General features: G+C 47.6%; 3 protein-coding genes across 9 annotated transcripts; 1 reads left to right on the top strand and 2 right to left on the bottom strand.

The window, feature by feature from the left end:
* Positions 1 to 12,710: 12,710 nt before the first annotated feature.
* On the bottom strand, positions 12,711 to 32,293 carry LOC129630890 (chemokine-like factor). 2 transcript variants are annotated; one of them, XM_055551455.1, is made up of 4 exons: positions 32,158 to 32,293; positions 21,031 to 21,189; positions 16,338 to 16,433; positions 12,711 to 12,890 (listed from the first exon to the last, which is right to left on the bottom strand). In XM_055551455.1, the coding sequence occupies exons 1-4, from the start codon at positions 32,233 to 32,235 to the stop codon at positions 12,774 to 12,776; spliced, it is 450 nt and encodes a 149-aa protein (XP_055407430.1). In that variant the 5' UTR covers positions 32,236 to 32,293; the 3' UTR covers positions 12,711 to 12,773. The 2 variants fall into 2 exon arrangements, with proteins under 2 accessions (XP_055407430.1, XP_055407431.1); XM_055551456.1 differs by lacking the exon at positions 32,158 to 32,293 and adding an exon at positions 21,844 to 21,986.
* Positions 32,294 to 33,034: 741 nt separating this feature from the next.
* TK2 (thymidine kinase 2) lies at positions 33,035 to 58,884 on the top strand. 6 transcript variants are annotated; one of them, XM_055551448.1, is made up of 11 exons: positions 33,777 to 34,027; positions 34,898 to 34,935; positions 40,800 to 40,874; positions 42,946 to 42,999; positions 43,556 to 43,645; positions 45,737 to 45,810; positions 53,712 to 53,800; positions 54,371 to 54,450; positions 57,564 to 57,644; positions 58,059 to 58,125; positions 58,784 to 58,884. In XM_055551448.1, the coding sequence occupies exons 1-10, from the start codon at positions 33,871 to 33,873 to the stop codon at positions 58,122 to 58,124; spliced, it is 804 nt and encodes a 267-aa protein (XP_055407423.1). In that variant the 5' UTR covers positions 33,777 to 33,870; the 3' UTR covers position 58,125; positions 58,784 to 58,884. The 6 variants fall into 6 exon arrangements, with proteins under 6 accessions (XP_055407426.1, XP_055407424.1, XP_055407427.1 ...); XM_055551449.1 differs by lacking the exons at positions 33,777 to 34,027; positions 58,059 to 58,125 and adding an exon at positions 33,239 to 33,378; XM_055551450.1 differs by lacking the exons at positions 33,777 to 34,027; positions 58,059 to 58,125 and adding an exon at positions 33,374 to 33,510.
* A 3,343-nt stretch (positions 58,885 to 62,227) lies between these two features.
* On the bottom strand, positions 62,228 to 68,835 carry LOC129630887 (spermatogenesis-associated protein 2-like protein). Its single transcript, XM_055551446.1, has 2 exons — positions 68,485 to 68,835; positions 62,228 to 67,685 (listed from the first exon to the last, which is right to left on the bottom strand). The coding sequence occupies exons 1-2, from the start codon at positions 68,806 to 68,808 to the stop codon at positions 66,573 to 66,575; spliced, it is 1,437 nt and encodes a 478-aa protein (XP_055407421.1). The 5' UTR covers positions 68,809 to 68,835; the 3' UTR covers positions 62,228 to 66,572.
* Positions 68,836 to 69,249: the final 414 nt, after the last annotated feature.

Raw genomic sequence — 69,249 nt, 5'->3', positions numbered from 1 at the left:
ATGATCACATGTGGGCCGAAATGGGTGACAGCGTGAGAGCTCAGCGACGAGAGTCGCCGGAGGAAGGAGTTGGCGGGGTTTTTTTCATAGGCGTCCACCAAGGTTCCTCCTGTGAGGTTGCTTTCGAGGGTGGCTGCCACTGGCTGCGTTGCTTCACAGTTGCCCTTGTAGGTGCGTTTGGGCCTCCCCTTGTGGGTATCCTTGTGAGTGGGGTGGGTTCCGGAGCCGAGGGTCCACTGGTTATCATTTTGATTCCCAGGGCTTTTTTCAAGTTATTCCTCATCGTCTTGGTGACCAGAGTCGCATCGATGACACACACGGTTGCTGCTGTGAGACATAGGGCCTGGCAGACACAAGACCAGATACAGGAAGGAAAGATGGAGTTATTTTGCAGCTCCGCAGCAACCTGTGTTCTTTATCCTGGGGTGTGGGAGAGTGTGGGGAGGGGCCTGTGGGTGGCCCCTTGTCCCCCACTGACCCTCCACTATCTCCTTGGTGTTTGCCCACTTGGCTGCTGCAAGCCCATTGGGGCATTCCCAGAAAAAGGGTTTTTGGACATGGGCTTTACCACCAGGGATGACCTTGCCTAAGGCCTGAGACCCTAGGAGGAGAAAAGGGCACTGATCCTAAGGGGCTCCAGGTGGTGGTGGAGTCCTGAGAAGGCCCCTGGATGGAAAGGACTCTTGGGCTATATTTGAAAGGGCAGGTAGTTGTTTCCAAAGAGACAAACTGGGAGGAAGAGAATTCCAGGTACCCAAACGGGGTCTCCATCTGGTGTGGCTGAGACCTGTGGAGCTGGTGAGGGAGGGGGCAGAGTTGAGGCTGGGGAGGTGCAGGATCTGGGACTTCATCAAGAGGGGAGGGGAGGTTCCAGATTCAGGAAGCCCATTTGTCCCAAGATGAATGGAGAGTGAACAGGGCTTGAGGCAGGGAGACCAGTGTCTGTGTTGAGGGGCTTGGGGGTAGGGGTGGGGTTGTTCCGACCCTCCAGGTAAGTATTGATGGAGACCTGGGGGTGGGAACTCCTGAGAAGGCGTGATAGCTGAGTTAACAGATATGGATCATGGCCTATAACATGATCCTCAGTTCCTGTCTGCCTTGTATGTTTCTCTTTCTGTGTGTGGGTTGCTAAGTTGATTCAGTCCTGTCCAATTCTGTGCAACCCCATGGACTGTAGCCCACCAGGCTCCTCAGTCCATGAGATTCTCCAGGCAAGAATATTGTAGTGGGTTGCCATGCGCTCCTTAAGGGGATCTTCCCGACCCAGGGGTGGAACCCTCATCTCTTACATCTCCTGCATTGGCAGGCAGGTTCTTTACCACATGCACCACTTGGGAAGCTCATGTTTCTCTTTGTTCAGAAGTGGATAAATCGTGTCTAATTCTGTGACCCCACTGACTATAGCTTGCCAGTTTCTCTTTGTGGTCACTTAATCCCTGGCTACTTTTATGAACTTTTCTAGGTAGGTCTTGTTGTAACTAATCTTGAGCTCCCTAAGTGGGAAGGGACTCAATCCCCAACACTGAGCTCAGGCCTGGCACAGTCCAATGGGATTGACAAATATTCACAGATCATAGGATGAATTTGAAGAACTTACAGTTTTTTTGGTTTTTGTTTTCTGGATTAATTTCTATTCCCATCACTTAACTTCTTGAGTCAAAGTCTCACCACCCTATTCCCCACCTCCTATCTTCCAAGCATTTAATCTGCCATTTCTTGTGCTCTTCATACGATGAGGATCTGTCCCAGCCTTGAGACCCAGGGTAAGGTATTTAACCTCCATTCCCTTATCTGTAAAAATGAGAGTTGTAAAGATTAAGACAGAAGATGCCTAGTCTAGTGTGGGAATGTCTTCCTTGCTCACTTTGGCAATGCACTTTTTTTTCCTCTACAATCATTTTTTTGGAATACGTTTTGGCAACGTTTAAAAAAGTAGTGTGTATGATTTTCAGAAAAGTTTCCATAGACTTGTTTTTGTACTTATTTGGAGAATGAGTATTAGAATGAAGATTTTCATGAGCTTAGAGCTTGTGCAACTTCAAGTCTCTGAAGAAATCAGCACAAGAAAGAGCAGGGGTGGTTGGTGGGGGGTGTTCTATAAATGAAATAATGATGGTCTGCTAGTTTCCCTTTTCAAAGAATCTTGAAATACTGATCTTAAATGGAGTCTTGAAGGCTTCTACTTACCCCTCCAATATAGAACAAATGCCTTCTTTCCTTTTCTTGTATCGCCAAGATGGCGACTATTACAAGGAACACTGCAGTAATGAAACTGTTGATAAGATCCTGCGACACAGAATTGAAAATTGTCAAGTTTACACTAAAATGTCATTTCATAAAGTCTTTAGTCAGTTACGTATCTAAGGATGAATGCCTTTTAAAAACTTTCCCTTTGATTAATATTAACAGGAACGAACCCTCAGCAGCATAATTCTTATATCTTCCAGAGATGTCAGTTTATGTGATTATAAGGTCCTGGATAGGACTGTCAACAGAAAGGGGTTTACATTCTTCATTAAAGAATACTCTTTTTATAACATTTTTTCCATTAGGCTTTTTAAAGTGCATAGGAAAATGGACAAGAAGAAAAACCCAGAGGTCTGAGGGCCTGACCCAGACTGACCTGCCATAAATACAATCTTATTGAAGTTTTGTATTTTAACTTAATGTAAATTCTGCATTCTATTCCATAATACGTTTGTTTTAATATAAAAATAAAAATTTAAATTAACATTTGACTGATTTAATTCCACTCCCAAATCTGCAGATCACTAGAACTGAAACTTTGGAAGTTGGATTATATTTATTCTGTAGGATCACACATCCCAAGACAGGAACCCATCTGAGGAGCTGACCTGGTATTCTGGAGTGAAATTGACTTTCTCTCTTTCCTAAAACATGGCCAGAATTGATTTGTCCTGACATCTATAGGCTATTTTTGTCCTTTTTTTTGGATGTCGGTACTGGAGCCCTGCCATCTAATCATATTGGGTCTAAGTGGAGCTCCATGGTGCGCTGAGAATTTTCCTGTCATTATCTCATTTAACCCTCACAAACACCCTCCACAAAGCCAGTACTGCTAGAATCCTCATTTTAAGAGGATGTAACAGAGGCTTAGAGAAGATCATTAAATTGCCTATGATTGAATATCTGCCAAGGAGTCGAATCAGAACTCAACTCACTATTGCCCTTCATCAGGGACACCCAAATGAGGAGGAAATGACCTGTCCCCTAGGTTGGAAGTGCAGCACCTGTCTTTGGCATTTTCTGTGAAATGAGTAATGGAGGGTCAAAGTGCCATGGGCCAAGCAAGGTGAGGGTGTTTTTTTGTTGATCAACTCTTTTGGCCTACCAAGTACAAGATGTATGACCTGGGGCATGTTTTATTGCCCCTTTGTGCCAACAGGCTAATTTTTTTTTCAGCTATGCTGCATGTGGGATCTTAGTTCCCCGACTAGTGATCCAACCCACGCCCCCAGCAATGGAAGTACGGAGTCTTAAACACTGAGCCTCCAGGGAAGTCCCCCAACAGGCTCGTGGTGAATATGGGGATAATGATTGGGATTCATTGACTTCATCTGAGGATTAAAAGGCATAATGAATCTGAAAGCACCAGATGAGGTACCTGGCATCTAGTTGATAGTGGGAGTGCATCAAAGTGCAGATTCCTGATAATCTGCCCTCAAAATGTGCACAGAGAGTAAACATTCCGTGAATTCCAGGTGTTCTTCCTGTTGAGATTGGTGAGCAAAGAGCCCTATTGTGGAATGGGACTTGCTTCTTAGAAAGGCACTAATGTTTGCTATTTGGGCACATGAGAGGTAACACTGGTGGGAGCACACTGGTGCAGGGCTGGTGAGGGTTGGACGTCAGTTCCACTTGGGTTCTGTAGGCTGAGTGAGAGGTCTGCCCACAGTGGGGCAGGTACAATGGTTTGCAACTTTGCAGGAAGCATATGTAGCAATTGAGGATTGTGTAAACCAAGATATTCAAAGATATGAACAGGGACATTGAAGCAGAGTGTGAACTTTTAAAAATAATAATTAACTGTTGTCTCCATCATTGAGAATTTGGATGAAGGTGCATTAATAATAATAATAATAAATGCAGACTTGATCTCCCTAGTCAATCATTGACTGCCTCATCAGAATTCCATCTCCTCATTGGACTTTTGGACTCTTGCCAGGAAGTGCTGTCCTGAACTGTCTCTTGGTGGTAGTGCTTGCTTTGTATGGAACATTTCTATCATAGCTCACATCTCGTGAGCACTTGCTATGTGTTGCATACTGTGCCAGGGTGTTCATATGTGATCTCATTTGATTCTCACAATAGACTCTTATCATCCCCAGTTTACTGATGGGTAATCAACTTGCCTGGGGTTGCTCAGCCAGTAAGTGGCTATGGTCCTCCTCACTCCAAGGGCCTTCTCCTGACTAACCCCACTCCCTTTTGCCTTAGACACAGACCCTCTAAATTGGACTTATGTTTGACAGAGAGAAAAGTATGTCTACTCAGATGGAGTAAAACTTTAGCTGAATCTTACCACATGCAAAAGCACTTCTAGTTTCCCCATAAATACCATCCTTACTCATCATCTTTTTCTTTCTCTCTTTGACTAAATTACCTTATTGACTCAAATAGTTGCCTCTGATGAAATGATAGGTTTGTGACTTGACTATTATTTTTCCATAAAGTGCCCAAACTGTTCCCAGAGATAACAAAATTGTGTCAAATTAAAATTGGGAAAAAAGATGCTTTGATGGTGAACTGTTTTTTTTTTTTTGTAATCACTGAATATTAGGAAGGAGTCAAACATTTTACAATTTGTTTCACGAAATGTGGTATTTGTTAACAAGAATGTATATGCAATAAACAGAACATGGTATTTGACTAACAACAACTTTCATTGGTTCCGTTTGTGCCTTGGAGTTCTCCAGACAGATGGCAGAACCTAATCAGACATCACCACAATTGTTTTTCATTAATTTAAAGGGGACATTCTTTTACTTATAAATATAAAGATATTGCTGAGAGTTTTGGAATCATCCCTTTGATAGAGTTTTAAGTAAATATGTTTTATTATGTTTTTTTCTAAATTGTTTTCTATTGGAAAAAAAAAAATCAACTTGACCAGAATTCACTTTCTCTGACTGTGTCAGGAAATATATATATTTTTTACAATGTAGAAGTGTTAGTTCAATTCAGTTCAGTTCATTCACTCAGTTGTGTCTGACTCTTTGCGACCCCATGAACCGCAGCACGCCAGGCCTCCCTGTCCATCACCAACTCCTGGAGTTCACCCAAACCCATGTCCATCAAGTCGGTGATGCCATCCAGCCATCTCATCCCCTGTTGTCCCCTTCTCCTCCTGCCCTCAATCTTTCCCAGCATCAGGGTCTTTTCAAATGAGTCAGCTCTTCATATCAGGTAGCCAAAGTACTGGAGTTTCAGCTTCAACATCAGTCCTTCCAATGAACACCCAGGACTGATCTCCTTTATGATGGATTGGTTGGATCTCCTTGCAGTCCAAGGGACTCTCAAGAGTCTTCTCCAACACCACAGTTCAAAAGCATCAATTCTTCAGTGCTCAGCTTTCTTCACAGTCCAACTCTCACATCCATACATGACCACTGGAAAAACCATAGCCTTGACTAGATGGACCTTTGTTGACAAAATAATGTCTCTGCTTTTTAATATGCTGTCTAGGTTGGTCATAACTTTCCTTCTAAGGAGTAAGCATCTTTTAATTTCATGGCTGCAATCACCATCTGCAGTGATTTTGGAGCCTAGAAAAATAAGGTCAGCCACTGTTTCCCTATCTAGTTGCCATGAAGTGATGGGACCGGATGCCATGATCTTAGTTTTCTGAATGTTGAGCTTTAAGCCAACTTTTTCTCTGTCCTCTTTCACTCTCATTAAGAGGCTCTTTAGTTCTTCTTCACTTTCTGCCATAAGGGTGGTGTCATCTGCATATCTGAGCTTATTGATATTTTACCTGGCAATCTTGTTTCCAGCTTGTGCTTCATCCAGCCCAGCATTTCTCATGATGTACTCTGCATATAAGCTAAATAAGCAGGGTGACAATATACAGCCTTGACGTACTCCTTTTCCTATTTGGAACCAGTCTGTTGTTCCATGTCCAGTTCTAACTGTTGTTTCAAGAGGCAGGTCAGGTGGTCTGGTATTCCCATCTTTTTCAGAATTTTCCATAGTTTATTGTGATCCACACAGTCAAAAGCTTTGGCATAGTCAATAAAGCAGAAATAGAAGTGTTAAAATATGGGCTATTTAGAAGACAGTGATTATAAATCATACTTTTCTTGGGTTTACTGATAGATGACACTGGACAAGGGTGGGTAAAGTTGATAATGAAATCTAACAGGGAAGACAGTGACTCCAACACAGGTAGATTGAGGAAAGCTGGGCCTGGCCCACCCCCTGGGGGCTCTGCATCACACTCTGGGGTCCCAGAGCTATCCAAAGAAAATAGAAAGTTCTCCTCTAAGGAGTGAAGTAGCAAAAGGGGGCCTGGCTTTACCAGGGTTGACTGAAGGCCTGCAACCCTACACAGGCTGGCCTGAGCTGCCCACAACTGTGGGAACAGCTCCTCTCATGAGACCTTCCTTTCTATGCTGAGGAGACCCTGCTCATGCCTCTCCCTGAGACTCTTCCTGGACACCCGCCTTGGACCCCCCAGGAAAGCACAGGGCCTTGGGGCTCTCTCCAGCATTATGGCTGTAGACCTTTTTCTAAGAGGCCTCTAGTCCTCCTTGACCACAGCTGCTGACCTCGGTGCTGTGGAGCCCTCATTTGCCGACGCCCCAAAATGTGTACCCTGCCCCCCACCCCAGAATAACCAGTTCATGGTTTGCTCCACATCTTAAGGAACCATGAGAGAACTGGGTTCTTTCTATCTTCAGAGAAGATAAAATTTAGAAAATGTGAGGAGGGCGAAGACATAGGAAAAAGGTTTGAGAGAAAACAGCACCAGGCAATAAGGGTATAAAGCCTGGAAAGAGTCTGGGCTTTAGAGTCAGACAGACCTGGGCTCAAATCTGAGTTTCCATGTGCCTACATATGACCATGGGCAATGATCATATTAATGGTCTCTTTAATCTAATTTTCTCATTCATTAAGCGGGCAGTGGAGGTGGTGGTGGGGGGGGTGGTGGTGATCACAACCTCACCGGATTGTTGTGAGGATGAAATAAGGCAATCTGTATGAAGAAGTACCTGGTACATGGGATCTACTCAAAAACCGTGACTTTACCTTCCGTTCTTGAAAATTCCATGGACAGAGATTTTCATTTCCCCTCAGAAACCTCTCCATAACTGAGAGGCTTTTCCACGTGTCCAATTAAAGCTGCTCACAGTTTGCTTGTTCTGCTTCCTGCTGCTCAGCACTCTGCTCGGCCTTTTTAGAAAATCCCTCAGATACTCGAAGAAAGTACTTTGAGTTTCAATTCAATAGCAACCATCAGCTACAAATTGGCACTTGCCGTCTGCCTCTACAAGGATTAAATCATGCAGCTGCTGATTTTCAACACCCCCTGGAAGGAGTTCAGGGTGGAGAGCAGAAATGAGGCCCTCTGTACTCAGGGAAAAACTGGCAGGACAGGTCTTCAGATAGATATTTTCAGGAGCTGATTATATGAGTCCAATTCTGTTCCTCTTCATATCTGGAAAAGCACTGAAATCCTTCACAGTGATGACTCTTCCTCGTGACTAGCAAAAGCGTCATGAGACTAATAGAAACTGTCTGGAAAAATATGTGCTTGGTGGCATGTACTTCCCCTTCACCAGAGTCACATGACCTTCCCCCCTGTCTCTTTGGAGCAGTTTCTCAGAGCTACCTGAGATGCTGTCTCCCAAGCTGCAGCCCTTATTTGGCCCCAAATAAAATTTAACTCACAACTCACATGTTGTGCAATTTTTTTAAGTCGACACAACCAATCCTACTTATTGGTTAGAAAAAGGCACCATAAGGAAGTGGAATGTGGAAGAGGTGTGAGCTCGTTCTGAGTTAGGATGGTTCAAGGTGCAGAGGATAAAAGGGTAAAAGCCACCCAACTGCCTCCTGGGGTCCACGGACGCTTTGTAGCGAATGTTTGGTTTTGTGGCAAGACTTTTGTGATCTTTGCTTTAACCACCTTTAAAGTTACAGGAACCCTATTAGACAGTTTCTATCATCATCTTTTCCTTCCTTGAATTTCCTAGATGGGGAAACTTGAGGCTAAAGTTTTCACAGCTAGGAATGTGTCAGCGCCAGGAACTGGGTCTGTGTCTGTATTTGGACCAAAACCATGCTACGTCTCTAGTCTGTGAGGATGCACAGCCTCAGGCTCTGAAATAAATACTATTTTTCTGAGACCTCAGGAATTATCTTCGGGAATTTCTCAGCTGGTAAAAATGATGAGATTTGGGGGAAAAAACTACTGAAGGAGGCTATGCAATGTCTCTTCCTGAATTCCCCACCATATGGCACTCCTTTGGGAAGAGGGACCCTTAGCACACATGAAAAAGTTGACTCTTGCAATCTTTCAGAGCACACATGACAGTTTCCTAAACTTTGCCATGTTGTAGAAACATGCTTTTCAGAGGGATGTTTGTAATTTGTTAGAGAGGGCACTGTTTGAAAAGTAGGACAAGCATGTGCTATTTCATAAAGCAATATATTACTGAATATGGGCTTCCCAGGTGGCACAGTGGTCAAGAATGAGATTGCCAATGCAAGAGACACATGGGTTCAATCCCTGGGTCGGGAAGATCCCCTGGAGGAGGAAATGGCTACTCACTCCAGTATTCTTGCCGGAGGAGCCTGGTGGGCTATAGTCATGGGGGTTGCAAAGAGTCCGACATGGCTGAGCATGCACGGAGAGGAGAAAGGGATATTACTGAATATACTAAGTAAAATTTTCTTTAGGACCAGCTGAAAAGTACCACATGTTCACGGCCATAATCAGATGGAAGCAGGTGTGTGTATTGGTTGTCCTATAGACAGAGGGGTTCCAGGAATCTTTCTGGACTTAGGCCAGCTTTTTCTCTGGGATTAGGGCAACACTGTCACAGCTCAGTTATGTCCTCGTCCAAGAGAGATCCCTCTATTGTGCTCAGTGGAGGAGAGCCTTTACCCTGGGGCTGAGGGCAAAGTTTATATGCAAATTATGAAAAGGAACACTTACAAGTAAGGGCCAATGTAAATAAGTCATCAAGTGGTGAAGGGTTAGCATATATATTAGAATGAAAAAAACAACGATGCAGGTTTCCAGAATGGTGATTGCTATGTAGGACTCTGGGGCTTCGGCAATGATGAAAAAAATGAATGACCCTATGAGAAGGCCCTGCGGTAAACAAACAAACAGGATTTGTTTTAATGCAAATGTGCTGTTAAAAAAAAAAAAAACAGAACAAAACCATAAACGGTCAGAATGCAAATCTGATTATATTGCAATGGCCTGTATTGTTTGGCACATACATGTTAGTTTTAAAATTCCTTATGTTTTTAAAGAAATGAAATAATACACACAAATAAAAAATGCACACAGTACAGAAGCTTCTTTCTCCTCCCTTGTCCCAACCCTAGTGTCTCCTTAAAAGTAATCACTGTCAACTGTGTATATTTCATGCCAGAAAGAACTGTGTATATACAGGCCTGCTGCTGCTGCTGCTGCTAAGTCGCTTCAGTCGTGTCCGACTCTGTGCGACCCCATGGACTGCAGCCCACCAGGCTCCTCTGTCCATGGGATTTTCCAGGCAAGAGTACTGGAGTGGGGTGCCATTGCCTTCTCCTATATACAGGCCAAGTGAAGTAAATACATATTGATTTTGATAGAAAGAGTGAGATTAAAGTCCCACTTTTCTTTTTTTCCGAACCCTTGCTGATTATCCCAACACCATTTGTTGGGAAACACCACTGATCTGAAATCCAACTTTATCATATACTAAATTCTCATATGTATTTGATTTTGAAACTCTTTTCCTCTATTGAGTTGCTGACTTCTTTTCTAGTACTTTTGAAACTACAAGCAACTTATTTCATGTTGTATTTTTGTCTGACTTGGACCCCCTTTCAGTACTCATTCTCAGGTTGTTTATGTTTCTTATTTTTGTCTTGATCAAGTTCCCCAAACTAAGCCTGTTGGTATTTTAATTGGAATTTCCTTTAACTTATAATATGGAAAGATTACAAAATTTAGTCTGACCCTTCAAGAACAAAGTATGTCTTTCCAGTTATTTTAGTGGCTTTTAAAATATCTCTCAATAGAGTTTTAAAGTTTCCTTTGTATAGGTCTTTCAAATTTATTTCATTTAATCTTAGATATTTTACCATCTTGATTGTTGTTGTAAAGAGAAATATTTTTTTCTAAGTGCTTGTTTGCTCATTTCTACTGAGTTAGTAGAAATTATTGTGTTCTAGAGTGTTTCCCAGTCGATTTTATTTTTAGATCTTTGATCAGATCAGCTGTAAGAAATGATGTATTTTGCCTTTTCAAATAGTCTTACTTATTCCTTTTTCCTGTCTGATTGTGATGACTAGTGTTTCCAGCAAAACACTGAATAACAGCATTGATAGTGGGCATCCTCTTTGTTTTTAATGGGAATACTTCTTGCATTTTAATGGGAATACTTCTGAGGTTTAATATATATGATACTGATTTTGGGGTTTATTCTCTCTTCTTCCCTTGCTCACTTTTTTTGCAATCAGAGATGAATGTTGAATTTTGTCAAATGTGTTCTATACCCTCTTTGATAGCGTGTCTTAATTTTTTCTCCTTTTACTTATGGTGGATTTGTCTAACAGAGTCCTAATATCGAATTATCCGTATGTTTCTTCTTCATGATGTGTTTTTTAGAAGTACCAATGAATGTTTTCTGTTAACATGCTAATATTGTTGCTTTGATACTAGTGAGATTTCTACTGAATATTTACTTTTCTTTTTCTGAACTTGGTCAGGTTTGAGATCAATGTTACACTGACTTTATAAAAACAGTTTAGAAGTGTTTATTTTTTCTCTATTCCTTGAAAACGTTTGAATAATATCAGAATTGCATCCTATGAAGGTTTGAAAGGGTTAACCTGCAAAAAAGTCTAGGCCTGATAATTGTTGTTATTCAGTTGCTAAGTCCTGTCTGACTCTTTGCATCCCATGAAGTGCAGCACACCAGGCTTCTCTGTATTCACTATCTCCTGGAGTTTGCTCAAACTCATGTCCATTGAGTTGGTGATGCCATCCAACCAGCTCATCCTCTGTCACCCCCTTCTCTTGCCCTCAATCTTCTGGGCCTCATACATTTTTGAAAGATACACTCATTTTCCTCCCTGTGTTTATATTGGTCTGTTTTGATTTTTCTCTATTCTGGGATCAGTTTTGGTAACTTATATTTTCCTAGAAAATCAACTCTTTGACCCAATTATTCATATTTGTTTTGCAAAGTAACTCTTGTGAATCCTTTCAGTTTACAGCATCCTGTAAATCCTTCCCCGTTTACAGTATTTTCCCTTTCTGGTTTCTAACTTTAAATACATGTCCACCCCCACCCCACCCCCTTTTTTCCTGTTATATGAACCAGTGGTTTATCCGTTTTATTGGTCAATTCTATTATTTTTGTTTGCTAACTTACACTTTCCTGCTATTATCTTCATTGCTTCCCTAATTCCCTTTGTGAGGGAAAACCTGAGAAATACAAAAGTGAGGGATTGGGGGTGGGTGGGTAGCGTGCCAAATTTAGTAGCAAGGGTTGAGTGCGGGGGAGGAGTCAGGGGAGAGGGGGAAGAAAGGTAAAGACTGGCAGAGGGAATTAGGGCCGTTTCCCCCGAGGTGGCGCACCCCTGGGAATCACTCACTCCCAGAGGCCGAAGTCGGCCTGCCTCCACCCTCGCATCTGCCCAGCGGGTCACCAGCGCTCTCTGCTCACCAGCCTAATGATCTTCAAGGCTCCTGTGGGCGAGAAGAAAAAACGCTTGATGCTGTCCCTGAATTTGGGCGGGACTTTGGCCCGGCCCTCAGCACGCTTTTGGATGGCCTCCTTCTCTTCTTGGCTGAGGGTCGCGGGGGTTGAAGGCTGCTTGAGTATGTATGCTGAGGGTGCCGCGCTGACGCCGTGCTCGGAGAGTGTGGATCGACTCGAGCGCTCGGGATGCGGCCCCTCTGCGATGCGTACAGAGCGCGCGGGAGGCCCCCTGGATTTCGAGGCCCTCGAAGGTGGGTTGTCCTTTTCAGCATCCATGGTGGACCCCTGGGCCTGGTGGTGTCTGAAGGGCCCTGTGGCTCTGAACCTTGCACGGCGGCGGCCAGCCCTCCCCTGGGAACCAGCGTCTCGCCCCAACGGCTGCGCACCGCCTCTCCCTCGAGGGCACACGCAGCTGTCGCTCCCCGCGGATAAACCCGGCCCCCCAGGCACCCTCGTAGCCACCAGGATGTGACGCCGGGGATCTCGAGATCCCTGCAATGCCGCCACGTCCGTCTTGCCAGCCAGCCGAGGGGAGTGGGCTCTGGGGACCATTTCGGGCCGTCAGGGCGCTTTCTCCTTCTGCCTCCCCACCCCCAACCCCTTGGGCCCAGGAGTAGCAAAAGGGATCCGATCCGATTCAGGCCGGATTCCCAGTGCTTCCTTGGAAGTTACAGTGCCAGTGAGCGCTGGGCGCACAGTTCCTAAATCTCTTCTTCCAGCTCCCATATTGAGATGAAAATGAGAACTGCAGAAAGTGTGTGTTAGAAAAAGAGATATGTTTAATACTTAGCATCGACTAAAAAGAATATAAATTTACAAAACTCATAGTTTGCCATGAGCATCAGTTTTCTGATAAGGACCACCTGGATTAAACAGCAGCTTCCGGTATATAAGTGCCCCATCGGCAATACAGAACACCGAGGCCGCGAGTCCAAACACCTGAAACAGAGACACAGTGTCACTGCTTGTGGCCACGGTCACACAGGTTTTAAGTGGTCTGCCTGCTAGCTTCCTCTCCTGTTAGGGTTCCCTATGCTGTCATCTAATACTAGAATGGGAAGAGATTTCAGATATCATTTTATTTGCATTCTCAAGTTTTCCCAGTACCTTCCTAGAGAAAGGGAAAGATCATTTAAGTGAGCAGAAACCAATACTGAAGTGGTGTGGGCTCTGAAGCAAATACTTGTCTGGATCTCTTGCTCCCCGATATTACTGTTTAAAGCCCTACTGATAATATTTAGTTACTAATCAACATTTCTATACCCAGTATTCAACTGTTCCATTTTTCTATTGCAAACTGTACCAGAGAAAAAGTCAGGGTTACCATCAGCTCAAGATTTAAGCTGTGATAAGAACTTTGGAGAACTGGAGTGATGAGATGATCCAAAGTGACCTCTCCAAGGCTGGGCCACATCCGTATAGGGGGTGAGATTCTAAATAAGCCTCAGGAAAAACTGAGTAAAGGGAATTAACTGGAACATGGTCTTTAGGTTCTCTGGTGACTATCTGAGAACTGGCACCCGGGCTGGAGAAAGGGCTATCAGTGCTATCGCCAGCTCCATCCAACTGCCCCGGAGGTCTGGCTTCAGACGCTGTCCCTTTCCCATCCTGAATCTCAAACACAGCTTCCTAGGTTCTGACCATGCTAAGTATTTGGTTGCCCTAAAAAGTCATTCGGGTTCTTCCGTAAGATGTCACAGGAAAACCTGAACCAACCGGTTGGCCAACCCAACACAATATAGATGCTTTCATGACTCTGCTACAGCATGCTGCTGGTTCCTCCACCAGTAAGCATCTGCCTGTCTTCCCCTTTATTCCTGGCAAACTGTGATTCCAGAGAGAGGCCCCGCTGCTGCTGTTTAGTTGCTGTGTCATGTCTGACTTTTGTGACCCTATGGACTGTAACCCACTGGGCTCTTCTGTCTATGGAATTTTCCAGGGAAGAATAATGGAATGAGTTGCCATTTCCTTCTCCAGGGGATCTTCCTGACCCAAGGATGGAACTCGAGTCTCCTACATTGGCAGGTGTATTCTTTATCACTGAGCCACCTGGGAAGCCTGCCAGAGAGAGGTAGTTGCTTCCTTTTTCTTGTGCTCCATAGTATTCCACCAACAACTTAAATACAGCTGTTTGCACTTTTGTCTCCTGTATTAGGCTTTAAGCAACTTGAGGTTAGGGGTCACATTTAAGTCCAGAGACATCCAAAAGAAATACGAGTTACCAATGTAACCACATAATTGATCTAAAAATTTCTAATTTCCACATTAAAAAGTAAAGAAAAAACAAGTGAAATTAATTTTAATAATATACTTTATTTAGCCTGATATAGGAGAAGGAAATGGCAACCTACTCCAGTATTCTTGCCTGGAGAATCCCAGGGACAGAGGAGCCTGGTGGGCTGTCGTCTATGGGGTCACACAGAGTCGGACACAAGTGATGTGACTTAGCAGCAGCAGCAGCAGCCTGATATATCCAAAATAATATAATTTCAACATATCCATATTATAATAAAATTATAAGTGAAATATTTGACATTCTCTGGGGGGAGTAGTAAGTCTTTGAAATCCAATGTGTATTTTACATGTGCAGCTCATCTCAGTTCAGATCAGCCACATTTCCAGTGCTCAGCCACTTGTGGCTTACGGCTCTATACTTTGTCAGCACCTACCAAAGTGCACTTAAAGAATGAATCAATGAATTAATGAGGAAATGAAAGTAAATTCTGTGCCTCCTCCTTCTTTCTCCCTAATTGAGGGATAAAACAATCTTTAAAGATAGCTGGGAGAAATTGCTCGGAGAAGGTGATGGCACCCCACTCCAGTACTTTTGCCTGAAAATCTCATGGGCGGAGGAGCCTGGTAGGCTGCAGTCCAGGGGGTCGCTAAGAGTCGGACACGACTGAGCGACTTCACTTTCACTTTTCACTTTCATGCATTGGAGAAGGAAATGGCAACCCACTCCAGTGTTCTTGCCTGGAGAATCCCAGGGACGGTGGAGCCTGATGGGCTGCCGTCTCAGGTGGCGCAGAGCTGGACATGACTGAAGCGACTTAGCAGCAGCAGCAGGAGAAATTGCTGTTACAGCGCTATCTCATTTCTAGGGTAATTCTCATCCCTTATCAAATTGCTTTGGGCCTAGTGAAGTGGAAAAGCCTTTGTTGTTGTTCAGTCATTAAGTCGTGTCTGACTCTTTGGAACACCATGGACTGCAACACGCCAGGCTTCCCTGTCCTTCACCATCTCCTGGAGTTTGCTCAAACTCATGTCCATTGAGTCGGTGATGCCATCCAACCATCTTATCCTTTGTCATCACCTTCTACTCCTGCCTTCAATCTTTCCCAAGATCAGGGTCTTTTCTAGTGAGACGGCTCTTCACATCAGGTGGCCAAAGTGTTGGAGATTCAGCTTCAGCATCAGTCCTTCCAATGAGTATTCAAGGTTGATTTCCTTTAGGATTGACTGGTTTGATCTCCTTGCAGTCTAAGGGATTTTCAAGAGTCTTCTCCAGCACCACAGTTTGAAAGCATCAGTTCTTTGGCACTCAGCCTTCTTAATGGTCCAATTCTCACATCTATGCATGACTACTGAAAAAGCATAGCTTTGACTACATGGACTGGATTCTGACATATGTGGCCATTTCTCCCAAGTGGCCCATACTAAGAAAAGATAAGGAAGTTGGAGGGAGATTTATTTAAGAAGAACTTTCTAATTCACTTGTCTAAATTGGAACCTAGAAAAGTTATGATTTTGAACCCCCTCTAAGAAATCTCAGAAGAATATCAGATGAAACTCTAACTAAATTACTTGACTCTTGGTTTGTTTTGGCTTGCCTTCCAAATTAAACTGATTAGCTTTTCTTCAAGCAATGTTCAAGATAATCCTTTTGTTACAAGTCTTCCTACCACCCATTCCCTTACATGACACATGTTTATTCCATCTGTAGCAGGATCTGGACAAGAAATAACTGAGCTCAGAACTGTGTGTCTCTCCTTAACAAGCAGGATGTATCATTTTCTTGAAAAGGGATAGCTATGAAATTTATCCACCATTTGTTATTTTTGCTTGATATCAGGTTTCTGAGAGCTTAGTATTGTAACTCATTCCTAAACTGTAGGTTCTCCATTTAGTCTAACCCTGTATATCTGTGAGAAATACAGAGTAACCTCTTTATTTGGTTAACTTCAAATCTAGTGTGAAATCATATTCCTTGACATTTATCAGGGCATGTGTTCATGCACAAAAATATTAAACCACGAGGTACTGTGTACTGGGATAGGAGCCTCAAGGATGAAAATGATCTAGTTTTCTGTTCCTCTATCTATTTTTCAAGTAAATTTGAATTCTGTTCGAACCTGAAGGGAGAAACTGGAAAGAACCTCCACTTACCCCTCCAAGGACTGTATATGTTGTGGTTTCTGGGATCAGTGCCAACACAGATACAACTATCATGAATACTGCTGCTACCACTGAGTTGATAATATCCTGAAAACACAGAATAGAAAGATCAGCATTGCATGAAGATCACCAACAGAATGAATCTGCTCCCTAAAGATTTTGAAAATTCCATTTTTTAAAACAAATTTATTTAGTTTAAATAAATTAGTTTTAGGAAGTCAAACTGCTGTTGTAAAATGACACGAATATTGTATTTGGTCTACAATTATGTCTAATGGGTATCTTAATGTATGACACACTAATCATTAATTCCTTATTAGGGCTTACTTGGTTTTTTGTTGAAAGGTAGTTGGAGAGAGAACTCATCTGGTTAGGACTGGGTATGTCTTATGTGGAAGGTTTAAAGTAGAAGTCAGAATGCTTAGTTTTAATAAGTGTGGAGTGGTCTACACCATAAAACAACTTTATAATGTTACTCCAAATGCAATTAATAACACTTTGAGCAGGATAAACTTAATTTTCAGGGAAAAAAAAAAAAAAACTCCCACACATCTGTATGCAACAGCTGGCCAATTATGCAATCATTTCTGATGATGTAGCTCATTCATGTAATAATTTCTTGAAATGAAGCATTTCTGAACTGTGGCTTTAAGAGGTGCAACTTACATTTGGAATGGATGTATACTGTGGAAAAGGTAAGTCATCTTTATTCTGGAATATTTAACACAGAAATCTTCCAAACCCTGGTAACTTAGAAAAGTAGTTATTACAAGGAAAACAGGAAGAGATTCAATGGGGACAGGGCAAGAGTAGGTGATACACTTAGGCAGAAAAAAAGTCCTCGTCTGCAGGCGATATTGAGACTAGCTGTCCTAGGTTAATGCTCCTCTCTTCTGGGTATTTTGCTGTTTCAAGGCAACAGACCACACCTCTGCTCCAGACAAATAGCCGGCCTCCTGGTAGTAATTTGAGTAAGTGTATATAAATGGCTTCAGATAAAGATGATGTTCTAGGAAGGGCAGAGAATAATGGCTGGGGATGGGGTGGGGGGGAGGGAAGGATGCTTCTGCCCCAGAATATCAGTGATCCTTAATAGTGGTTTCAAGCCTTGTTTTTCTATTAAAAAACCGAACATCAGTATGCCATGGAGTAGACTATAAATTTAATTGCAAAAATGGAGGTTTCATAGAAATTTTGAGCCTGTTCTTACGTATCACCACAAAAACCTGGGTTGCCTCACTGTGTGTGTGTTCTGTCGCTGGAGCACTTGAGGGGACCAGTCAGAGGACACCTGCTCTATGAACTGTGTTAGGTACTACACCTCTGGGACAATGACGTGCATCACAGGCCTGTTGTGCAGGTGACCAAGCCCTTTCCTAATCAGTGAAGGCAGTGGCCACTGATAGAAGTATTGACAGGTTACCTTCCCCCTTCCTCCACCCCCCGTAGATTAACCGGAATCTTCTGCCGTCTTGGTGTCCTTCACTTATGTTACAGGCATTATCCCCAGCTGTGCTCCGGCCTCGCTCCTGTCGGCCACTCTGCAGGGACCTTGCTCTGTTCATTACCCTCCTTGGTCCCTGGCCAGGTTTCTTCAACTCAGTGCTGACCCTCTGCCCACAGCCGTCTCCTTCCCTCTCAGTCTAACTATTCCCACCACTTTACTGTCACTTGTCCACACTGGGGGCCTCTATTAATACAGTGAATATATATATATATATATATATAAACTTTTTCTGGGCTTTCTCGCCTTACTTGTAACATTAGTCACCTCTTCTTCTCGAAATGCTCTCCTCTCTTGACTTCTGGGACACGGGTCTCGCTTGGGTCCTCTCCTGTCCTTCTCTGCCTATTCGCTCCTCCCTTTCATGCCAGACATTGATATTTCCCAGTCTTGCCTTCATCTTGCTCTACTCTCCCTAGGAGCCATTTTCCCATCACAAGGTGATAACTCCCCCAAAGTTGCAGCTCTAACTTCTCTCCTAAGCCTCAGACCTGAACATTTCCATCTGAATGTCCCATAAGGCACTAAAACCTTCTATTTCTCAAGCTAAACTCATTATCCACCTCTCCCCTCAAATAAACCTATTCTTCCTCCTAAACTTCCTGTCTTGTTACCCTCTTAAGACGGTTCTTTAAATGGCAGCTCTCCTTGATGTTTTTCCATTACCCAATCCTATCAGTTTTCATCAACACTCTTTCTCTCCAGATACAGTCTTAACCTTGATTTAGGCCTTTCTCATTTTCATGTTGGATTATGATAACAGACTTTTAAGGGGTCTATGAGAATCACCTCTGGTTTTGTCCCTCTTCAAGCCATTATTGACATTGCTACCAGCGATCTCCTGAAATATAAGCTAATTGTGTCACTCTACTTAAAAATCTCCCAAAGCTTCCAAGTGGCTTTTGGGTTAAAACCCAGGGCACTCGAAGTCTTGCATGCTCTGACCTCCTGCTGCTGCTGCTGCTAAGTTGCTTCAGTCGTGTCCGACTCTGTGCAACCCCATAGACGGCAGCCCATTCTCAAATCTCTACTCTTGCTCCCTCTCTGCTTTGTGGCCACTCAGAACTCCTGCAGGTCCTTGAGGGCCCAGCTTTTTCTCCACCTAGAACCTCACACACACATTGTTCCCTGTACTGGGAGAACGCTCAGCCCTGTTATCAGTCAGCTGACTATTTTTCATCCTCCAGCCCTCAACTCAGGCGTAGTTTTCCTCAGGCAAGCCTATTATGATTTGGTTTCCTTCTCCTCCTGGGAACCTCCACACCATCCAGGGAGCACCTATTAATATTATACTGAATTGCTCATCAGTCTTTCTTCCTGGCTATATGGAAAGTCTGTCGGGTGCAAGATTTGTGTTTTGTTTTCTCAAAGAGCCTAGTATAGAACCTGGGATTAGCAGATACTTAATATTTGCTGAATAAATGATTTCATGGGCTCAAGAGCAGAGAGGAGTCTGGGTTTCACGATGGAGTGATAACTGAGTTGGCCAAATAGCATCATTTCTCAGAGTACAGAATCAGCCCAGGCTGAGTCTTGGAGATTTGGAGACTACTTTTCAGTATGCTGCACGTAGGCCACGCTCCCTCTCTGTGTATTCTGTGAAATTTATTTTCCAAGTTTATTACTGGGACATGTAAGAAGCTCCAGAGGATTATTAAAGTTTGGGGGAAAAAATGCTAAAATGTGCTAGTTTTATTAACCTTGGAAAAGCAGAGTGTGAAGAGCACTATATAACTTTTAGGGTGTAAGATGAACAGGATGTGAACCATGTTCATCATCTCTTTGGGATAATTTAGCTGAGTCCTTTCTGCCACTAAATGATGTTACAGGACCACCTAAGGAAGGCTTTGTCATCTCCTGTCCAGACCTTACTGCAGTCAGGTCCAGCTCCACAGTGGAACACAGGGAGGAGTTTGGAGAGATGCTTCAGAGATCCTATCCTTCCCCCAGCTCTCCACTTTGGGGACTTTCTCAGCTTGTGATTAGCCTGAAATGCTTATCATTGGCCTTCAAAAGTGGTTCCAGAAGGTGCCACCTTAAGGCATGTTTATGGTTTGAGAATAGCTCTAAAGTCCTCTCTTCCTTAATATGGGTTGAAGTGAAGTGTTAGTTGCTCAGTGTCCGGTTCCCTGCGACCCCATGGACTGTAGCCCGCCAGGCTCCTCTGTCCATGGGGTTTTCCAGGCAAGCACACTGGAGTGGGTTGCCATTTCCTACTACAGGGGATCTTCCTCTGACCCAGGGATTGAAGCCGAGGCTCTTGGGTCACCTGCATTGCAGGAGGATTCTTTACCTGCTGAGCCACCAGGCAAGTCCCCTAATACAGGGTTATCAGCTTGGATACAAGTGCTCTGGAACCCAAAAGGATGAGACAAGTGCAGCTACCTGTCCGGCCAAAGGGTGGAAAGCCAGCATGGGTCTCAGAAAGGAGACCTAAGGACACAAGATTCTGGGGCTAAGACTTGAAAGAGGAGTGTGAAGTTGCTCCGGTTTTCCTAGAACCAGCTTATGGTCCAGGCTGACAGGCCAAGAATCTTAGCTAATATCTTCAATTGCCTATTGCAAGAGTTTCTGGACCATTTGGGCACTCCACTGGGCAGCTGTTCCTAAAGCTGTGAGTATGACAGGTAAAGTCCCTATGCTACTGAATAAGGTTCTACAAGATGAGTTAAAAATTATTTAGCATCAATGATGACAGACATTTTAAAGTAAGATAACATTGTGCTTTATTCAGCCTCTAAATTATTTTGATTTTCCTTTTAGTCATCAGGGATATGTAAGATGTAGATACTTGTGTATCTGGCTCCGTCTCTGTTCCCTAATTTTGAGGTCATATCAACATGAACTTCAAAGGGAGGTAAAGATTAAGAATGCTCTATGATTTTATTTGACCATGATCTTAAGTTTAAATTTATTTTGATGATCTACCCCTAAGTGAATTTCCCTAACAGAAACATCAGCCGTTATCTACCGATAGATGGAGCTCCGAGGAGAATCCATGCTCAGCAGTTGCTCTGGTTCGCTGAGGATCTCCGCAGAGCACATTAGCAGTGGATAGAGATCCTCCTTCCTAAGCCTGTTAGAGATTCCTTAAAGGCTTACGAAAACTAAACAACAGAGTTTATTACAATGCCTCTCTATGGCAGGACAAAGTAGTTAACAATGAAACTGAACACTTACAAGTAAAGGCCAAAATAAACAGCTAATTAATCGATCAAGTCTGAGTATATATAAAAGTATGAAAAAGAAAGTAGAAGCGACTTCAAATCCAGTGACGACAATGTACGGCTCTGGCGCTTGTGCTAGGATGAAAAGGGTCATAGATGTCACAGCTAGTGCCTAGAGAGGAAAAAAAATACGACCTCTTCAGTGATGATTGAACAAGTTTAAGCTGTAAAAATGATCGATTCTAAAATGACAAAATAAATGGGTTTCTTCTTTATACACACACACACATCTAAACGAGGCAGACTGAAATATACGGGTGTCGACTTCTCATTTTAAGAGAACTAGGTATCCCTTCCTGTTTTGTTTAATTAATTTCTCCACTTGTATACCTAATGCCATCACTTCCCACATCCATGCCCTTGATTTTTTCCCACTAAGTAGCTCCGTTTCCCTCTCACACCTTCACTCTCTCCTCCTGCCCTAGCTCCTTTCCTCATCATCTTTTCAACATATCTAACTTATCTTCTCTCTCTCTTTTTAAACAATATTTATTTATTTATTTGGCAGTGATGCTCCCTGCCCAGGGAATGAACCCAGGTCACCTGCATTAGGAGCATGGAGCCTTAGCCACGGGACTACCAGGGAAGTCTCTAAGTTATCTTCTCTTAAAACATACACACCCCTTTCTTTCATCTGCTCCCCACAGAAATTCCCATTTTTCTACTTCTCCCTATAATGCTTCTCAAAAAAAGCCTGTGTACTGGCTGTTATAATTCCTTATCCTCTTCATCACTCCTTAACTTGTAACAAAAATCTGGACTCTACCGTCAAATTTAAACTTAGAATGTTGCTATGAAAAACACTGGGGGTGCTTCTCTGGTGGCTAAGTGGTGAAGAATCCATCTACCACTGCAGAAGATACAGGTTCAATCCCCTGTCTGGGAGGATCCCACATGCTACGAAGCAACTAAGCCTGAGCACCACAACTATTGAGCCTGTGCTCTAGAGCCCGGGAGCCACAGCTGCTGAGCCCACGTGCTGTAACTTCTGAAGCCCACGAGCTCTAGAGCCCATGCCCTGCAACAGGAGAAGCCGCCACAGTGAGAGGCTTGTGCATTGCAACTAGAGAGTAGCCCCTGCTTGCCGAAACTAGAGAAAAGCTCATGTGGCGACGAAGACCCAGCACAGTCAAAAATAAATAAAAATTATTTTTTTTAAATGAAAAATACTGGGAAGGAAAGTTTAAAACAAAGTGTCAGAGAAAAACAATTCTCTGAAGAACCCTGTGGAGAAGAAAAGGAAAAAAAAATTCTGATACATCACTTTTGAACGTATTTTCTCTTATCTAAACATAATGCAATCAGAATGAACAAAAACGTAAGTGAAAAAAAACCCAAGATAATTAATCTAATTTCCTCATTTCCAAATGAAGATATAGAAAAGAGAAATGATAAGTGACTTAAAGGAGAAAATAAGCTGGTCGGTTTCTGAGAGTCTGTTGATGTTGTGATGTTCTTACAGGAGATACAGCTTTATCCAAAGTCTCTGTGTACTTGGAAAATGATTTTGGCAGGAATCTTTGCTGACTAGACTTTTATGATCAATCTGTCAGCATCCACATTCTCTTTTTAACCTTGGATCTGTGTAGGCTACTTATTCATAATTCTATCAGTTACTTTGTTAGTGTAAAAGTAGCTTACTTTGAAACTTCTAAATTGGTCAGTTTTTTTTTTACAGTAAATGTAACTAGTTACTAAATAATCTGTTCTTTATAATTAATATAATTACTATCAGCAACATATCTCAAATCACTTCATTTACTCTACTGAACCAAATAAGGTCTTGAGTTCATGGGTTATGAAATCAAGGGTCACTTTTTCAGTCCCCATCATCTGTAACCTCAGAATTGGGCACATTGCCTATGATTTCAATCACCCTGGGTTCGCCCCCAATTCATACTTACAGCTCTTATAATTTTCCTGTCTCCTGGCCTTCGTTTTCAGTTAATTTTTCAACATTTCACTAATATCTCAAGCATTTCATCTCTCTATGTAGACTGCTTTTGCCAAGATCGTCAATGATTTCAAAATTACTAAATTTAACAAACATTTTTCAATCCTTATGTTACTGGACCCCCATGACTTACTTGCTATTGGCTTTTTCCTACTTTTCTGCTCCTTGACTCCCATGTCACCTCTTTGAGTTCTTATTCCTCTGAAACTATTCAGCCTTTGTGGGCTTTCCTTTTACGCATCACTTTAAAATCCTGACATTTGTTTAGATTCTATCCACAACCCGCTCAACAAATCTGAGTCTCTATCCCAGGTGTATCTTCAACAGCTCACACATAAACAGCCATTTAGAACATCTGAATAACCTACAGGAATCTTCAGTTCCCCGTGGGCAAAACTGATGTCACCTTGTCCCTTGCTCCTGTATTCACTATCTTAATTGGTGATGCGACCAGCTATCTTTTCACCTGCCCTGGAAACCTAAGATCACTGCTCCAACTCATTGCCCACAACAGACCAGTCATCAGGTCCTGCTGACTTAATGCCTAAGCATTTTGGGAATCCACTTAGTCACTCCAATTACTGCTCTTCAGTATCTTTTCCTTGAACTAACCTGACAAAGGTACTACAGTGAAATTTCTAAAATGAAGATATGTGCAATGCTCCACCTGTTTAAAACCCTTCTGTGGCTCCCCATGGTTTTCAGAATAGAGCCTCCCTTCACCACGGGGTCCAAATCTTCCACGACTCAGCTCCTGTCTACTTTAGCAAAGAGCTGTTGACAATTTATCTACAGGATAATTCCAGTGTTCAATTCTCAGTCCTCATCTTATTTGAACTGTCATCAGTATTTGTCACAGTTGATCATTCTCTTGAGAATTTTCTTCATTTGGCTTCTAGAACACCGTACTCTTGGTTCCTCTTACTTCCCTAATTGCTTTCTCTCTCATTCTTCTTTGGTTGTCTCTGGTGGCTCAGGCAGTAAAGAATCTGCCTGCAATGCAGGAGACCTGGGTTTGAGCCCTGGGTTGGGAAAATCCCCTGGAGAAGGGAATGGCTTCCCACTCCAGTATTCTGGTCTGGAGAGTTCTATGGACAGAGGAGCCTGGCAGGCTACAGTCCATGGGGTCACAAAGAATCGGACATGATTCAGCAACTTTCACTTTCATTCTTCTTTGCTGGTTCTTCCTCCTCTCCCCAACCTCTTAATGTTAAAGTGTTCCAGGGCTCAATCCATGGTCCTCTTCTCCACTCTATGTACAATCACCTCTTGATGATCTCATCAATCTTGTGACTTTAAATACCTCTATTTCTGCAGTGGCTTCCTGGTGGCTCAGTGATAAAGAATATGCCTGAAATGCAGGAGTTGCAGGAGACTTGGGTTCGATCCCTGAGTCGGGAAGATCCCATGGAGGAAGACACGGCTACCCACTCTAATATTTGTGCCTGGAGAATCCCATGGACAGAGGAGCCTGGTGGGCTACAGTCCATAGGGTTGCACAGAGTCAGACATGACTGAAGGGACTTAGCACACATTTCTGCAGTGCCAATCTCTCCTACAATCCAAATGCCTATTCAGTATTTCCACTTGAATGTCTAATAGACATCTCTAACAATGAAATCCAAAGTTGAACTTCTGTTTTTCTGGCTACATCTGCTTTACAAACCACAGGCTTTCAGTGGATGGCAGTTCCATTCTTCCAGCTGCTTAGGCCAAAAACTTTGGCGGGATCTCGGACTCCTCTCTCTTTTTCATACCACACCTGGTTCATCAGCAAATCTTGTTGGGGCTACTTTCAACATATATCCCAAATGTGACCATTTCTTATAACCTAGTCTGCTAGAGGCCTGGTCTGAGCCACAGTCATCTCTTGCCCAGATTACTGCAATAGCTCTAACTGATCATCTTTTTTTCTACCCTCGCCTCTGCAGGAATCCTCCTGTCCCCCAAACCCCCAGCCCCCAGTCTACTGTCACCATAGCAGCTGGTGCACTTTTTAAAATGTTAGTCAGATCATATAAAACTTTATTCAAAACCTGCATCTCCCACTGTCCCCATGTCACTCCACCCCCGCTGCACTGGTTTTCTCGCTTCTCCTTGAACACTTCAGGTACATTCCTGCCGTAGGGCCATTGTACTAGGCCTTCCTTTGCCTAAAACACGTCTTCCTTCATCTTGGGTTGGCCAAAAAGTTTGTTTGGGGTTTTCTATAACATCTTATGGAAAAAACTGAGCAATCTTTTTGGCGAACCCAATGTATTCATAGTTAACTCTCTCATCTCACTTAACGCTTCACTCAGAAGTCATCTCAACAGGGCCTAATCTGACCATTCTAGTCTTGCAACCTGCAACTGTCCTCTCCAACGCTTCCTTCTCTTGCACTCCCTTACCTGGCTTTAGTTTTCTCTTGTTCCATCGCACCTATCCCCTTCTAGAATAGTACACCATTTATTTATTTTTTCTGTTTGTTGCTTTTTTTCCCTCCCTCCCACCCCAATACATAAACTCCATGAGTACAAGGATCTTTGCTTTGTTCCCTGATACTTCCCAAGAGCCAGAAACTGCCTGGCACATGGCAGGCTTTCAATAAATATTGTTGAATGGGAAAAAATAAGGCAGCACTCAACTTGTTATGGATTCTTACAAATCATGCTTTTTTTTTTTTTTTTTGCCTCCAAGCCTTTACTCAGGTGACTGTCCCTTAAACCCTACCCATGTCCCCCTAGGAAGCTTCCTGATACCTCCTTGATTAAATGCCTCATTCTGTGCCCTAATTTCATCTTATCAAACCAAAACTATCTGCTTGTGTGCCTGACTCTGTCTAAACTGAAGGACCCCATGAGTCAGGGACTTATGTCTTGGATGTCTGTTGTTTCAAGTCCTAACTCAGGGCTGAGAAGACAGTAAATATTCAAAATGTTTGTGGAGGAAATTCGTATGTCAAAAATCAAAACTTTCTCACAAAATTCTGTTTCTCCTCCAGTGTTCCAGAGCTTTCAGAACCCCAGACCTTCCAGTCACTTCTTTCCTGATTATTTACTCCCAACCCAAAGGAATTTCTCTGTTCTTTGAAGTGAAAGTGTGTTAGTCACCCAGTCATGTCTGACTCTTTTCGACCCTGTGGATTGCAGCCAGGTTCCTCTGTCTGTGGAATTCTCCAGGCAAGAATACTGGAGTAGGTTGCCATTTCCTTTACCAGGGGATCTTCCTGACCCAGGGATCGAACCCAGGTCTCCTGCACTGCAGGCGGATTCTTTACGAGGGATTCTGAGCCACCAGGGAAGCCCTTTGAACTCGAGTAGTTTTCTAAACCTCCCTCCAGCCTTCTGACTTGCAGTATGTTATATTTTTCAGAATCACAGACTTTGGTGCAGAAGGGCTGTGTGTGCAGTTTGTCCTGCCCACTCACCTGGAGTTTGAGCTGCCATTACAAAGTGCTCACCAGGTACTGGCCTGCACCTGGTACCTCTTCTGTCTGGGAATGTACTGCCTTCCCAAGTGACCACTTATTTTGGCACTTTCCCAATAGAAAACTCTTTCTCTTATTAAGCGGGGCTGTTTCCTTGTAAGTTTTAACTTTCTATCCCCTCTTCTTATAGGTCACCTTTTTAAAATTTAAGAATTATTTTTTTTCCTTCCCCTTTTCTTAAAATTCTTCAACATACTATCCTATGATAATTTTCACTTCTCTAACTAGCCAGGTCACCATCCTCCAAATAACAGTCCATTCTCTCCCAAACCTCTATCCATAACTGGCTGCAATCTCTTGGAAGGTCTGACACCCCAGAAATGCACAGTTCCACTGTCCTTGCTCTGGGCTCTATCGGCCTTGAGCTCACTCAGATCAAAACTTGTGAGTTATACTGTAAAAAACACAAGCACATGAAGATTAAACAACGTTTCTAAATAACCAACAGGTTACTGAAGAAATCAAAAGGGAAATAAAAAAACTGCTAGAAACAAATGAGAATGAAAATACAACAACTCAAAGCCTATGGGATGCAGTAAAAGCAGTTCTAAGAGGTAAGTTTATACCAATACAATCCTACCTCAAGAAACAAGGAAAACATTGAATAGGCAACCTAAGTTTACACCTAAATCAACTGGAAAAAGAAGAACAAAAAACCCTCAAAATTATTAGAAGGGAAGAAATAAAAAAGATCAGAGCAGAAATAAATGAAAAAAATGAAAGAAACAATAATAAAGATCAATAAAGCTAAAAGCTGGTTCTTTGAGAAGATAAACAAAATTGACAAACCTTTGGCAGACCCATCAAGAAAAAAAGAGAGAAGAATCAAATCAACAATTAGAAATGAAAAAGAAGAGGTTACAATAGGCAATGCAGAAATACAAAGGATTATAAGAGACTATTATGAACAATTATATGGCAATAAAATGGACAACCTGGAAGAAATGGACAGATTCTTAGAAAAGTTCAATCTTCCAAGACTGAACCAGGAAGAGATAGAACTTATGAACAATCCAATTACAAGCAATGAAATTGAAGCTGTGATCAAAAATCTCCCCCAAAACAAAAGCCCAGTCCAGATGGCTTCACAGGAGAATTCTATCAAACATTTAGAGAAGAGCTAATGCCTATCCTTCTAAAACTCTTTCAAAAAACTGCAGAGGAAGGAATACTTCCAAACTCATTCTATGAGGCCACTATCACCCTGATACCAAAACCAGACAAAGACAACACAAAAAAAGAAAACTACAGGCCAATATCACTGATGAACACAGATGCAAAAATCCTCAACAAAATTTTAGCAAACAGAATTCAGCAGCACATCAGAAAGCTCATACACCATGATCAAGTTGAGTTTATTCCAGGAATGTAAGGATTCTTCAATATACGCAAATCAATCAATGTGATACACCATATTAACAAATTGAAAGATAAAAACCATATGATAATCTCAATAGATGCAGAAAAAGCCTTTGACAAAATTCAGCACCCATTTATGATTAAAACTCTTTAAAAAATGGGCATAGAAGGAACCTGCCTCAACATAGTAAAGGCCATATATGATAAGCCTGCAGCAAACATTATACTCAATGGTGAAAAACTTAAAGCATTCCCCCTAAGATCAGGAGCAAGACAAGGGTGTCCACTTTCACCACTATTATTCAACATAGTTCTGGAAGTCCTAGCTACAGCAACCAGAGAAGAAAAAGAAATAAAAGGAATCCAGATCAGAAAAGAAGTAAAGCTCTCACTATTTGCAGATGAACGATACTGTACATAGAAAACCCTAAAGATAGTATCAGAAAATTACTAGAGCTAAACAGTGAATTTAGCAAAGTTGCAGGATACAAAATCAATACATAGAAATCACTTGCATTTCTATATACTAACAATGAAAAATCTGAAAAAGAAATTAAGGAATCAATCCCATTCACCATTGCAACAAAAAGAATAAAATATCTAGGAATAAACTTACCTAAGGAGATTAAAGAACTCTGCACAGAAAATTATAAGACACTGATGAAAGAAATCAAAGATGACACAAACAGATGGAGAGATATTCCATGTTCCTGGGTAGGAGGAATCAATATTGTGAAAATGACTATACTACCAAATGCAATCTACAGATTCAATGAGATCCCTATCAAATTGCCAATGGCATTTTTCACAGATCTAGAACAAAAAATTTCACAATTCTTATGGAAACACAAAAGACCCCAAATAGCCAAAGCAGTCTTGAAAAAGAAGAATGGAGCTGGAGGAATCAACCGTCCTGACTTCAGATTATACTACAAAGCTACAGTCATCAAGACAGTATGGTACTGGCACAAAAACAGAAATATAGACCAATGAAACAAGATAGAAAGCCAAAAAATAAACCCATGCACCTATGAGTACCTTATTTTTGACAAAAGAGGCAAGAATATACAATGGGGCAAAGACAGCCTCTTCAATAAATGTTGCTGGGAAAACTGGACAGCTACACGTAAAAGAATGAAATTAGAACACTTTCTCACACCATACACAAAGATAAACTCAAAATGGATTAAAGACCTAAATGTAAGACCAGAAACTATAAAACTCTTAGAGGAAAACATAGGCAGAACACTCGATGACATAAATCAAAGCAAGATCCTCTATGACCCACCTCCTAGGTTAATGGAAATAAAAACAAAAGCAAACAAGTGGGACCTGAATAAACTTAAAAGCTTTTATACAGCAAAGAAAACTATAAGAAAGGCGAAAAGACAATCCTCAGAATAGGAGAAAATAATAGCAAATGAAACAACTGACAAAGGATTAATTTCCAAAATATACAAGCAGCTCATACAACTCAATACCAGAAAAACAACCCAATCAAAAAGTGGGGAAAAGACCTAAACAGGCATTTCTCCAAAGAAGACATACAGCTGTCTAACAAACACATGAAAAGATGCTCAATGTTGCGCATTATTAGGGAAATGCCAATCAAAACTACAATGAGATATCACCTCACACCAGTCAGAACTGCCATCATCAAAAAATCTACAAACAATAAATGCTGGAGAGGGTGTGGAGAAAAGGGAACACTTTTGCACTGTTGGTAGGAATTTAAATTGATACAGCCACTATGGAAGATGGTATGGAGATTCCTTAAAAAACTAGGAATAAAACCACCATATGACCCAGCAATCCCGCTCCTAGGCATATATCCTGAGGAAACCAAAATTGAAAAAGACACATGTATCCCATTGTTCATTGCAGCACTGTTTACAGAAGCTGGAACATGGAAGCAACCTAGATGTCTATCGACAGATGAATGGATAAAGAAGTTGTGGTACATATGCACAATGGAATATTACTCAACCATAAAAAGGAACACATTTGAGTCAGTTCTAATGAGGTGGATGAACCCAGAGCCTATTATACAGAGGTAAGTCAGAAAGAGAAAGATAAATATTGTATTCTGACACATATATACGGAACCTAGAAAAATGGTACTGAAGAGTTTATTTACAGGGCAGCAGTGGAGAAACAGACATAGAGAATAGACTTATGGACATGGGGAGAGGGAAGGAGAGGGTGAGATGTATGGGAAGAGTAGCATGGAAACTTACATTACCATATGTAAAGTACATAGCCAATGGGAATTTGCTGTATGGCTCAGGAAACTCAAACAGGGGCTCTGTATCCGTTTTAGAGGGGTGAGATGGGGATGGAGATGAGAGGGAGGTTCAAAAAGGAGGAAGGATGTATGTATACAGGCAGAAAGTGAAGAGGAACTAAAAAGCCTCTTGATGAAAGTGAAAGAGTGAAAAAGTTGGCTTAAAGCTCAACATTCAGAAAATGAAGATCATGGCATCTGGTCCCATCACTTCATGGGAAATAGATGGGGAAACAGTGTCGGACTTTATTTTTTTGGGCTCCAAAATCACTGCAGATGGTGACTGCAGCCATGAAATTAAAAGACGCTTACTCCCTGGAAGGAAAGTTATGACCAACCTAGACAGCATATTCAAAAGCAGAGATATTACTTTGCCAACAAAGGTCCGTCTAGTCAAGGCTATGGTTTTTCCAGTGGTCATGTATGGATGTGAGAGTTGGACTGTGAAGAAAGCTGAGCACTGAAGAATTGATGCTTTTGAACTGTGGTGTTGGAGAAGACTCTTGAGAGTCCCTTGGACTGCAAGGAGATCCAACCAGTCCATCCTAAAGGAGATCAGTCCTGGGTGTTCATTGGAAGGACTGATGCTAAAGCTGAAACTCCAATACTTTGGCCACCTCATGCGAAGAGTTGACTCATTGGAAAAGACCCTGATGCTGGGAGGGATTGGCGGCAAGAGGAGAAGGGGATGACAGAGGATGAGATGGCTGGATGGCATCACTGACTCGATGAACATGAGTTAAGAGTTTGAGTGAACTCTGGGAGTTGGTGATGGACAGAGAGGCCTGGCGTGCTGCGGTTCATGGTGTTGCAAAGAGTCGGACACGACTGAGCGATTGAACTAAACTGAACTGAACTGATGACTGATTCATGTTGAGGTTTGACAGAAAACAACAAACTTCTGTAAAGCAATTATCTTTCAATTAAAAAATAAATGGATTAAAAAAACACAGTGAGATATCACTACACACCTATGAGTGTACTAAAAACATTTAGTTGTACCCTTTAAATCAGTAAATTTTATCATATATGAAATGTCTCAATAAAGCTTGGGAAAAACAAAAACAAAAAACTTGTGAGTTATAGTAAGTGAACACAGCATTCTCCGAAACACCTCAGTGCATTTTTTTGCTTTTGGTTTTAATCTCATTGGCGTCTGAAGGGTACAACTGCAGCAGCCTCACATGGTAACCTGGGTAACTGGTTTGGGGGTCCAAGTGTAGGCCATTCATGCAGGTGTGCAGAGTGGGTCTGTGAAGTGTCAGTCGCTTAGTTGTGTTCAACTCTTTGAGACCCCATGGATTGTAGCCTGCCACACTCCTCTCTCCATGGGATTCTCCAGGCAAGCATACTGGAGTGGGTAGTCTTGCCCTTCTCCAGGGGATCTTCCCGACCCAGGGATTGAGCCCGGGTCTTCTGCATTGCAGGCAGATCCTTTACTGTCTGAGCTACCAGGAAAGATTCTCTGGAGAAGGGCATGGCAACCCACTTCCAGTACGCTTGCCTAGAGAATCCCATGGGCCGAGGAGCCTGGCAGGCTACAGTCCATGGGGTCTCAAAGAGTGGGACACGACTGAGCGACTAACCCTTGCTGCTACTACTGGGTACAGAAAGCCCCTGATGAAGACGACAGTTGTCCTATTTCTCTCCTTCTACCCTTCCCTTGTGGTTTAGCTGGTAAAGAAGCCGCCTGCAATGTGGGAGACCTGGGTTCGATCCCTGGGTCGGAAAGATCCCCTGGAGAAGGGAAAGGCTACCCACTCCAGTATTCTGACCTGGAGAATTCCATGGACTATGCCGTCCATGGAGTCGCAAAGAGTAGGACACGACTGAGCGACTTTCACTTTGACCCCCAGGGTGTAAGGCGAAATGCCTTCCCTTTAAGAAGGCCTTGATAGAAACAAAGTCGAAAGAGAGGAGAGAAAGGAGCAGAAGCTTCATACTCGGCAGCTTTATCTCCCAGCAGGGGAGTGAGCTGGGACTCCGCCCCCCAGTCCCCCGGCCCAGCCCTCACCAATCGCAGCAGCTTCACGTGGCCTTTCACGCTTAAGCAGAAGGGGCGAGCCTTTGGTTTCGGTTTCAGGGTCTGCATTGCCCCTGCAGACCCAGCAGCAGCACGTTCCCGCGGGTCCCCCTATTCAGCGCACCTCTCTGCCAGGCCCTGCGCCAAGTCTGCAACGGCCACCCCGGCCACGTGCAGCGCTTCTAGGCTTCCCGCCCTGGCGCGTGCATGCGCAAGTTACTGCAGCGGCACTTGGGTGCACGCCAGGTCCCCCACTCCCTGCCACAGGCTCCCGCTCTGCGGAAAGCCGGAAAGCCGGGTTCAGTTTGCACTCCGCGTTTCCGCTAACCTACAGGGGAGCTAACGAAGGCCAACTTCTCTCCACTCCCTAGTTGTCTGTCCAGACGACCACATATTGATTGTACATTTGATAAAAGATAAACAGGCATATTAAAATTTTTAAGATTTTATTTGAACAACAAAAAAAATGATTCAAATAGAGCGGCGATCCAGTCTAACAGGCGCTCTGAAGAGGTGTACAAAATCAAACATTTAAAGGCAGAAGGGAGCGGGAACAAGGAAATTGGTTATTGCAAGATTACTTTCCTAGGGGATGGCAGGTGGTCTATCAGGTTACCTAACTCAGAGGTTCCCAGCCTCTGGGATCTAATGCCTGATGATTTAATCTGAGGTGGGGCAGATGTCATAATACAAATAAAGTGCACAATATTACAATAATACAAATAAAGTAAAAAATAAGTGTAATGCACTTCAATTATCCTGAAACCGTCTCCTTCCCTTTCTCCCCCCGGGGGTGGGGGGGAGGTCTTCAACAAAACCGGTCCCAGGTGCCAAAAAAGGATGGGGATCGCAGATTTAACTAGTGCTGATCAGATGATGCCTGATTGACTGGAGAGCCAAAACTATAATTAAGTCTTGGTTGGTGAGTGGGGCTTAGCATAAGCGAGTCCTTTGGGTCCTGTTGTCTAGTTTTTTAATAGCTTCCAGAAGGATCTAGCATATTTACAGTCCAGATCCTGGAAATGTCAAAGTTCAGAGAAAACAGCGCTGGCTGTGAAGCAAGATAGATGGGGTTGAATTTCAGCTCCACCCCCTAATGAATGCTTCGGTTTACTTTTTTAAAGTTACCTGTTTCCAAGGATCAGCTCGGCTGGGAGAATGGGAGTGACAGCACCCACCTATAGGCTTGTTGGGAAGAATAAATAACAGCGTGTGAGTTGTCACTGGTTCCTGGATACAACAAATGCTCAATTAAGCAACCTCCAACAGTTAATTAGGGATTCCCTTGTGGCTCAGCTGTTAAGAATCCGCCTGCAATACGGGAGACCTGGGTTCGATTCCTGGGTTGGTAAGATCCCCTAAGAAGGGAAAAGCTACCCACTCAGTATTCTGGCCTGGAGAATTTCATGTGTAGTCCATGGGGTGGCAAAGAGTCGGACACGACTGAGCGACTTCTACTTTCAATAGTTAATTAGCAAACCAGTCGCTGGTGTTATTGGCCACCCAAGCCCCGAATCTTGCCAAATCATGGGTTCATTCTGCCAGCCTCTGTTTGGCGGGGAGATTTCCAGGCTGCCAGGAGGGTGAAATGAGATGAGGTCTCTTTAAGAGTCGACGGGGTGGGGCGCGGCGGGGCGGGCTAGGGCTGCGCGCGGAGGCGGGCCCTGTCTCCCGGCTGCGCTCGCGCAGGCCCGCGCAGGAAGAATGGCTGGGCCTGTGGCATTCGGCAGCAGGGCTGTGCTGCTGCGGCTGCTGCGGCCGCTGCGGAACTGGGTTTTCCGGGCGCTGCGCCGCGATGGGCCCGGGAGCCCCGCTTCCTGCCCAGGGTCGCAAGGGGCGCAGCGTTGGGCCTGGCCTCGGGGTAACGCGTCGCTCAGTTTCCCTTGCAGGCATCCCGGATGCGGCTATCAGCCCCACTCCCCGCCCTTGGCTCGCGGAACCGACTTGAACCCGAAAACCCTCCTTCCGGGCGCCGGGATTTCCTTGGGCGGCCTGGGGAAGGGGCGGGGCGGTCGGTGGTAGGTGCCCCGGACCCTGGCCGGCAGTAGTGGGTGGGGCTTTGGGGCCCTGGGCCCATCTTCTGTTCGGAGCTGCGGATGCCTCTAAAGAGAGGAAAGAACCTCCTCCCCGAGGGTTTCCGGTGCCATTCCTGGGTCCATTCTTTTGGCCTTCGGGGAGGTGCCAGCAAGCGGCGGGTGGGGGAGTCGGTTAGGTTCAATGCCCTCCCTTTTCCATTGGGACTGGAGACCCTGCCCTTCAGAAATGAGAGCCCCCGTTGTAGCCAAGTTCTGGAGTTCAGTGGCACCTCAGAACCCGCCCTGGGCTGGATGGGCCGCTATGTCAGCCCCGGGGCCTGCAGGAGAAACTTGAGTCCTGTGCCGAAGTCCATACCCACCGACCTCTCCTACCCGGGAGCTTCGATTGGAGGCCACTCTGCGTTTTAACTGGCTGGACACCCATCAGTGAGGGTCATAAATATAAAATGTGTGGAAAATGGAAAGCATAATATACTCTGTGAACAAAGCTGAGCACATTGGTGGCCTAGACATGCCAACAGGATCCGGGCGGCAGTTTCGGTTTCAAAGCATAGACACCAGTCTGCCTCCCTCCACTGAGGGAGGGTCCCAGGTGTTACTGGAAAACATTTCTAGGCCAGGGAGCAAGCATAACAATGACCGAAGAGTGAGCTATTTAAAATCGCGTTTAAAAATTGGTTTCCTTTCTTTTCTAGATAAAGATAGAGAAAATGAAAAAGAGAAAAAATCAGTGGTAAGTCTCTCTCTAACGTGCACTCTCTCCAGTGTAGGATTATATATGTGTAGTACACACACCCGAGAAGGCAATGGCACCCCACTCCAGTACTCTTGCCTGGCAAATCCCATGGACGGAGGAGCCTGGAAGGCTGCAGTCCATGGAGTCGCTGAGGGTCGGACACGACTGAGCGACTTCACTTTGACTTTTCACTTTCCTGCATTGGGGAAGGAAATGGCAACCCACTCCAGTGTTCTTGCCTGGAGAATCCCAGGGACAGAGGAGCCTAGTGGGCTGCTGTCTATGGGGTCGCACAGAGTCGGACACGACTGAAGTGACTTAGTAGTAGTTGTAGTAGTACACACACACACACACACACAATACATATTTTGAGGAGAAGCGTGAAGGAATATGTGCACATTAAAAAAAAAACACAGCAAATACAAGGGCATCTCCAGGGATAAAGAGCTGTCCACTCCTGGGCCCCAGGCTCCCTCCCCAGACACCACCTCTGTTGACAGTTTCTAGTGTGTCTTTGCTAAGAATCTGCACAGGTAGGAAAATACCTGTATTCATAGCCTCTGGGTGAATTTGGACTATTAACTTGAATAGATGAATGATTACAAAAGGATTTGTAAAGTGGAAGTTTAGTTTGACTGCTAGCAGGTGACAACCTGACCGTGAGGGCAGGTCTTCTGACTGCTGCCCCCAGACCACTGATGCTGAGAAGGGTAGGTGAGTGGGAGGAGACGAAGAATTCATGGGGGTCCACAGACATGGGTTCCGCCAGTGCAGTGACTGAGATGCCAGCTCTGGGGTGGGATTGTGCCTGGTATGAGGTTGAAGGTCAAAGGAGGGTCAAACTGGACATGCCCATGGTGTTTAAGCCTTTAGCTGGTTGTGGTGGAGCAGTATTTTGGTCACCATTGGTCCAGAGGCTCAGGGAGCTGCAGATTGGTAGATGATGGCTAGAGAGGGAGTTACTTGGTGGGTGTGGGCAGGAGTACCTTGGCTGGGGTCTGTAGAGGGTGGAAGGTGTGGGCAGGCCCCCTGGGGGTATTTGAGGTGATGGAGAGGGCCTGGGAAGGAGAGCAGTCACATGGAGAGGACAGGTGATGAAAATGCTTGAGATTTATGGAAGTTTGTTGAAACTAAACATGCGGTAGGGTATGGCGACAGGCACCACAGCTGGGGGAGGGGTTGGTAAGTCGAGCCAGGTGGGTATTGATGCTATTAATTATTGAGCTAGCATTTTTGTGAGCCAGGCCTGTCCTTGGTGCTTTCCGGGTGTGGTCTGATATCCCCCAGACACACAGTAGGTGGTCCATAGCAAGTGGTGTGGAGCTTGCAGTCTGGTCCAGAGCTGCTCTTAATTATACAAATCTTCTGAGTTCCTGTGTGGACCTGGGACTCCAGCAGCCTGTGTTGTTAGTGAGCCTGTGGTCTGATGGGGGAGACAATGTGAACAGGACAGTGGTGGATCTAGAGCCGCAGGGAGTAGGGGCAGAGCTTCTCGAGGATGATTGAGGGGAGCCTTGGGGAGTCTTGAGGCCTCCTGGGAGAAGGAGGACAAGGCAAGGCTGGAGTGTTGGAGCAGCGAGAACTGCAGGGGCAAGTCACAGAGGGAGGAGAGCCTGAGGCTTGTGGTCGTCCCAGAGAGGTGGCTGGGGAGAGCCTTTGATCAGGCACAGGGCCTGGAGGCAGATCCCAGCACCCGCAGCCACTGAAAGACTTTACCGGATGTGATCTGGTTTACCTCTCAGGAAGAGGTGGTGGACCATAGATAGGGAATAGGGGGCCCGGCTGGGCTGGACTGGACTGGAGGTGGAAAGGCCAGCAGGAAGGTTGCTCCCACAAGAAGGGTTGGAGAGGTGTTATGAGTTGATGGGTGAGGTGAGAAGGCCCTGTATGTCTGGGTAGATGGTGTAGCCTTTCCTGAAGACAGGAATGGAAACAGAAGCTGTAAATGGGTATTGGGGGAGTGATGAATTGAGGTGCCTATGGGACATCCCATGGGATTGAACTGCTGCTGCTGCTAAGTCACTTCAGTCGTGTCCAACTCTGTGCAACCCCATAGACAGCAGCCCACTAGGCTCCTGTCCCTGGGATTCTCCAGGCAAGAACACTGGAGTGGGTTGCCATTTCCTTCTCCAATGCATGAAAGTGAAAAGTGAAAGTGAAGTCGCTCAGTTGGGTCCGACTCTTAGCAACTCCATGGACTGCAGCCTACCAGGCTCCCCCGTCCCTGGGATTTTCCAGGCAAGAGTACTGGAGTGGGTTGCCATTGCCTTCTCCGAAGGGATTGAACGAGACAGGGAACATCTGGGCTGAGCTACAGCTGGGGAGTGAGTCACTGCCCAGAATTGCAAAATAAATTCCAAAATTGAGTTAAAAAGAAGTGACTAACGTTTTCAAGTGAGCAAAATATGAATGGACTTTTCCTGAGGGAATTTGTTAATAGCTAATAAACAGAAGAAAGTGCTCCACCTCCCTAACAGAAAAAAAATGCTTTTGGAAATGGAGTAAGGAAAGTGTGGATCAGACAATGTGGTTCAAGCCCCAGTTATGCTCTTTAGTAGAGGTAGACAAATCCTTAACCTCTCAGAGCCTGAATTTCCCCATCTATGCAAATAATTCTTAGCTGTGATTGTTTCAGGGATCACTGTGACAATGTGGGCAAAGTACAGAAGCCACAGGGGCTAACACTGCCTAGTGACAGACATTATTATTCTTCATAATGAATGAAGATTTAGGATGGGATATGCCCAGTATTGGCACAGTATGGTAAAAGGCACATGCTCTTTCCATCCATCTTTTTCATTTAGAAAAAAAGGGTGTGAATTGGGACAGCATTTTAGAGGGTAATTTGGCATCATCATCAACAGTCATAAAAACTCAGGTATCCTTGGATGCATTGATTATACTCCTAAAAGTCTATTGAAGGGAAATAATTGGAGCCAGTGACAAGGATTTATGTACAAGAAGGATCACTACAGCACAGTTTATCATATCAAAAATATCACAACACAATTTTATAATAAAAGCAACTGGAGAGAATGTAACATTCAACAGTAGGGATTTCAATAATTCATGGTATATCTTATGTGATGAAATATTATTCAGCCATCCAGAATCACATTTTTGAAAATACTTAACGACCTAGGAAAGTACTTACTTTGTAAGAGATAAAAAAGAAGAGGATAAAAATATATAAAGTATGATCCAAATGAAATAATATATAAACTGTCTATGGGGGTAAAGAAGTCTGGTTAAAGGAAAGTTGGGAAGTCGTAACAGTGGGTATGTATGAGGGAGAGGGAGAGAGAATTTGAGGGGTGAGTGTGAAAAGTCTTAATTTTTTGATTGTTAGATTAAAATTAAACTGTGTTCCTTTTTTTTTTTTTTAAAGAATGGCTTTATTAAGTTATGTACATACCGCCACATTGACTTGTTTTAAGTTTACAGCTTAATGATTTCTTAGTAAATTGATGGAGTTGTGCAACATCACAATCTAATTTTAGAACATTTCCATCACTCAGAAAAGAAACCTGTTGCCCATTTACAGTCACTCCCCCAGAGCCAGGCAACCACTACTCTGCTTCCTGTCTCTGAGGATTTGCTTTTTCAGGACATTTTCTATGAAATGGAATCGTACAGCATTTGGTCTTGTGACTAGCTGTTTTTGTTTTTCATATGTTTTGAGGTGCATCCACGTTATTGCGTTTGTCATTTCTGTGTATTCATTTCTGTTTATTGCTGAATGGTGATAGTGCTCCCTCAAGTGCATGGATCCCACTTGGTTGGACATTTGGGCAAGTTCCCTTCTTATGGCAGATTTCTCAGGGTCTTTAATAGGATAATATATATTTTGATTCTTCCAGTGGGGGCTTTGGGGCTCAAACTTGTTTGCCTCTGAAAAGTTTGATTCTGATTAAACATTTAAATAATGGTTATCGCTGGAATTAGGAGTGATTTTTTTTTTTTTTTTGTCAGTTCCCTGTATTTCTTATTGTGAGAATGCTTAAAATCTGTTTTCATTCTTCAGCACTCAGCTTTCTTTATAGTCCAACTCTCACATCCATACAGGACTACTGGAAAAATCATAGCTTTGACTAGATGGACCTTTGTTGGCAAAGTAATGTCTCTGCTTTTTAATATGCTGTCTGCTGCTGCTGCTGCTGCTAAGTCACATCAGTCGTGTCCAACTCTGTGTGCTGTCTAGGTTGGTCATAACTTTGAGCAACCAATCATCTCAATTTTCCAGGGACTGAGAGGATTCCTGGCATTTGGGATAGTCCGTGCTAGACAGTCAGGGAAAGTCCTGGGTAAACTGGGTTGAGGGGGTTCCTCTCACTGATGACTGTCTAGCTAGCTCTTAAATGACATAGTACCTTGGTACTTTTTGCCCAGTGGTTTTTGTCTTTTTTTACATGAAAGCTCAGAGGAAACTGGGGAGTAGGCAATGCAAAGATGAGGGATGTTGGGTAGTTTTCAGTTTTCTAAATGATTTTGGTAAGAAACAAGGCACAAATCTTTCCTGAAGCAATGCTTCTATATTCTTCTATATTTCTAAACATTAGAAACTCTAATGTTTCTAATACCCCTAACGTAATTGGTTTGACTCTGAACATTACTTATTATAGGGAATTTTCCTCAGGAAAAAAAATAACATTGTATAAACATAAATAAAATTGGATGTTTTTTAAAGTGAAAAAAAAAAAATCTGTTTTCAGAAAAGATGGAATGTTATTATTTAAAAATAAGGATAGGGAATCCCCTGGTGGTCCAGAGGTTAAAACTCTGTGCTTCCAACCCATGCAGGAGGCATGGGTTTAATCCCTGGTCAGGGAGGTAACATCCCACAAGCTGTGCAACATCCCCCCACCCCCCCAATAAAAAACAAGGATAGATGGCACGTTACAGTGTCAGTTACAATCATGGGAAGTTGGAATGAAGGCCTAACAGCAGAGGAAGGGGGAGGTAAACTTTGGCACATTCTCCAGAGCAGTGGTGCTGGCTGGCCTTGTGCTCCCATGGCACTGTGAGCATCTTTTCTTGTAATTCCCTTTTACTTTTCTCCCCATCCTCACACCTATGAGCTCAGTGGGAGCTGGGACTGGCTCCTGAGTCCACAGTGCCTGGCCCATGGAAAGCCTTCAGGGAGCAGATGCAAGACCCCCAATCCCACCCCTCTAGGTCGTCATGGAGCATCAGGCTGAGCTCCCTGTGCTATGCAGCAGCTTCCTACTAGCTATCTGTTTTACAGACTGTAGTGTTTATATGTCAGTACCACTTTCTCAGTTCCTCTCACCCATACCTGCCCCATCCTGTGTCCACACGTTTGTTCTGTACGTCTTCATTTCTGTTCCCGCCCTGCAAACAGACCCATCTGCGTCATCTTTCTAGATTCCATACATATGCATTAATATATGACATTTGTTTTTCTCTTTCTGACTTACTTAACGTGTATGTTAGACTCTAGGTCCATCCATAGCACTACAAATGACCCAGTTTCATTCTTTTTTTAACAGCTGAGTAATATCCCATTTGGCCTAAAATCTAAGAGTCTGAGGGATCGAGCTAGGGAAGGGCAGAGCTAGGGTGGCCGAAGACAAGTTGTGGGGTCTGTGGGTTGACGTAAGGGAGCATCTGTCCTGGAGGGTGGTGGCCTGGTGGGTCTGGAGCCTGCCAATGGTGGGAAGAATTGAGTTGTTAATTGCTAATAACTGGACCTTGGGGTTTCCTGTGGAGGTTTTGTGTACACACTGAGGTCTTGGACTGAACAAGTTATGCTCTTCACCTGAGCGCTTCCCTAGAAACTCGTCCTGATATTCCCCCAGGCACTCACTTTCTGGTCCTAACATGCATTTGTCTTTTGCTAGATCTGTGTTGAGGGCAATATTGCCAGTGGAAAGACAACATGCCTGGAGTTCTTCTCCAACTCAGCAGACATTGAGGTACGGCTTCCACACTAGGTTTGAAGCAACCTGCAAAAGTTTGGTGGATTCATAAGGGGTGCAAACCAGCCCTACCCAGCAGAAGTGCTGCTGGGGGAATTGAGAATATCCTGTGTGAGAGGAGGGAGGGGCCCCTTGGAAGTTTGGGCCTGGTTTCCTCAGACTTTGCTCCATACACCTTTTTCCTTGGCTGATTATACTTTGTAACCTGTGAGTTAGTTAGTTAGTTAGTGAGTTAGTTAGCTGTGAGTATGACTATATGCTGGATCCTATGAGTCCTCCTCATGAATCCTCAGACCCAGGGAGGTGGGGCTCTGGGGGGCTCCTGACACACCTGTCCTGAGCAATGTAACTCTCACTGGCACTCTATTTATTTATTTTTTCAGCCCAGCTGAGTGGCATGTGGCAACTTAATTCCCTGACCAGGGATTGAACCCCTGCCTCTGTAGTGGAAGTGCAGAGTCTTAACCACTGGACAAGGGAAATTCCTGCCCCCTGCCCCCTGGCTTTAGAAGCACTTATATTCTCACTGAAGACCTTGGAGCCAATGAACACCACCACCATCAGCAGTGAGGGTTAACAGCTAATGAGGGTGGTACTCTATGCCAGGCACTGTGTTGAGGCTTCATTATCATCTAATTGATTTCATCCTTCCAAGAGTAGTCCCTGTGATGCAGGTCCTACTATCGCTTCATTTGCAAAGGAGGAAACAGGCTCAGTGAGGTCACATGTCTCGGCCAGAGTCACCCGGCTAGAGCCTGTGGCGCTGTGTCCCAGTCCAGGCTGTCTGCTCCAGGGCCTGTGCCCTCGTTTGGCTCCACAGAATACAAAAATGTTTTGGCTTTAAGAAAACCACCCTTCAGATCTCAGCTCTGCTCTCTGACCTCCCCAGCTAGGTTACCCTCCCTGGTGTAGGTTCTTCTGGCCCCTCTGTATCCTTATGATATACTACTTCTCAGGGTTTGAAAATACATGCTAACTTTCTGTGATGATCTGATTAATGTTTGCTTCCCTAGCCGGTTTAAAGTTGCGTGAAGGCAGGGCTGGGGTGTTTTGCTCTTGCTGTATCCTTGGTACCTAGTGTGGTACTTGACACAGGAGATGCTCAGTGTGTGTTGAGTGACTGTCCCACAGATGGGGCGCAAGTCAAGGCTGCCTCTGTCTCAGCTTCTGGTGAGCCTGAGGGGTATAGCATTTGCTCCTCACAGGATAGGAATGGAATGAAGACCCAGAAGAAGGAGAGGAAGGTTGGGAGGGGGCTGGGAATGATTCACAGAGGAAGGGATATAAGCTGTCTTTTGAAGGGTATGCATAAGCTTTCCACATAATGAAAGTTGGGGTGAAATAACTTGAGGCGGCATACTGGGCAGAACAGCAGCATGAGTGAAGGCACAAAGCGAGAAGGCGAGGGGCTCCTCCTCAAGGGTCCCATGCGTTGCTTTCCTTTGCTCTCTTGTGACCTGTGGCACCTACTCACATGCACTTGAAGATCCCCAAATATCCCCATATATTCTAAAGTCTTGGCTCCAAGAACACCGTTTAAATCCTTTCCAGAACTCACCTGCACAGTTTAGGGAAGCTACTAAAAGAAACATGATCCTTTGCCCATCGGTGTGTCCAGTGCAGAGATCAGAGAGAGGAAATGGAGGCAGAGCTCACTGCCAGGGTCACGGCAGAGCCCCCAAACCAGAAGCTGGGCTCAAGCTGCACGAAGCAGCCTCCCTCCTGGCTTCTCTCATCTCCCTGCCTGCCCTCTGTGGTGGGCAGTAAGGGACAGGATGGAAAATAGGAGGGGTGATTGGGAGAACTCCCCTTGCCCCCAAGGAGCCCCCATGGCAGCAGAGGAGGGGATACATGTGTATACTTGTATACAGGGTGGGTCTTAGATCCTTTCTGGAAGTCACACCAGGAGCCATGTCTCTGACCTTGCAGGGAGGGTTGCTCCACTATTTTAGCCCAGCCTGGGTGCCCAGGTCTTGACTCTGTCCCCATGCCACCCCTAACACTCATCCGCCTTCACGGAGCTCAGAACTGAGGAGCAGCAGCTCTCTAATGTCTTCTCTCCTGGCAGGTGTTAACAGAGCCTGTGCCCAAGTGGAGAAATGTCCGAGGCCATAATCCGCTGGTGAGTGTGCGGTTTCCTGTGTGAACCGCCAGCTTCTCAAGTGTACAGGAACGGCGGTGCTAGTGCACGAGGTGTGTCCCCGCTCTGCACCGGGCAAGGGGACAGGGAAAACGGTGGCAGGTTGATGTTCTGAGGTCAAGGTTCTTTGAGGCCTGGCTGGGCGTGTAGGGAGCCTGGAGCCCTCCTGTCAGCTATCCCAAACCATCGCAAGTGCTTCGCCCGGCTCCGTGGGGTGGGGGTTGGGGAGTAGTCTCCAGCTGCTCATTCTACCCCGACCCTCTCCTAGAAGAAACCCAGGTCTCCTTGCAGGTTCCCTGGTAAACCTCCAGTTGGGGTTTGCACTTGGCTATGCCCCAGGCTCCCTCTGAAGCTACCCCGTGCACTTTGCCAAGGATGGACCCAGCAAGCAGGGGCTGTAATGTGCCTGTGCTCCTTCCACCTCCTTCCCGGTCAGAAGGCTCAGCTCTGGCTGCTAGAAAGGGATGGGTGGGGTCTGGGTCCACAGTCAGGGAGTCCTGTAGATACAGCACTGCATTCTCCCCCTAACCCCCACCAGGGTCTGATGTACCAGGATGCCTGTCGATGGGGCCTCACGCTGCAGACGTACGTGCAGCTCACCATGCTCGACCAGCACACTCGTCCGCAGGTACATCTCAGATGCTTGGTTTCAATTTTCATCAAATGAGGGGCATTTGGTTGCCAGGAAGGGAAACCTTACAAGGAGCTGCTCAGCCTTCTCTGTCTCTGGAGTCCAGGTCTCTAGTCCCGCCGCTCTCTGAGGACCAGGCTCCAGGCCCCCTAGCCCCACCCTCAGCTAGCCAAGGACTTGCTACGATGCCACGTGAGCCCAAGTCTTCATGACCTGCTGGCTCCTGGGCTCAATGCCCTTTAACTCAGTTCTCAAAAGTGTGGTCCCCAGACTAGGAGCTGCAGCAGCACCTGGAGACTTGTTAGAAACGACATTTTCTGACCCCATCCTGGACCCGCTGAATCAGAAATTCTGGAGATGAGGTCCAGCAATCTGGGTTTTATCACGCCCTCCAAGTGATTTTAACGCACGCTGTGTTTGTTTGCATGAGAACCGCGGACCTAACCTTCAGGAGGCCTGTTCACTTTCTTGGTTCAGATTCTTGAGAGAAAGAACCTGATTGGCTCAGCTTGGGTCAGGTGTCCAGCCCTGGGCCAATCAGGTATTGGGGCAGATCACCTGGGCACAAAGATGGCTGCTTTGGCCCTTTTCATCAGCCAGAGGGTGTGAACAGGGGCTCTGAGGAGATCCAGATTGGCACCTGGGGTTCAGAATGGCAGCCCAGCATGAGAGACTGGCTTTGGAGGGTCTCCTTACAGGAGACGGGACATCCACCGGCCAGTGTCTCTTGACACAGCCACTTGGTTTGATGCAGGGCTGGGCACTTGCAGCCATAGCTCTCATCCTTCTACAAATCTGTGTGTTTTTTAAAATGAAAAAAGATACAAGCAGAACTGTTTGAATTTCTATCTCCCCAAGTGAGTGAGTGAAAGTCGCTTAGTCATGTCCATCTTTTTGCAACCCCACGAACTATACACAGTCCATGGAATTCTCCAGGCCAAGATACTGGAGTGGGTAGCCTTTCCCTTCTCCAGGGGATCGTCCCAACCCAGGGATCAAACCCAGGTCTCCCACATTACAGGTGGATTCTTTACCAGCTGAGCTACAAGGGAAGCCCAAAGATCTGTCTAAAAGTTACATGTCAGAGGATCTGAGGCTGGCACTCGCCTTACTTTTTCCTGAATGGGCACTCAGTTGCAAACAGAAATTGTGTCCAGTATATCTACATATAATGGGCCATATGTGTGTTCCTCTGTTTAATGAAATCAGGAAGGAGGCAGAGAGAGACAAAGAGATGGCCAGACTAGGAAAGAGGATAAAAGAGGGATAAATGGGGAGCTACAAAAGATGGGTAGGAGAGATTTGGAAGTAAGGAGAGGATGGAAGAATAGAAAAGAAGACGGATGGACAGATAGGAGAGAGAGGACATGGCTTTGACTCAGGTTGTGGCTTTGAATCGGCCTCTGATTTGTGCATCCAGGTCCCAGTGGGTGCCATGGGCAGGCTGAGCGAGAGCAGTGTTTACCCATTCAAGTGTCTGGAATCAGGGCACCTCGCCCTTCCCATTGGGACACCATGGATGAAGGGAAGGCCTCCGTGGAGGGTGTGAGCCTGCTGGCGGAGAGTGGCGTCCTCCCGCCACTGTAGGGCATGGTCTTTACAGTTATGAAGGATTGCGTGATCCCCACCAGCCCTGAGTGAAGGCAGGTGTTGGCAGGCCTACTGCTGGGGTTGTAGAAAGCCACACCCTGTCCCCTCAAAGCTCTGCCTCTGCTTCAGTGGATGCACCTGCTGGGTCATTAATAGTTACTACACTTCACACTTGCCTCCACTTTCCCGGGCGTCACTTAGCAGTTTTTCTAGCACTCCCCAAACTCATAGTCCAATGGAGCCTCACCCCTCCCGTGAAAGAGGCTGCAGCCGCCAGCTCTGCCTTGCTGCACTGATCACCGAGCCTCTGGACGTAGGGAGGGTCCAGGGTCAAGGAGGCTGGACACATGGTTCTTTGTCCACCACCCCTCCACCCCTCCCCGGTGGCGTCTCAGTTCTGTATTCAGCATAGACCAGAGGCAGGGGAGCAACAGTCATTGTTCCAGGCTTCCTGACCTTCCTGCCCGAGTTTAGTAAATAACATTTTTTTTCTTTTAGACATTGCCTGTACGGTTGATGGAGCGGTCAATTCACAGTGCAAGATACGTTTTTGTAGAAAACTTGTACAGAAGGTATCGTAGTTTGCACAATCGATAATTTATTCAACCATTAAATTTTTAGAAATAAAATTGGAACTCATTTACTAATTGACAGATACATGGTATAGCAACCAAATCATATTGATGGCTTGACCGTCCAGGGTGGGCAGCCTGGCAGCTCTGCTGACCTTGGCTGGGCTTGATGACACATCCAGGGGTTGGCAGGTCTGGGGTGGCCCGGGGAGGGTGACTGGGGTGACTCATCTCTCGTCTGCTTGCTGATCCTCTCCTGGGACTGGTGAGCTGGCCTGGGCATTCACTTCCCGTGGCGGTGGCCAGAGGGCAGAAGCGCTAGTTTTTTCTCGGGTCTTGGCTTCATGTTGGCTGACCTCCATTGGCCAAAGCAGGTCACACCAGCTGACCCCAGTCTGAGAGGGGGCAGGGCCTTGTGGGTTACGTGGCAGAGCGGGACAAGACATGGCGGGGTGAAGTCAGAGCGAGTAGAGCCGTCAGTCCAGCACGGCGTGCATGGTGCTTGTTGGGATTTCACTTGAAGGTGTCTTCTGTCCTCACGGGAGCAGACTCCACCACACAGACATGGCTGGGCGTCCTCAGTGCTGCAGCCTCAGAGCTGTGGGGCCCTCCGCCCCTGTGCTCGGTTGTTTGCTGATGTTTGGGAGTCTTGGGGGAAATGGGCTGCAGGCTGGGGTCTGAAGTTTCAGCTTCTTCCCCACCCTTCCCATCCTGGTAGCTGTGTGCCTGTTCCCTTCTCCTTGCCATCTCCCCCACGTCACTGCCTCCTGCTGCCTTGAACTTCATCCCTCTCAGAGCTGGTCCCAGTATCTTGCTTCCACCCTGTACAGCCCAGTTCCCTGGCTCTCCCATCTACAACTATGGTCCTACACATCACCTCTCCCCAGCCTCCCCAACCCCCTTGTCTAGATGGGTTGAGCCTGTTACTCTTTTCTTTTTTTTAATTGATTAATTAATTGATGGCATGTAGAATCTTTGGTTGCAGCATATGGGATCTACTTCCCTGACCAGGGATTGAACCCAGGCCCCCTGCATTGGGAGCATGGAGTCTTAGCCACTGGACCACCAGGGAAAATCACTTCTTTCTGTTGGTTTCCTTCATAGTATTTAAGACAACTTCTGATTAGGTTGAACCATATGAAATTGTTAAAACTTGACCAATTGTGACCTATGAAAATGGCAGTTTCATGCAGCTTAGCTTATACACATGTACTTCTTGTCTGTCACATGCCCCACCAACTGGAGCGTAAGCTCCTTGAAGACAAGGAGCATATCTGGTCTGCTGGCCTAGCTGGGACCCAGCACAGAGCTGGCACCTGGGTGACACTGTTAACTCCTGCTGGGTGTCGGGACCTGAGGCAGGTCTTTGCTCTCCAGCCAGACTTGTCCTCCAGCCGTTTCTCACCCCTTCCTCTGAGGGGTCCATAAAGGCTTCTCCCTGGGTCCCGAGCTGCCAAGGATCCATCCCCTCCAGGCCACCTCAGTGCTGTGGGCTCGGGGTAGGCAGCCAGGGCAAGTCCTGACTGGGCTTTGTCCTTAGTCCTCAGAACTTTCTTGTGGGCTCTGCCCTTCCGGCAGGCAGCGTTTCTGATGCTGGAGCCCCGTGTGTGCCTTGGCTGCCTGGGTGTCCGTGGAGCAGGGGTGTCCACTGCTAGGTTTACACAGCTCTTCGCTCTGCTCTGCGCCTGCTCATTAGTGCCTCTGCCACAGGGGGGACGGGCAGAGGAGAGGAGCGAGGAGGACGAGGGAGCCCCTCCAGTGATCACTTGTTGGGTTTTACTTGTCTTCTGCCCTCACGAGAGCAGACTCCCTCACACAGATGTCGCTGGGGGCGGTGGGTGGCGTTTGGTGGTCCCTGAGAGTTTTGCCCCTGTGGCTTCCTCGGGGCCTCACCTGGACCTTTGGGGTTGTGAAAGCAAGAGCCCAGTCCTGTGAGCGGCTGTCTTTGGCATGGGGGGAGGCGGCCTGCCAAGATGAAAGTTCTTCACGGGGCAGGGTTTCCTCATTTGCCTGCACCACCTGCGGTTTCTTCATTTCATTTTTGTGGCTTCAGATTTTGGTTGCTGGGGGTTTTGTTGTAGTCCCTTTGTGCTCAGGGTCTCTGGATGTCATCCGTGCTCAGGGTTTTCTTTCTGCAGGCTTGGTCAACAGTGTTCTGGCCAGAGCTAAAGAAGTGATGATAGGGAGGAAGGGTAGAAACCCAGCTTCTTTCCGTGCAGCGGGCCTTCCCAGTGAATTGGTACTGTGAGAGTAGACGTTTGGAGAGGTTTCGGCTCCTCACAAATACAGACTGCTATCACCGTGAGCCTAAACCAAGTGTCATCTAGGGATGGGTTTGACTGGATCCTTTGCTCGTACCCAGAATAGGATGTTGCGGTTCCCACCCCCCCCGGGGAGTTCGACTGGGTGCTGGGAACCACAAGATGGCTTGTGTGGGATGTCGGCTCCTACCTGGGAGCTTGTGTGGGGACGGCCCTTACTGCTGCCCCTTCAGCCTTGGGGTTGATCCCTTTCTTCGAAGCCCTGGCAGCCTTGGCTTGGAGTCTGGAGGGACTGGGACGGAAGGAAGTAGGACAGGCCTGGCCTTGCTGATTGCAGTTGCAGGCCTGAGTGCCCAGAGAAGCCCGCATACTGGAATTCTAACCCCTAAAGCAAAATGTCTGGAGGGCCCTTCTTAACTTTTGGGCCTGGACAATTGAGGAGCTCCCCTGCAGAGAGACCCGCCTCTTGGGCCCGCATCCCCACCCCAGCGGCTTTGGGGTGGGCAGAACGTGCAATTATGCCACCAGGGGTTAATTGGCAACAAGGAAGATTCTGGTTCCACAGTCTCCTTAAAAACTTAAAGAACCTAAAGAACTTCTGAGGTGTGGGCAACTGTGCGGAATGAACAGCTGAAGGTGGAGAGGAAGACTCGGCAGTTAAGGCGGCCACGCAGGCCGTTGTGTGTGGGCGGAATCATTGAGCACACAGGTTTTACAGGATTGCCTGGCTGGCGTTTTCTAAGAGTAGAAGGAGGAGGCCTGAGTGGGGCCCAGCTGGGGAGACGACACACCGGCTCCCCTGGGGCTGGGGCCGGGACGTCCATACGGCCCAGCGTTGGGAACAGCAGGCAGGTCGTCCCACCACCCCAGTGGGTCCTGGGCTTGGGCTCCTCCTTACTCAGTCCTGAGTGGGCACTCACTGCCTGGGTCACAGGCCTGAGAGCTGTGGCTTTCCTCAGGCCGGGGCCAGAGAGACTCTGGATATGCCCTGGGACATGGGAGGTGGGGCGAGTGATGCAACTGGGGACATATGAGTTTGGGGGCCATGGTGAGCCAGGCTTTCTCAGACAGAGTTAGGCCAGTCTTCTCTGGGTCTTAGTTATCCTCATCTATAAATTGGGGTGGACATTGACTGCACAAGGTCTTGTGAAGAAAGTAATGTGTACAGGAGGCTGGCATTTGAGTCTGTAATTTTTGATTTAACCTGTGCTGTGCAAACCAGGGGCTCTCTGGACCTCAGGGGGAAGGTGGCAACGAACTGTGCCAAACAGACCAGTCAGCAGGATTCCTGTGGACCCAGGACCTCAAATTTTACTCCTTGGGATCAGGGGAAGGCATGGTGAAATCCCTTCAGCTCACCAGTAGGTGGGTCTGCAGAGAGGCTTCCCCCCTCTGTGTGTTCTGTGGAAGTAAAAGCAGTGCCTTGGGAGTGGTTCAGGGCACCCCATTCCTGAGGCAGACACAGGAGGAGCTGGGCAGAGTCCCAGGAGGAAAACTAGATACAGGTAAAACAATGCCTGCTGCCTGAAATCCCCCAGAATCATGGGAGCCAGCTCCCATTTCCTCACTCAGCTCAGCCAGCAGCCAGTGGTCCTGGAAGTGAAGTGAAGTGAAGTAGCTCAGTCATGTCCGACTCTTTGCGACCCCGTGGACTGTAGCCTACCAGGCTCTTCCCTCCATGGGATTCTCCAGGCAAGAGTACTGGAGTGGGTTGCCATTTCCTTCTCCAGGGGATCTTCCCAACCCAGGGATCAAACCCAGGTCTCCCGCGTTGCAGGCAGACGCTTTAACCTCTGAGCCACCAGGGAAGCCTCCAAGTCCTGGAGCCCTCAGCAAATGGCTCCTGGCAGTCTTGGAAGAGGTTTCCGGATCCTGCCCTCAGGGAGGCTGCCCTGGAGCCACCTGCACAGAGGACCTCCAAGGGGAGTTTCCGGAAAGGAAGCCCTGCTTTCTCTGTCTGCCCTCAGCCCTGGGTTCTCCTGGGCAACCCAGGAGGTGTCCTGAGACCCCCTGGAGCAGCAGCTCTCAGGCCCCAGAGACCCCTCAGGAATGAACCCCATCCCCATATCTCCGTGTGCCTCGCTGCACACGTGACACTTGTGTGGTGTCGATCGGTTTGGTTTTAGTTAGCACTGTGCTACGTGTGTCCTGAATTGTGACTCAGTTTGGTGGTCACAGCTAAGGGGATCCTCCCAGCTGTGGGATTTGACAGAGCCTCGCAGACAGCGGTGACGTCCTCGGGCAGTCTGACACCCACTGTCCAGTGTCAGTGATGTGGAGACTGTGGGGCAGCCTTCCTCTGTGCTGCCCGCTGCCCCTACCCTTGCGTTGCCAGTCTGTGCTTTGTCCCCCAGGCCGTGTGTTTGGTGGAGGGGGTGGGGCTGATCAGCAGCTTCCTTTCTGCAAATCCTCATGTGCTTGGAGTCAGCTTTGCTCCCAAAAAGGAAAACATGTCAAGAAGAGGGGTGTGGTGTTTTGAATATCAAATACTCTCAGCTGCAGCTAGCTGCAGCCCAGCTCAGAGTAGCGTGAACATTGAGGTTGTTACCGGCTGTTTTAACATTAGACTTGGGGGTCGGTTTTATTCAGTGGCCCTCGTGCTGTTTCAAATGGAAGCACTGATGCTAAAGCTGAATCTCCAATACTTTGGCCACCTGTTGCAAAGAGCTGACTCATTGGAAAAGACCCTGACGCTGGGAAAGACTGAAGGCAAAAGGAAAAGGGGGCAGCAGAGGATGAGATGGTTAGATAGTATCGCCGACTCAGTGGACATGAATTTGAGCAAACTCCAGGAGATAGTAAAGGACAGAGGAGCCTGGCGTGCTGCAGTTCACGGGGTCACAAAGATTCAGGCACAACCTAGTGACTGAACAACAACAGCAAAGTGCTCTTTCTCTGTTTCAGCACTCTGTATCTTGTTTGTGTCAATATGTGATTCCCTCTTGGTGACAAAATGGCTGTTGCGGAACCGGGCTTCTCATCTGCTGGCCACAGGGTGGGTATCTTGTCAGTGCTTTCCTCTAAGAGTGAGGAAGCCTGGTTATCATAAACCCCAGCAAACCCTCCTGTCTCACTGCTCAGGTTGGGCCCCTGTGACCTACATCCATCAGCTCACTTTGGCCAGGGGAGAGCATGTCTCTGAAACCAGTTGGTCTGCCCTGAAGGTAAACACTCAGGCCTGTGGGATGGACCCTGAATAGATCCCGGGCTACTTTTAAAGTGAAAAGTGAAGTTGCTCAGTCGTGTCTGACTCTTTGTGACCCCGTGGACTGTAGCCCATCCGGCTCCTCCGCCCATGGGTTTCTCCAGGCAAGAATACTGGAGTGGGTTGCCATTTCCTTTTCCAGGGGATCTTCCTGACCCAGGGATCGAACCCAGTTCTCCTGCATTGCAGGCAGACGCTTTAACCTCTCAGCCACCAGGGAAGCCCAAGGAGATAGGAAAAAAGAATTGGGGGATGGGCAACCATACCAGCCTGGCAGTCTTGGAAGAGAGCCTGTGATCACAAAGTTGGTACCTTTACTACCTGACTTTTAGTCCCCTCTGCAGTGTCCCAGGACTTCCTCCTCCCCCCTCCCCTTCGAAGCCTCCCCCACTCATTCAGAGTGGGGGTCCTCACATACTAGTCTGCTCGGTGCTGTGCTGTCCTTAGTCGCTCAGTTGTGTCCGAATTTGCCTCCCCGTGGACTGTAGCCTGCCAGGCTCCTCTGTCCATGGGGATTCTCCAGGCAGGAATACTGGAGTGGGTTGCCACCTCCTCCTCCAGGGGATCTTCCCAGCCCAGGGATCAAACACAGGTCTCCCGCCTTGCAGGTGGATTCTTTGCCATCTGAGCCACCAGGGGAGCCCACTGGTACCCCACCCCCCACCCCCGGCAGTGCACATTTTTCTGCTGCTTGGGCAGGCGCAGCTTTTTCACCCTGAGGGCATCGGCTGGACTCAAGCACTAGAGGAGGAGTCCCCCTTCCCAGTCTCTGCTGTGCTCTGTCACTTGGGCCCCCGGGCAGGGCTGCTCAAGCCTGTCATCTCCAGAGCGCCTCTCTCCATGCCCACCCTACCCCTTCCCCAGGTGGAAGGCAGTTTTCAGCACCTGGCAGCAGGGCAGCGGGTGGGGAGTGGGGCAGGCTGCTGCAGACCACCCTCTCTCCAGGCTCTTCTCCCACCTCCCCCAGCTACACACAGTGAGAAGCTCCCCCAGCTACACACAGCTCAGGCACCGCTACTCCCCTGTAGCTGGCCTTGTCATCTCCAGTTTGGGTCCGTTCAAGATGATATTCAAGACTGGTGGAGGATGTTGAAAGGCCGAATTCCTCTCTTGGTCTGTTTCCTCCAGCTGCTGCCCCTACCTCCACCTCTTCCATGCTCATTTCCACCAGGGCAGAGGAGAGACGCTGGGTCTGTCTCTCTCTCAGGCATTCTTTCTTAGCATAGCATTTTATTTTTTTAATTATTACTATGATTTTTTAATTTTTTTGGCTGAGTAGTGTGGCATGTGGGAACTTAGTTCCCTGACCAGGGATCAAACCCACACCCCCTGCATTGGAAGCACAGAGCCTTAACCACCAGACTGCCTGGGAAGTCCCTTCCTTTCTTTCTTTTCCAGTTATCACATTAAATATGTAGTAATTCTTACCCCCATTCTGTTCCCTGATTTGAGAGCTGCTGCTGCTGCTGCTGCTAAGTCGCTTCAATCGTGTCCAACTCTGCACGACCCCATAGACGGCAGCCCGCCAGGCTCCCCCGTCCCTGGGATTCTCCAGGCAAGAACACTGCAGTGGGTTGCCATTTCCTTCTCCAATGTATGAAAGTGAAAATGAAAGTGAAGTTGCGATTTGAGAGCTACTATGCTGTTAAGTTTTAGAAAACACAGAAAGGGATAAAGAAACGTTTTCAATAGTCCTACTGTTCAAAGAAAAGCTGTGTTAACGTTCTGGTGGTTTTCTTTCCAGCCTTCTTTCAGAATGTGTGGATGAATACCCTTGACAATATGCTTGGGTCAAGCCATATACAACAGTTTTATATCCTGCTGTTTTCACTGAATGATAAGCACGTGATTGTGAGCATTTTCTGTGTCATAAAGTATTATTTTATAGCATCGTCTTTCAGTGACTGCATGGTTTTTCTGTTACATAGATGTACCATGATTTAGTTTTTCATTGTCTTTCAAAGAATGCTACAGTGGGCATCCACTATCATGTCCGTAAAATACATTTCTAAAGGTGACACGGGTTTGCTACTCCACCTCCCAGCCTGGGCGCTGTCCCTGTGCTTTGGCGACAGGCTTTATAGCCCCTTCCTTGGCTTAGAGTTCAAAGCCTGAATTTCTCCCCTCAGGCAGTGCCATGACACTTGCTGCATTTTATTGAGTTGACCAGAAAGCTTGTTTGGGTTTTTCCACGAGGTGTTACGGAAACAAACTTACTGGCCAACCTGGTACCACGAACCGTCCGGGGGAGCGGGAGGTTGGAGGTGTTTAGGATCCCTGTTGTCACTGCCTGCCCAGTGTCCTGTGATCACACTCTGCTTTGGTGCCCCTGGCAGTGCCCTTTCAGCAGAAGCCATGCCCAGATGTTTTGGGGGGGTGACATAGTCCAGGAGCTATCTCGTAGGAGAATAAAACCCTCGCAACTCTCGTTACAGTGGGAAAATGCCCGAAGTGGACTATGTGGTCCTGTCGGAATGGTTTGACTGGATTGTGAGGAACATCGACGTGTCCATCGACTTGATAGGTGAGACGACCCCTCCCCGGCCTCCCTCCCCTGGGCCCACCGAGGATATGCTTGGCTGGGCCCCCAACCAGCAGGGGTGGTGGGTGGGGCCCTCTCTATAGGTGATTCTTTCCTGTGTTAACTCAGCCTTCTCCCCAAGGGCACACAGAACCGGGCTTCTGGTTCCTCCTGGAGAAGCCTACGTTTCTCAAACTGCTTTCCCCTGGGTCCTCTGTGATGTGATGGGTTTTTCTTAGTTCACAAGAGAGAGAGGAGGGACGGAACCTGAACAGTTATTGAGACCAGCCAGGTGCCGGGCCCTGTGCTAAGCTCTTGTCTACACACGGGACTTCATTCAGCCTTACAGTGACCCTGCGGGGCTTGTGACACAGGAAGACAACGGAAGTCGCCGCGAGGGTCAGATGCCTGTCTGGCCACACAGCTGCTCTGCGTCCCCTGCTCAGCGCTGCGGGCAGATGCTTCTCTGCACGCCCTGCCCCTGTGCCTTCCTTCCTCCCACCCTTCACTTTCACTTCCAAGCTTTGAATGGAGCAGTGAAAACCACATGTATATATATATTTTAAATCTCAGTTTATCTCCGGACCACTCCTGAGACCTGTTACCAGAGGCTGAAGATGAGATGCAGGGAAGAGGAGAAGGTCATCCCACTGGTGAGAGCCCCTCTACCCTGGGAAAGGGGCTGCATCCCAGCCTGGCCCCACCCTCTGCGAGGTCATCGTGCCCTCCTCGCAGGAAGAGAAACAGGAACTGAGCATGTGGGAGGGTGAACTCTGACTTCCTCTGAGGCCGGAGACCCTGTGCGTGTCCGAGTCCGCTTCACTTCTTGTGGCCCGGGACTCAGTGGTGGGCACCGCCACGCTCAGAGCTGTCCCTTCTCCAGTTCCTGCCCGGGTGTCCCCAGGGCTTGTCCAGTCCACCTCCTGAAGATGGCATGCCTTTGTGCCCTCTCACCCCCAGACCCTCACTATGATGTGTCCGCCTGCTCACTTCTGCATCTCCAGGGCTTGGCACTCTGCCCGGCAAGGAGGTGGAACTCACTGGTATTTGTCCAGTGCCTTGCCCTTCCAGGTACTGGTTCAGGGCCACGTCAACTCTAGTCAGGCTGTCGCAACCGGCTTGCACCGCTCTCCTGGCCTGGTCCCTCACTATTCATATCCCCCAGAAATCCAGCCCCAGTACAGCTGCTCAGCGAGGTGTCTAATACAGAACACCACGCATGTGGTTCCCTAACCCCACCCCCTCAGTGCCTTGCCACTCTCTAGGATACAGTCCTCACTTGTAGCGTGGCATCCCGATCCTGCGTGATTGGCTTCATTCCCTTCCACTCCCCGCATTTTCATGATCTGGCTGTAAAGAACTAGTTGTGGTTACACACACACACACACACACACACACACACACACACACACACTCTTTCCCTACTGCCTACCATGTGAAAGTGGCTCAGTTGTGTCCTACTCTTTACAACCCCATGGACTATACAGTCCGTGGAATTCTCCAGGCCAGAATACTAGAGTGGGTAGCTGTTCCCTTCTCCAGGGGATCTTCCCAACCCAGGGATCAAACCCAGGTCTCCCGCATTGCAGGCAGATTGTTTACCAGCTGAGCCACCAGGGAAGCCCCCTACCATGGAGTTACACACATGTTTCTTTGCACAGCAGTTTCTTTTGCCTTCCAGGTTCAGCTCAGGTATCACCTCCTGCAGGAAGCCTTCCCTGACCTTCCCTTTGTTATGCTTCCCCAGCCTCTGTGCTTTATTATGGTCACAGCCCTTAGGACAGATACTCTGAAACTGTTTATGTGTTTGCTCCCCATCCCTTACAAAGCTGCCACGAACCTTTTCAGATTAGACCTTACCCCTTCTGCGTCCCTAGCATGTGTCCCAGAGCTTGGCACCTAGGGGTTGCTCAGTTAATATTGAACTGAATGTCCTGTGTGAATGCCACTGGAGGTGAACAGACAGGCTGGGCAAGCATTTCCTGGGATGATATGGGAGTCTGAGCTCAGGGTGAGTTAGACTGGGGTCTAGACAGTCAGTGCAGCTCCAGAGACCTGCCTGGGCACCAGGAGGGTAGATTCCAGCCATGAATTCCCAAGCCTTGGTCTGAGCAGCTTCTTTGCAATCTGGAGACAGGAGTGCTAGAGGGAGGGTGTAACGTGGTGGGGCTGGACTGTGCTGGCCAGGGCATGGCAGCTCTGTGTGGTGACCCAGATGTTTGGAAGAAATGACAAGGCTGGAGTCCTTCCAAGTCATTATCCAGAACATTGTCTTAATGGTTTTGACAAGGCCTGTAGACATGTCTATTGCTGCCAAGAGAGAACCCGTGAGTGGATAAAGAGGCAGCAGTGCATTTTACCTGAGAGCCTCGGGGCTGGGAGGAGGAGGTGTTTGCTGGCAACCAGCGTGGGCTTCCAGAGAAGGCAATGGCAACCCATCCCAGGGACGGGGGAGCCTGGTGGGCTGCCGTCTGTGGGGTCGCACAGAGTCGGACACGACTGAAGTGACTTAGCAGCAGCAGCAGCAGCGTGGGCTTCCCTGATAGCTCATTTGGTGAAGAATCCGCCTGCAGTGAAGGAGACCCCAATTCGGTTCCTGGGTCAGGAAGATCCACTGGAGAAGGGATAGGCTACCCACTCCAGTATTCTTGAGCTTCTCTTGTGGCTCAGCTGGTAAAGAATCCACCTGCAGGAGAGTGCGGGAGAACTGGTTTGATCCCTGGGTTGGGAAGATCCCCTGGAGAAGGCAAAGGCTACCCACTCCAGTATGCTGGCCTGGAGAATTCCATGGACATAGACATGGTGACACAGAGTCGGACACGACTGAGCGGCTTTCACTTTCGCTTTCAGTGTGCCACTCAGTCCTGCCGTGGTTGCCTTTGAGGCAGGGCTGGGCCTCTTTTCCCTTGGGTCTCACCTTGTCTGCCAGCTGAAGTTGGTCCTGATGGCTTCGAGGATCCATAGGTTACGAGTTGCCTGTTGGGGTGGGAGCAGCCGAGCAGGGCTCCTGGGCCAGTGAGGGCCGCCGCAGTCCTCTTGGTGGGATGGATGGAGGGAGGGTTCAGAGGCTTCCCCATAAAGTCATGATGGCCCTGTTGACGGGGAAGTGGCAGAAAACGAGGCCAGCCAGGTAGGAAGGTGTGTCTGAAGTCCCAGTGGAGCCGAGTATGCTGGAGGGTGGCCATTTTTTTCTTTTTAAATAACTTCTTTTTTTTTTAATTAATTACTTATTTTTGGCTGTTCTGGGTCTTTGTGTGGCTGCGAGCAGGCTTTCTCTAGTAGCAGTGAGTGGGGGCTGCTCTCGAGTTGTGGTGTGTGGGCTTCTCCTTACAGTGGCTGCTCTTGTTGGGAACATGGGTTCTAGGGCTCGTGGATTTCAGTAGTTGCAGCATGTGGGCTCCAGTAGTTGCAACACGTGAGCTCAGTAGCTGTGGTGCACGGGCTTAGCTGTCCTGCAGCATGTGGGATCTTCCCCTGACCAGGGATCGAACTGGTGTCCCCCACATTGCAAGGCAGATTCTTAACCACTAGACCACCAGGGAAGCCCCTGGAGGGACACTTCGGAGTTGTGCCGTTGGGGCTGGCCGGCGGGGAGCTTGGCTGCGATCATGCTGGCCCACCTGAATCAGGCTGGCTGTCGCAGGCTCCTTTGTCCAGGCCGGTGCTCCGTGTTCACTGACCTTCCCTCACCTCCCTGAGCCCCGCAAGGGGACAGGTTTGCCCCCTGCCTGCTTCTGACAGCTCTTGTGTTCCCCACCCCCCACAGGAGTACCTGGATGCTATTCACCACCTGTATGAGGAGTGGCTCATCAAAGGGAGCCTTTTCCCCGTGGCAGCCCCCGTTCTGGTAAGTTCCCCTGAGGGGGCAAAAAATCCTCTAGAAGGAAGAATGACCTGCGGGCATGCCGGCCAGTCTGCAGTCTGGGGAAGCAAGGACCAAGTCCCTCCGAGCTGGAGAATTTGAGAGAAGGAAGCAGGGAGGGTGGAAGGGACCCTGTCTCTCAGTTCCCTTTCTGGATTGAGTCTCAGTGAGCTGAACACACCTGGGAGAAGGTGGCCTGTCCCTGTGTCACCACGCCTGTGACACAGTAGCATCTCACTTATCCAGCATCGTCCCTGGAGGAACGTTCCAGATGGCCGGAGCCCCTGGACCTGGGTTTTGGCCTTAACCGCTTGGGATAGTGGTCTTCCTGAAGCACCTGTCCGTCCCCCAGGGGGTGGCTGGCCCAGAACCTCATTGCACCTTTTCATGGTGACCCAGGGCATCCGAAGGAACGTCAGTTGCTGTTCTGGTCCGTCACACAGTGATGCCCTTAGGAGGTGCTGAGGTGTGTAGGACGTGTGCCCCCGCCTGCTAATGCCTTTGGGCCCCTGTGCTTTCCCCTTACGCACCTTCTCCTGCTGACACTCACCGTTTCTAACTGTTCGATGCTTCTGCCCAGTCAGTGTTTCCCTGCTTCCCTCTCCCTCATTTTCTGATTTGCTCCTGCTCAGAGTTTCTCCAGGCGGGCAGATGGGTCCCGTGAGCTGTTAGGAGTGTGTGTGCAGCGTGGGAACTGAGGGGGGGCTGTGCACCAACTAGTGTGCCTGGCCTTGGGGACATCTGTCTGGGCTGCTCACACACTGCGCTCACGGCTCTTCCAGGCAGTGAGGTTGCTGGAAAGTGAGATCTTACTCTACTGGAGTTTTCTAGAGAGTTCATTTTTTCCCCTCTTTATAGAAAAGTAGATGATAAAAAATGATGAGAAAAAAATGCATTCGCAGACGACTGTCCTGGTTTCTTAAGTGAAAATACAGTTGAGAATGTGGATTGACCTAGAACTGGTTGTGGCTTGGTTCTGACCTCCCTGTTCTCCTGCTTGTGATCTTGGGCTTCCGCGCCTTTCCCTGCCTCATCCTGCCTGCCTCTGTCTCTCTCTCCTTCTGTGAAGGGAGGAGGATGTTGAGGTCAGGTGCAGCCCTGTGACCCCTGTGTTTCATTTCCAGGTGATCGAGGCCGACCACAACATGCAGAAAATGTTACAACTCTTTGAACAAAACCGGCACCGAATCCTAACTCTGGAGAGTCGGAAGCTTGGTCCATAGGATAGGAAAGATCATGCCCGAGAAATGCCTGCTGCTGCCAAGCTAGCTATTAGGAACAGTTTGGAAAACTCTACTCTCAGGAGGGCCCACAGTTGTCTTCTTTCTGGCCTTCTCTCCTTTCCCAGTGTCTTCATCCTGGGATCCTGGGCCTCGTGGGTAAATGGGACCAATGGGTTTGCCATGCCCTCTGGTGGCACAGCCTTGCATTCCCCTGGTGCTTCTCCTGGTGGTTTCCCACCGCTGGGTCCTTCTAAGCTAGGGAAGTCCCACCTGACTTGTGCTGGGCTCATGGTCTCTAGCCCTTCAGGCCATCCAGGAAGGCGAGGTAGTGGTCTTCCATCCCAAGGGAGGAAGCTGAAGCTCAGACAGACTAAGAGACCCCCTGGGGTCACACGGCCAGTGACAGTGGGGGCAGCACCACTCAGACTTCTGGAGACTCCCGGCCCACCCCTTGCCCCAGGCTGCCTCAGCCCAGAGCCCCGCCCTGCCCACTGGAGACCCTCAGACGTGCGTGGGCAGGGCCAACTGTGTGTGCAGCTGGCATCATCACTTTCTCATGGTTTGAGCCGTCCTTGAGGGCAGTTGGCGTTTGACTTTCACAAAATTGTGCCACGTTTGGCTTGAGCCCAGCGTTCATCCGTTCTCTAGCACGAGGCTGATATGGTACTTAACACCTCATTAGGACTTCCCCGACTTAGGAGAGGTATGCACTGCCTCCTGAAGGGTGCTCGGTCTCCTTGGTGACAGAGGTCATGCTTGAGCAGCTGCTAATGACCTGTCAGGGCAGTGGCTTGTGGCCCCCCGGGCTGGTGTGCCCAGTGCCATGCTGGGGCAAGGGGCTGCCAGCCTGGCTTCTGAGGCTCCCTCCCTCCTTAGTGGCTTGCATGATGAGCTTTATCCTTGGAGTTCCTCAGAGTTTGTGGCCCAGGAGAGAGACACCAGTGGCCTTAAGTCTTTTTGAAATGTTTTTCCATCCAAAGGGATACTGCGGGCCACAGAGCGTGAACCATCTTTATTAGCTCAGAGACTGTCTTAGCTGTGTTCAGCTGTAGCAGTGCATCAAAGGCACAGCTGTCTCCTGAGTCAAGTAGCAGCAAGAGACAGGAAGAACATTCTCTCCGAGGACAATCTGGACGGGAAGGATGGGTCTTGCAAGCAAAGGCTCTTGGAGCACTGGAGCTCCTGAACTTCAGAGGTGGGTGGAGAGAGCTTCCAGAAGGCCGTGTGCGGACGTAGGGGTGCGGATTGATTATGAACTTGGGGGAACAGGCCTCGGCCTCTCCCGCGTGGCGGTCGGCGTGCCTGAAGGTTGGAAGGCCTCGTCTTGGCCTCCGCGTGAGTGAGGCACTGGTGCACGCAACTCGCTGATGGAAGTTGGTGACAGGTGGTCCCAGCCCAGAGGCAGCGCCCGGAGGGTAGCCGGGCCCAGAGGCAGCGCCCGGAGGGCAGCTGGGCCCAGAGGCAGCGCCCGGAGGGCAGCACTCTGGCTCCTGGCCCTTCCTGGAGGGACTGGTCCTGGGCCAGTTGCACAGGCGGGGATGCGTCTCAGCCTAGACGCCGGTGATGGACCAGCAGGAAGTGCAACCGCTGCTACCAGGCACCTGGACATGCTGGGACCAGCTTTGGGACTTTGCAGACAAATAGTCCAGTTTTCCCCACAGCTCAATTTGAGAATCTGTACTGGGGGGAAATGTGATTAAAAAAAACCCAAAAAGATAGAAGTATGTATCTCCTTCACGTAGAAGTGCAGCTGTGGGTGGTCCAGGGCTGGTGTGGTGGCTCAGGACCCTCGGGTCCCAGCCTCTTTCTGCCTTTCTGTCCCCAGATTGACTTCCTGGTTTGAGGCTTTCTTCCTCCAGGGGCCTTACTGTCCAGATGGCTCTGGAGCTCCTGTTCTGTCTAGTGTTGGCATCAGGCACACTGCCCGGTCTCCCCCACCATTCACACCTAAATTCAGATGTGGATGGTGACTTTTGCACAACTAAGATAAGCTGGAACATTCTAACAGGACTTTGCTAGAGACCTCAGAGGTGCGGGACAGGCAAGCGGGAAGGCTGGACACACAGTCTGGTTTCAGTTCCGTGGTGCCTCTGGGCCCCTCCTCCCCTCCCTTCTGCTTTCACATCACCCCACCCTCACCACCTGGTGCTGTGATGTCCTCAGCGCTGGCCAGTGGGCTCCCACAGTGGAGCTCTCAGGAGCCCCTTGCTAAACATGGACTCTGGGAAATGATGTCACCCAGCTTGTTTTTCCCATTCCTGCCTCCTTTCCACCAGAACCTCTCACCTAGATGAGAAATGCCCCCCTGCCTGGGGAGTGCATGGTCGAGACACTTCCTGGGATTCCTGCAGACTCCCAGCGTCCCACCTGGGGAAGGCAGGATTGAGGTATTTATTGCTCTGAGAGCAGGTAGGAGGTGTTTTCAAAACCTATCTACCCGTGGGTGCTATCGAATCTGCATCACCCTTGTTTTCCTGGAGCCAGGTGGGGGAGCTCACGTCAAATGCTTATATTATCTGCGGAATGAGTAACACTTGTTCCCTTGGCCTCTGCACCCTGAAGAGTTAACAGTTATTAAAATAATTGACAAGCTCTTGGAAATGTCAGGCCTCCCCCGTTGAGAATGTAACAACAATTATATTGCACCCAGTGGGCTTTGGCAGTGGATTACTCACTTACCAAAGGCCAGGGTCAATGGAACACAACCTTTTTTTCTTAATAACCCCAACCCCGTGACCCCCCTGAGGCTGGGGTAAACTCTGTTCCTCTAGTTTCCATAAGATGGTGAACTTGGCCAAAGCTGTCATTAAACAGAAGCTAGGAGAAAGCCAAGCTTATGGGATCAGAATGGGTATTAGCACTTAATGCTGTCCTCTTGAATTTCTGCATCTTTTGGCTTTTTCTTCTCCAAGACAGGTTCACAGAACACATGTGTCTGGGGACATAGTAATAGGTACTCTGGGAAAAGAGGGTTTTGTAGTCCAGCAAATTTGAGATTCACCACCTGGGTACTCTCTGAGCTGCACAAAGTACGTTAGCCTAGGTAAAGTCAGGAAGTCTTGAAATAAAAATGCCTTCTGAAATTTGCTTCAGTCAGGGACTCTCAGACTCATTTGACAGTAGAACCCCTCATTTAGGGGGTTATTAACTTCCAGGTGTGAGTGTTCCTTGGAACGCATGTTGGTAAGCACTGTTTTAGGGTGCCTGCAGCTGCTGATGACTCCCAGTTCTGGGCCCTTTGAGACGCTGTAGCTCCTGGTTCTCTAACTGTAGGCCGTCTGAATCCTCTGATGGGCATGTTAAGGCATGGTCTGCAGGGCCTGCCCCCAGAGTTTCTAATACAGCGGATCTGGGATGTGCCTGAGAATTTAATGACTATCGAAGTGATAATGAGGCTGCTGGTCAGAAAGCACGCTTTGGGGACCACTTCTCGTAGCTTCAGGTTTTCTAGGAGTGGACCTCCGGGAATTCCCATGAAAACTTGACGTGTCACTGAATCTCTTGTGAGTGCTGCTTTATCTTATCTGTTAAATGGGAGCATTGCTCACTTCTAGTGTTGAGAGGATAACTGGCCTGATGTGTGGAAGGGGCCCAGAGCATGGGCAAGTGCTAAGTTTTAAATAAATCTTACCCTTGGGGATCCAGATGTTGAAACATACTATAAAATGTCTATAATTAAAACAGTGTGGTACTGGTACATGAGTAGACCTGTGGGATAGACTAGGAAGCCCAGAAGTAGATGTAAGTGCGTGATACAGGTGTCATCTCAGTGATTATTGGGGGTAAAGATGGATTTTTAAATAAACGGTGCTGAGATGACTGAGTCATCATTTGTAAAAAGATGATTCATATGTTACACCATACCCAAGAATAAACTCCAAGTGGTTTAGGGATCTACATGTAAAAAAATGAAACCATGCACATACTATAAGAATGAATTCTTTGAAACCTCAAGGTAGGAGAACTTTGTAACTATGATTCCAAATCCAGCAATAATAAGATTGAGAAATCTGGCTAAAAAATGTATATGACAAAAGCCATGAGAAAACAGTCAAAAGACATCTGACGACATCGGAGAAGATATTCAAAACATGTATCACAAAGGAGTAATATTCTTGAAGAATTCTTAAAAATAGACAAAGAACCAAAACTCCAATAGAAAAATGAGAAAACTATCCAAACAGACAATTTACAAAAAAGATATTAAAATGGCACTGAAAGATAGGAAAAATACTCAAATTCACTCAATTACAGAAATATGGATGCTATGGTCTAAATATTCGTGTCTCCCCCAAATTCATATGTTGAAAACCTAATGTCTAAGGTGATGGTGTGAGGAAGAGGGACTTCAGGAGCAGGATGACTAGGTCATGAAGGTGGACCCCTCTCAGTTGGGATTAGTGCTCTGGTAAGAGACCCCCACAGAGGTCCCAAGCCCCTTCCACCATACAAGGGAACAGGGGGGCATAGGCAATCTGCAGTCCGGAAGAGGACCTTCACCAGAGCCCAGCCATGCTGGCACCATGATCTTGGGCTTCCAGCCTCCCAGAACCCTGAGATTTAAATGTCTGTTGTTTCTAAGGCCCTCGGCCTTTGGTATTTTCTTATAGCAGCCTGAACAGACTAAGACAGCGATTAAAAGAATACCGAGATACTTACTAGACTGGCAGAAAAAAAAAAATACACATCTCAACCCGTTGTGTTGTTGAGGCTGTGGGGAAGCACTCTCATACTTTACTGGTGAGTGCGCAAGTTTGTACAGCCCTTCTAGAGGGAAATTTTGACAACACCCGACAAACTACATATGTATCTACATCTTGATTGTGATCCAGAAACCCTACTTCTAGGACATGAAAAAATATATGCTCAAGGTTATTTACTGCAACATTGTAACTGCAGAATATTGAAAACAACCGAAAGACTCATATATAAGAGAGTGGTTAAATAAAGCATGGCACATCCATACAGTGGAGCAGCATGCAGCTGTGAAGTAGAATGAGAAGGGTCTCTCTGAACAGATGTGACACAGATTTCCAGGACATACTGCTCAGGGAAGAAAGTAGTGTCCAAATGAGTATCTAGAGTATGCTAGCCTAAGGAAAATACACAGATGTATAGGGTGGACAGGAAAGATAATCCAGAAAATAAGCAGATTAGTGGGAAAAGCCTGGAAGAAGGAAAATTGAATGGGTTCAGGGTTGCTGGGATGAGAGGGGAATGTACTCAGTGAATAAACCATTTTGGGTAACTCTGACTTGAGAACCTTAGTAATGTCTCACGTACCACCCCGCCCCAAATAAACAGCTGACTAGGACATAGCGGGAATGGAAGGTGGAAAACACAGATCAAGCACAAGCACATGATGACCACACTGAAGGTGCTGGGAAGAACTAGCTGAAGTAACCCTGGAAAACTGTATCTAGGTTGGACACGAGAGGAGTAAAGGTAAAAGTTATTTCACGTAAGTGCTGAAATACAGTTATTAGAAGTATTTCTCATAAGGATATATTTAGCAATTCTGAAACTATACTAGGATCAATTTAGTAGACTCAGTAGACTAAAACAAATAATCTGTAGATTCTGAGAGCTGTGTTTCTCACTGTTAGAGAAAGATATGTTATAAATAAGAGGAAGGGTAGAATAAACCCTGTGGTACTGGATTAGAATCAGAGGTCTCAGTGTGAACTCATGATTAAAATTACATATAGCTAGATATGGAAATCGGAGAAGGCAATGGCATCCCACTCTAGTACCTTGCCTGGAAAATCCCATGGATGGAGGAGCCTGGTGGGCTGCAGTCCATGGGGTCACTAAGAGTCGGGCATGACTGAGCGACTTCACTTCCACTTTTCACTTTCATGCATTGGAGAAGGAAATGGCAACCCACTCTAGTGTTCTTGCCTGGAGAATCCCAGGGATGGGGGAGCCTGGTGGCTGCCGTCTATGGGGTCACACAGAGTCGGACACGACTGAAGTGACTTAACAGCAGCAGCAGATATGGAAATATAGCTATGTGTGCATATGCGTGGGTTAGTATACATACATGTGCTTCTTAACTCTGTCCCGTGAGTGGGCTTAGAAGCAGTGACACCCAGTAACAATGTGTAGACCGGGCACTTAGATCTTGGTCTCTGAACATCATTCTCTAATACAAGGAACCAGAGATCCTAGTGGTTTATTCCAGGGATGAGGAGGTAAATATCTCCAGTAACAAGATCCACGGACATCATAATCCTTTGATAAGATGCACGGAGGACACAACATCCTTTTTTTAAATGGTGGTATCCCTGCCCAAATGTGTAACCTCACTCCAGCCACAAACACACCAGACAAACTGAGGGACATTCAACAAAATAACTGAATGGTATGCAGTTCTGATCAAAAGCATAAGATCATCAAAGACAAGAAAAAGACTGAGCAACTATTATAGATTGGAGGGGATGAAAACTCACAAATGTCATGTGGGATCCTGGAGAGGATCCTGGAATAGAGAAGGATATTAATGGGAAAACTGGTGTAATTTAAATAGAGTTTGGCTCAGTGGTAAAGAATCCACCTGCCAATGAAGGAGACACAAGCAGTACAGGCTGGATCTAAGTTGAGAAGATCCCCTGGAGAAGGAAGTGGCAACTCTCTCCAGTATTCTTGCCTAGAAAATTCCATGCACAGAGGAGCCTGGCTGTCTATAGTCCAGGGAGTCGCAAAAGAATTGGACATGACTTAGTGACTAAACAACAACATAGTTTGATAATAATTGTATCAACATCAATTTCCTGTTCTTGAGGCTCATACTGTGGTTATGTACAATGACAGTTTCAGGGGGAGCCAGGTGAGGGAGAGAAGGAAATTCTTTGTGCTAGTTTGCAACTTTTTTCTAAGTCTAAAATTACCTTATGTCGTCCTCCCCACTGGGCAGAAGCAAAGCCGAGGGGCAGGTCCTGGGCAGGTGCCACCTGCCCCTCCATAGAGAGGCTCTCGGCTGGAGAGGGAGACCACTGTCTCTTGGGCCACTGTGAGGAATGCCCGTGTACATGTGTGTACATGTGCCTGGATGCACCCACTTGTGTGCATGTATGCATGCATATGTGGGGGCAGGAAAGGCTGGTGGAGGGGCACCCCCACTCCACACAGCCTGGGTGATGGAGTCCCCAACCCTGGATGCAGAGCAGGCCTGTGAGCTCATCCTGGGCTCCCAACAATGGCCTTGCTCTCTGTCAACCAGAAGTTAGCTGAGAGAAGAGGGTGGCTGACAGACGACCCTGAACAGATGGAGGGTGGTTTACATGTCTGCTTGTCTACACAGCTGTCATATAATCTGCCCTGTGACAGGTGCCTCAAGGATGCCAAGGGAGGCTGCTGGTCAGAGATGAAGGGTGATGGTGCTCCCAAGGTCACACGCTGAGCTGGGATGTGAAGGGCACAGGAAGCGCCCCCACTTCTGAGGTCGGCAGTGTGCAGACACCTCCTAACCCGTCTCAGCTACCTGTGAGGCAGATCTGACATCACCTCCACTTTGCAGACAGGGAAGCATGGCTCAGAGAGGTGTGGGGAGTGGCCCAGAGTCATACAGTCTGTAGGTGGCAGGGCTAGTACCTGAGGCCAGCTGGGATGAGCAGGCTGACATGTCCCCGTGGCTGATGTCCCCACTGTGGTTCCAGACCCATCATTTCTTCAAGTCGGAGTGACATGCTCAGCTGTGGCTCGTGTAGGATCTCCGTGTGGGAACTGGCTCCTCCAGCCCCTTAAGGGGGACGTAGTAAGCACTGGGGGCTCTTTTACATGAAGTGGAGGCCTGTGGAGACCTCCAGAGCAGAGCAACTTTACCGTCCGGGCTGCTGCCTTTGCTGGCTGGCTCTGGCCCCACGAGAGGCTCTGATTGTCCCTCCTCCTCAACCCTGGGACCAGGGGTGTCCCTCAGATAGCCCGCTGGAGTTGAGGTTCTGAGGAGGTGGGTGAAGTGCTCACAGAGCTCTTCCATCTCCGAGGAAGTGCTTGGAGGCTCAGTGTCCATGCCAAGGGCAGCTGGATCTGGCAGAGCATCTGGCTTTGGGGCCAAGGAATTCTCTGACAGACAGGACCTGGGCCTCTGCCGGAGCTGGCTGGGGACGGTGGCCCCTTTACACTCAGAAGCCCCGTCGGGGACCCAGGGCTGCTCACCACTGCTACCCGATGTGGCGGCCACCTCCCCCGGCGCTGGGCTGGGCCCAGGGCCTGGGCCCTGGAGTTGCTTCCCTTCCAGGCTGCTCCAGGGCTGGTCCCAGGGGAGCAAGGGTGTCCGGTGCAGTGTGAGGTCGCTGTAGCAGGTCAGGAACTCCTCACTGTCAGAGCATGTGCTGGCATGGTGCAGGGAGCCCAAGGGGACCAGGGGGCCAGTCAGGAGTCCATGGGGGGTTGTTGAGACCTCAGGCAGGTTCAAGGCCACAGGCAGAGAGCAGCGAGCATCAGGGTGTTCGGCCAGGGCGCTCTTGGCTCCCACCCCTGCTGAGGGATCCAGGCCAGGCTGGGCCTCCCACAGGGCCTCCTGCAGCCCCGTCTCTGAGCCAGGTCTATGGTGGGGCCCCGCCACTCTCTCTCTGCCTGGCCCGAGGAGCTGCCTGCCCGGGGTCCTGAGAACGGCCTCACATGCGACTCTTGTCAGGAAGATCTCAAACACCATCTGTTTGGTGTCCTCCTCGCTGATAGCCTGGACCAGGGAAAACTCGACCTCGGAGGTGGCCATATAGCCTAGCCGGCCCAAAAGGGTGTGCAGGGTGTGTTCTGAAAGCACAGGCCGCACCCAGTAGGCAAAGCTCCCCGTGTATGTCTGGAACAAACAGGGGTGCTCGTTAGGGTGGCACACGCAAGAGCAGAGTGGCTGTGAGGGGAAGGACCAAAGACTGGAACGGAGGCTCCTGAGAAGCAGGAGGGCCAGGGCATGGGCCCGTAAGGAAACCTGGCCCACAGGCATGTCGCCCTGGTCCCATTTTACAGAAGGACACACTGAGGCCCAGAGGCAGGACTTTTGCCTCAAGTCACTCAGCAGAAGAAGGAGCCAGCCGGTGCCCTGGCCTGGAGCCAGAAGCGACGAAAGCTTTGCAGTGGCTTTCCACAGCCCAGGTCTTTGCCTTGTTTCCTGTGGCCTCCTTGTTGCCTGTTCTTTAGAAAAGCAGGAGAGCCTGGTGGTTTGGAGTGGCACTGTCTGAGTCTGAGTCCTGTCTGGGCTGTGTATTAGCTGGTGACCACAGAGCAGTTTCTAGGTGGCGCTAGTGGTAAGGAACCTGCCTGCCAATGCAGGAGACATCAGAGACTCAAGGTTCAATCCCTGGGTTGGCAAGATCCCCTGCGGAAGGAAATGGGAACTGACTCCAGTATCCTTGCCTGGAGAATCCCATGGACAGAGAAGGCTGGTGGGCTCAGGGCCGGAGGATGGAAGAAAGTTGGTCACAACTGAAGTGACTCAGACTACAGATCAGTTGTATTAAACTCTAGCCCTCAGTTTCCCCAGCTGTAAAATGGGACCAATGTCAGTGGGCATGACAGACGCATTGTTTCCTCCCCAACCCCAAGGCAGGGCCCTGGCCCCTCCCCAAGACCCTCTCTCCCAGGGTAGTGGCGACACCTACCTTCAGGGACCTGATTTCCTTCCTCCAGGGAAACAGGAGCAGGTGGATAGAGACCAATTCCAGGAACTCCAGTGCCCGCACCAGTTTGTGGTCGATATGCTGGGCAAAGCAGGGAGCCCCCGAGTCAGGGGCCACCTCCTCAGGCAGGTAGAGTTGAAGAGGGGGCCCTGTGTCCAGCAGCTGCTGGGCCCTGCTGGTGAGAGTGGCTTGCCTGCAGACCCGGAGCCGGCCCTCTCCTGCCCCCTCCAGGTAGAAACTGATGAGGTCTTCGAGGAGGGTCTCAGGAGCGTCCTCTTTGGGGCCCGGGGCCCGGGGCCAGCTCATGGCGGCTGTGAGGGGTTGGATGCAGACCAGAGTCCCGTGGCCGCCTAGGCCGGCCTGCCTCTGTCCCGCCCCACGGCTCAATCAGGAAGCCCAGGAGGAAGTTGTGTTAGCAAAAGAGAAAGCAGGGCCTTATGCCATCTGTCGGTACTCCTCATCCTGGAGCTGGCCGGGGCTGCGGCCCAGCAAGAAGGCTTTGTGGGTGCAAACCCCGGCATCCTGCCATGGGTGGGATGGTTCTGAGGTGTGTTCTACCCTGTCTCTGAGAGGGTCCCCCGTGGGACCACCCCAGTTGTCCACAGCAACAACCTGCTCATAAGTTCATCTCTGTTGATTCAGCTCCCTCCCTTGCTTAGTTCCCGGTTTCTTCACTGTGCTTCCTGGGATCACCTCCCACAAAAACTACTTAGACCCAGAGGTTGAATCAGGCACAGGTTTTTGACG

This window comes from Bubalus kerabau, chromosome 17 (assembly GCF_029407905.1).
Source record: "Bubalus kerabau isolate K-KA32 ecotype Philippines breed swamp buffalo chromosome 17, PCC_UOA_SB_1v2, whole genome shotgun sequence".
NCBI lineage: Eukaryota > Metazoa > Chordata > Mammalia > Artiodactyla > Bovidae > Bubalus > Bubalus kerabau.
Note: the sequence above shows the minus strand (reverse complement) of the source record. Positions and strands in the feature narration are given on the sequence as shown.

What these genes read in the sequence shown, in the direction of transcription:
- TK2 (XM_055551447.1), top strand. Translation starts at nt 33,871, where the DNA reads ATGGCTGGGCCTGTGGCATTCGGCAGCAGGGCTGTGCTGCTGCGGCTG. An exon ending in GCGTTGGGCCTGGCCTCGGG is followed by an intron (nt 34,028 to 34,897) that starts GTAACGCGTCGC and finishes TTTCTTTTCTAG; the next exon opens with ATAAAGATAGAGAAAATGAA. An exon ending in GTAGAAAACTTGTACAGAAG is followed by an intron (nt 45,811 to 53,711) that starts GTATCGTAGTTT and finishes CTCTCGTTACAG; the next exon opens with TGGGAAAATGCCCGAAGTGG.
- LOC129630887 (XM_055551446.1), bottom strand. Translation starts at nt 68,808, where the DNA reads ATGAGCTGGCCCCGGGCCCCGGGCCCCAAAGAGGACGCTCCTGAGACC. An exon ending in AGGAAATCAGGTCCCTGAAG is followed by an intron (nt 67,686 to 68,484) that starts GTAGGTGTCGCC and finishes TGTTTGTTCCAG; the next exon opens with ACATACACGGGGAGCTTTGC.
- LOC129630890 (XM_055551455.1), bottom strand. Translation starts at nt 32,235, where the DNA reads ATGCAGACCCTGAAACCGAAACCAAAGGCTCGCCCCTTCTGCTTAAGC. An exon ending in ACGTGAAGCTGCTGCGATTG is followed by an intron (nt 21,190 to 32,157) that starts GTGAGGGCTGGG and finishes TTTCCTCTCTAG; the next exon opens with GCACTAGCTGTGACATCTAT. An exon ending in CATATACAGTCCTTGGAGGG is followed by an intron (nt 12,891 to 16,337) that starts GTAAGTGGAGGT and finishes TCTCTGTTTCAG; the next exon opens with GTGTTTGGACTCGCGGCCTC.